Source organism: Hemicordylus capensis, chromosome 14, assembly GCF_027244095.1.
Source record: "Hemicordylus capensis ecotype Gifberg chromosome 14, rHemCap1.1.pri, whole genome shotgun sequence".
Taxonomy (NCBI): domain Eukaryota; kingdom Metazoa; phylum Chordata; class Lepidosauria; order Squamata; family Cordylidae; genus Hemicordylus; species Hemicordylus capensis.
In genome coordinates this window covers 12,894,099-12,963,375 of record NC_069670.1, presented here as the reverse complement: position 1 = coordinate 12,963,375, position 69,277 = coordinate 12,894,099, and the positions used below count along the sequence as shown (strand labels likewise).

The 69,277-nt window shown below is 51.6% G+C and overlaps 2 protein-coding genes across 7 annotated transcripts in view; both read left to right on the top strand.

Moving 5' to 3' along the window:
- Positions 1-10,694: 10,694 nt before the first annotated feature.
- ATP8B2 (ATPase phospholipid transporting 8B2) lies at positions 10,695-50,804 on the top strand. 6 transcript variants are annotated; one of them, XM_053278330.1, is made up of 28 exons: positions 10,695-10,991; positions 16,285-16,352; positions 18,400-18,458; positions 19,592-19,705; positions 20,799-20,897; positions 22,305-22,366; positions 23,330-23,402; positions 24,814-24,884; positions 26,158-26,237; positions 27,963-28,121; positions 28,223-28,311; positions 28,774-28,970; positions 32,401-32,609; positions 34,104-34,147; positions 34,851-35,016; positions 35,837-36,025; positions 36,319-36,434; positions 36,605-36,769; positions 37,456-37,567; positions 38,480-38,585; positions 39,424-39,568; positions 40,487-40,670; positions 41,824-42,047; positions 43,193-43,276; positions 43,861-44,091; positions 44,758-44,896; positions 46,266-46,396; positions 47,791-50,804. In XM_053278330.1, the coding sequence occupies exons 2-28, from the start codon at positions 16,322-16,324 to the stop codon at positions 48,094-48,096; spliced, it is 3,585 nt and encodes a 1,194-aa protein (XP_053134305.1). In that variant the 5' UTR covers positions 10,695-10,991; positions 16,285-16,321; the 3' UTR covers positions 48,097-50,804. The 6 variants fall into 6 exon arrangements, with proteins under 6 accessions (XP_053134305.1, XP_053134304.1, XP_053134307.1 ...); XM_053278329.1 differs by lacking the exons at positions 10,695-10,991; positions 16,285-16,352 and adding exons at positions 17,251-17,461; positions 17,605-17,709; XM_053278331.1 differs by lacking the exons at positions 10,695-10,991; positions 16,285-16,352 and adding an exon at positions 17,492-17,709 and having other exon boundaries at positions 34,104-34,132; positions 34,899-35,016.
- Positions 50,805-52,632: 1,828 nt separating this feature from the next.
- Positions 52,633-69,277, top strand: part of IL6R (interleukin 6 receptor) — a 22,152-nt gene continuing 5,507 nt past the window's right edge. The window contains exons 1-8 of the mRNA XM_053278945.1: positions 52,633-52,838; positions 61,333-61,581; positions 61,801-61,924; positions 62,571-62,752; positions 64,204-64,364; positions 66,029-66,176; positions 67,432-67,484; positions 68,559-68,625. Coding sequence (XP_053134920.1) covers positions 52,748-52,838; positions 61,333-61,581; positions 61,801-61,924; positions 62,571-62,752; positions 64,204-64,364; positions 66,029-66,176; positions 67,432-67,484; positions 68,559-68,625 — 1,075 coding nt within the window. The 5' untranslated portion in view covers positions 52,633-52,747. The remainder of the gene's footprint in view (positions 52,839-61,332; positions 61,582-61,800; positions 61,925-62,570; positions 62,753-64,203; positions 64,365-66,028; positions 66,177-67,431; positions 67,485-68,558; positions 68,626-69,277) is intronic.

Here is a 69,277-nt window from a genome sequence, read left to right as displayed (position 1 = left end):
GCAAAGTGGGACGTAAATAGGTTTAATTATTATTATGACTAATTCATTCCTGCAAGGAAGATGGAGATTCATATGCCTGGCTCAGGAAAATAATAGTTCTTGCCTGCCTTAGCTCTCCAAAGAACTCCTAACCCCTACTAACTAAGCAAAGAGGCCCCCTTTCAAAGGGTGATTCTCTTATATTTCGGAGGGGGAGAGCAACTAGCCCTGTCCAACCCCAGGCTGTACAGGGACAGTTGCTCCCCCTCGGCTCAAAACAAAACAGCCTCCATTTTGGAAAGAGATATTATGCTAGGCCAAACAGGGACAGCTGCTCTCCCTCAGCTCAAAACAAGACAGCCACCATTTTGAAAAAACATATGATGCTAGGCCGAACAGGGACAGCTGCTCCCCCTCTGCTCATAATAAGAAAGCCTCCATTTTGAAAATGGAAATTCTTGGCCCAGTGAGCAGAGGCCACTTAACAAGGCCGACCTTTGCCCGGTGGGGGGAATCTCTCCATTCTGCTTCTCAACTAAAAGGTTTCTAAAGTGGTTCCCATCGCAAAAGGTCTAAGGAGATGATTCCCTGCCCCAAAGGGATCACAGTCTAAAGCGAAACCCAAGAGAGAGACCTCAGCCACAACAGCCCCTGGGCGGGATTACACGTGATATTGAGTAGGAAGGGTGACTCTCTCCCCTGCGAAGAGACCCTCCTCTTGGATTGGTGCCTCTTTTTGCTCAGTTCGCTGTGGTTCTGAGGAACTGCGTAATTATTATTAATTACATTTCTCTCCCAGCCTTCCTCCCAGGCGCTCGGGGTGAAATGGTTCTCCCCTCCCTTCTATTGTCTTCACAACAGCCCTGTGAGGTAGGCGAAGCAGTGTGTGTGTGTGTGTGTGTAGATGGTTTTCTGCCCCAAAGGAGCTCCCAAACTTTAAAAAAACACCAAAAAACAGATACAAGGGAGACCCCAGCAATAGCTGGGATGTGTACAAGAAAGAGGGCGCGAGAGATCCAAGGTCACTCCGTGAACTCCAGAGTTGGATTGGAACCCGGGACCTGGGTCCCAGGTCCCATGCTAACCACCGCACCACACTAGTTCTCAGTGAGGAGACCAAACAGGCTTCCTTTGTTCCAGAAATCTTGGTCACGTTTGCCCTTCTGTTTTGTTTTGTTCTAGCTTCGCTTGTCCTTCTCCCCAGACGGAAGGGATGCGTCTTGAAATCTGCCGTAAACTGCTTCCAGAGGCCTGGCGGCCTGAAAAGTCGCCAGGCAGTACACACCCACACGTAGCTCAGCCCTCCTATCTTTCACCCTCCGCAGGTGCTGGGGACAGCGATGCTTGTGGTCAGCATCCTGGCCATCATCGACTCCCGCAACAAGGGCATCCCCAAAGGCCTTGAGCCGTTGGGCGTGGGATTGCTGGTCATCTCGCTCAGCCTGTCCATGGGAGCCAACTGCAGCTGCGCCATCAACCCGGCCAGGGACTTGGGACCCAGACTCTTCACCTACGTGGCAGGATGGGGCCCTCCGGTCTTCAGGTGGGTGGCGATACTGCAGGAACCCCTTGTCTGCGGCCATGCCTGCGTTGAAGATTATAATGCATGGATAACTGGCTGTGGGTGCAGATCTGTGTGTACGCTGTACCCAGAGATTCCTGCCTGCAACCTTGGAGGAGCCGCTGCCAGTCTGTGAAGACAATGCTGAGCTAGACAGACCAAGGCTCTGACTCAGTATAGGGCAGCTGCCTGTGTTCCTAGATAATAGGTGCTTCGGATTTAATGTAAGAATTGGGCTAGGAACAGAGAAAAACATGGTGGGGGTTTAAATGCCACAGAGAAGAACTGTGTGCTCTCACTTTTAATTGGGAAGAGGAGAGCAGTTCCGCAAGCACAACTTCTCCCCCAAAAGTCAACGTTTCCTCTTTCTTGGGGGATGCAGCTCTTAAAAATACCAGAGTTTCTGCACCTGGTGTCTCTAAAGGGAAGAAAGAAAAGATGGGGGCATGATAGAAACAAAAACTGAATGAACAAATGATTCGAGGGGCTGAAGTTGTTTCAAGTGGTGCTTAGAGAAGGGATATAGAATAGAGCATCCTCGGAGAGGGGAATGCATTTTCAGGAAGCTCTCAGGAAGATTGGATTGAATGAAGCCCTCTCTTTTTTTTATGTTTATTTTGTAACATTTTCTATCCCGCTCTTCCTCTAAGAAGCCCAGAGTACTACATACTTAAGTTTCTCCTCACAACAACCCTGTGAAGTAGGTTAGGCGGAGAGAGAAGTGACTGGCCCAGAGTCACCCAGCAAGTATTTGGCTGAGTGGGGATTCGAACTCAGGTCTCCCTGGTCCTAGTCCAGCACTCTAACAACTACTCCACTCTGGCTCTCTAGGCAAGGCTTTCCTTTACTCACAGTGGCACCTGCAGCAATAACAATGAGGGAGGAACAGAAGATAAACCGTGTTCAAATAAATTACAAAATAACATTTAAAATCTCTCCTCCTTTTTTAAAAAAAGAAACAACTATTCAGAATATAGGAGTCTCTGCATCTGGTCACCTTAGGGAGAGGAGGGAATATAGGGAGCTGCCTTCTACTGAGTCAGACCCTTGGTCCATCTAGTGCAGTATTGTCTACCCAGACTGGCAGCGGCTTCTCCAAGGTTGCAGGCAGGAATCTCTCTCAGCCCGATCTTGGAGATGCTGCCAAGGAGGGAACCTTCCACATGCAAGCAGGCAGATGCTCTTCACAGAGTGGCCCCATCCCCGACAACACTCACACATGCAGTCTCCCATTCAAATGCAAACCAGGGTGGACCCTGCTTAGCAAAGGGGACAAGTCATGCTGGCTACTACAAGACCAGCTCTCCTCTCTTTCCAGTGCTGGAAACTCCTGGTGGTGGGTGCCCATCGTGGCGCCCATGGTGGGTGCAGCAACCGGGACCGCCGTCTATCAGCTCTGCGTGGAGCTTCACCACCCGCCGTCTCCAGACGAGGAGGTTTCTGAGCCGGCCACGGAGAAGCATCGCTCAGGAGCAGAGAAGGACACGGACATTCCCATTTTTGCTGTGAATCTGTATGCGGAGAAGTGGAGAGACGGAGGCCCAGGGGTCCTCCCCGCCAATGAACACGGAAAAACGAAAATGGCAGATTCGACTTAGAACCGGAGAGGTAACAGGAGGGTGGTGTGTGTGTGTGTGTGTGGTGGCTTTCTCCTCACTCTTCTGTTTTGTATATTGGATGGAGCTGATGTTACTGACTCAACAAGGTGTGTGGGTGTCTGTCTGTCTGAACTCCTCACATGAAAGCTCATGAAGGACCAGTTTATCCGAATCTCCGATATCTACCTGCCCGTTTATTAAGGCCCCCTTCTGGAAACCTGATTTAAATCCTGCCGCCTTCTGAGTCGAGGCTGGTGGCAATTAGGGACGGGGCCTCCTTCATGCTGGCCCCGTCTGAAGAACAACCCCTCCAGAAATATTTGCCTTGGCACCAGCTATTTTGTTTTAGGAGAAGGCCGCGTTCTCCCAATGATGTCTTCGTGTGTATAGGAGTGTGTGTGTCTGTTCGCTTTTATTTTATTCATTGTGTTCTTGTTGTGACAGACAAACCTCAACAGGTTTTTGTAATAGATTGATGATAACAAATATATTTTGTGCACTGACGTGGTGAGTGTATTTTCAGACAGGCAAATACATGCAAAACAAATATATATGATGAATATTTATATACCGCTTTTCAACAAAAGTTCCCAAAGTGGTTTACATGGAGATTAATGAATTGGGTGAATGGAAGTCCTGCTCACCTGGAGCCATCTTAACCCCATGTGATCAAGAGTGAGCATTGGCTAGTGAGGGAGTTCTGCATATGCTCAGAGGCACTCTTTGGGTTATTATGTCATGTCTTCTGGAATCCGGTCCTGATTTTGGGTTGACCCCTGCTCAGGTTTTCCACACCCTTGTCTGGACAATTATAACCTTCTCTGAACATTTACAAACACAGGTGGCCTCTCTCTCCACCCTACTTGTTTCATTTTGTTGTACTTGCGTGAAACTGACAACGTTGACAGCTGTGTGGCAGGCTGAAATTAATCAGATAAAGCTTTAACCGCATCTGGAAATGTAACTGGTTAAATTTCTGCTTCAGGGGTGTGGCAACCTAAATTCAGCAGATGAAGCTTCAACGGCATCTGTCACCTGTAACATTGTAGGGTGTTACACTGGCATGGCTATATGTTCTTTCCTTGGCGGTAGATACCGGAAAATTTTATATGATGAGCAAACTTGCCCCTGAGGCCAGGGGAGGATGAAACAGTGAGACATGTTTTGCTGTATTGCATTTTTTATAGTGAGCTCTGAAGTGTGTTAATTTATCGTCTTTTATCAAATCTAGCCGGTCATTCTGAGGAATGTTATATGTTGTTTCTCCTCTCTGATCAACAACCAATTAATACTTATAGAGTCACTACATTCTGTGCTGCGGCATGCACAATTCACCATCAGATAACTGTAAACTCCCCCAGTGGATTATCGCAGCAATCTAGAAATCAGTACAAAGTGTTTTAATACTATATTTAGTATTAGACCTTTTAGTATCCAAGCTTTTGTTTAGGTACATCTTGCTGAGATGTTGCATGTTGTGATTTTCTAATGTATTTTATTTGCTGGTCATGAACCATAATAAAGGACTTGACTTGACTTGACCTATGTCAGTTTGTATCCTGAGATGAACCTGAGACCCCTGCCTTGGTGTGAATTCACACAATCACATGGATGTCGGCTACTGACTTTAAACCTAGATTCAAACGGTTGTGTGAACCAGGCCAAAGTATGTTTGAAAGCAGTCAGTAAATTGTAAGTATAATTATTTGAGCTGTCACGTGATCAAGAAATCTTTGATTTGTCAAATAAATGTTAACTGACTGGTTACATCTACTGTATATACAGTTGCATGTGACTGCAATTACTTCTAAAATAAAAATGCCTATTACCATTGTTTTTAGATGGCATGCAGGTCACAGCAGATGTCACTGCAGATGAAGTATTTCCTCCTGGGTAAAAAGAATGCCTCTCCTACGAAGAATGCCTCTTCTATTTTTAAAGTGGGTGGAGAAGCATCTTTATTTGGTTTTGATATATGCACATATTTTGCATCAGACTCCATCTCTGAAGAGGCATTTCCTTCTGGGTAAACATTTTTAAAAAGCCAGGGGGAGCATACCTCTTCTAACACGGCACCTGTCACTGGCAGTGTTTAAAAGTAAAGGTAAAGTGTGCTGTCAAGTCGATTTCGACTCCTGGTGCCCACAGAGCCCTGTGGTTGTCTTTGGTAGAATCCAGGAGGGGTTTCCCAATTGCCTCCTCCCGCGCAGTATGAGAGGATGCCTTTCAGCATCTTCCTACATCACTGCTGCCCAACATAGTACCAGCGGGGAGTCGAACCGGCAACCTTCTGCTTATTAGTCAAGCATTTCTTCACTGCGCCACTTAAGGTGATACTTATATTTAAAATAACCAAGATTTTTGGGGTGTGTGTGTATGTTGCTCTGTTACTTAAGGAGATGCCTCTTCAGTTGAGTAAACATTAATTGACTTTTGCTCATGTCGCTTCCGTTGATTAATCTAGCCAATTAATTGACGAAAGGACCCAGCCCCCATCATTAGCTCCCTGGGAAGGCACAGGCACCCAGAAAGAGGAAAAGTTGACAAGCTTCATTCCAGGGCGGGCTGAAATTAAGCCATGGCACTTGTGCGGAGCCTTGAGAACCTGTCATTTTGCTTCACCACAAGGTTAAAGCAACCTGTCATTTTGCTGAACCCAGGCGTGTCTGGGGGATTTCACGGGAGTCACACCCAGGGCAGTGAATATTGTGTCTGAGTGCTGCCTGCGTGAGATGGTTACCGGACCGCCTAGCAGGAGAGGGGCAGGCTGTGTGGCACAGATCCGACCTTGATACGCTGGCATTTCAGTTCCCTCGCATGGCCAAGGGCGTCCCAGGATCGCAAATGCTTTTCAGTCATATCCTGTAGCAACAAGCTCTGGTTAAAAGCGATCACAGATTTCCAAAGAATTGTGCACCTTCCATTGGCAACGGTCCTCATTTCCCTGGAATTTTCCGGGAAATGAGGACAGTTTTGTCCTGTTTTTTTGTTTTTTTTTCTGAACTGCTGTCCCTGTTCTTGTCTCTTGAGAATCCTTCTCTATAGTGTGAGTTCTTAGCGTTCTTCGTCTCTCAGGGTTTGTTTCCCTTTTTGTCTCCAAAAGCTAAATCTCGGGAGTGATGCATCTTGTCTGCCGTGAGTGAACATTTCGTTTGAATGGACGGTGCCATGTCCCCCGAAATCCTGGGTCTCACCCGGATTCTAAGCATCTCACCCAGATTGCTTAGCCCACTGGGCAGGATGGCCCCGTGGATCTGACCCAACCTGGCAAGTCTCTGTACCCTTTTCAAGTGTTGACGTCTTCCAAGGCTGGCAGTGTTCATCTGTCATTGTGGTTCGTTTGGCCTTGAGAAGCTGCGTTGAGCAGGGTACTGGGCGAATTGGATCACTCTGGCTTTGCCGGAGCTGGAAGATCAGCTTACGGACCCCTAGGGAACCTGCTAAGCAAAAAGAGGTTTCCAAAGAGATGCATTTAGCAGAGTGTACGGGGCGGGAGTGCGGGGTGTGTGTGTGTGTCCCAGCGAGGAAATCCAAGAAGCTACCTTTGCAAGATTTTTCCTGGAGGAAACGGATTCTGCAAAGTCTGCTCCCAACTTGGCAGGCTGAGGGAGGGGTGCATCTGCTGAGCTGCATTTCTGTCACTAGAGGCGGCCGCTTTCTCCCTCCTCCTCCTCCTGCTCGGATGGGCTTGTAAGCACATGCCGGGCAGTAGCAGTAGCAAGGCCCTGCCAGCAGGCCCAGGAATGCGGGCGGCCGAGCCTAGGGCAAGGCCCGGCTTGCCTGGGCTTCCAAACCCAGGGCTAGGCCAGAGCGGACGGGAACCTCCAAGACGCCCGCCGGAGGTCCCGATCACCGCCCGGGCCGAATCTCCAGAACCGACGCTGGTTGAAAACAAGGAACTTTTTTAAAAGTTGCTGACAAAACCAGGCAAACTCGTAAAGTGGATGTTGACTGTAGCAAAAACAGCATCATCTGGCAACATGTTACTGTTATGACCTGAATCCAAAACTAGTGTCCCCCTCCACCCCCAAGTTCTTTGATGTTAGAAATTGGGAGGTCATCTTAAATTCAGGGTTCTCTTCCCTGAGTCAATTGTCGACTCGTGGCGACCACAGAACCCTGTGGTTGTCTTGGGTAGGATACAGGAAGGGTTTCCCATTGCCTCCCCCCGCACCGTATGAGATGATGCCTTTTAGCATCTTCCTATATCGCTGCTGCCTGATAAAGGAGTTTCCCATAGTCGGGGGAACGTACCAGCGGGGATTCGAACTAGCAACCTCTGGCTTGCTAGTCAAGTCATTTCCCCGCTGCACCATTAGGTGGCTTCTTTGGGGTAAACAGTATAACTTATATTGATCCTGTATTTGTGAAGGGGGTCATCTTAAATCCAGGGGCGTCTTCGATTTGGGTGCATAGGTTATTGAACCTTGGAGGAGCCGCTGCCAGTCAGTGTGCACAATACTGAGCTGGATGGAGCAAGGGTCTGACTCGGTAGTTGGACGCTTCCTAAGTTCCTCTTGAAAGAAGAGATGGGCGAGTATCATGTGGCTGGGCTGGATTGCCTGCTCTGACGAAAGAAAAACCTGTCGTAACGATCAAGAGAGACTTGGGTCAGGAAAGAAGCCGCTTCACCAAACGGTGGAGTGAGTTGACAGGTGCCTGGTTGTGGTTCCACCGTGGCTCCTTCCTCTTTCCACGTGTGCAAACAGCAAGGGATCCGTTTCCCCCTTAACTCTGCCCCATTTGAGACGCCGTCCCCTTCTCTCACTTGTCCTGTGCAAATTTGATCTGGCATAGGGCGAGGTGTCTGGCTCTGATGGCTGGGCCGATCTTTGCCCCGTCGTGTTTCTTCTCTGGAAGCAAGTCCGAAGGTCAAGTCAGGCTGACCTCAACCCCGTGATCTTCGGGCTATCTAAGTGGGCCGGTCTCCCAAAAACAGGCAGTAAAGGGAAGCTGAACGGAGATGTCGCAATGAAGCAGGAGAGCTTCTTGTTGGTGCCCCAGTCATCTGATGACTGGGACGATGGCCTGACCTCGCCCCATGGAAGGGCTGCCCCGGGGATCATGGGGGACAAGAATCTTTGCAAAAGTGTGTGTGTGTGTGTGTTTTGTGTGAACAAACAGACCACAAGAATTTCTTGGCTGGATCACACCCCAAGCATCTAGTAGCAAGCATTTTGTTTCTTACGGCAATCTTGCAATTTTATTTTATTTTATTTAAAATATTTCTATACCACCCAAAACTTGCGTCTCTGGACGGTTTACAATTAAAACCATTGAAAACATCAAATCAATTAACAACTAAAATCATCTAAAACATTTAAAGCCCGGTATTAAAAATTTTAAAACTATAAAGCTAATGGAAAGCCTGGGTGCATAAATGTGTCTTCAGTGCCCCTGCTTCAAAATAAAAGGGGGAGAGGGGCACACTGGGGGGGGGCAGGAAATGGGGCACCCTGCCTCAACCACCCAGAGATCTTACTGCCTGAAACCCACCCTGTGCCAACAGCACCCTTCATGCAGGGGTGGCAGAGGGATCCTTTGGGGGCCCGTGAAAGGCAGTTTGCTGGGAAATCTACCTAAAATATGTATTCCTCATCCCAAGAATACACCAGCGCTCTGCTTCTTCAGGGCAGCTTATGAAATCTACAAAGCAGGCAAAATATACAATTTAGTAGAAATTAACTAACCCGACGCACATAACCTAAATGTAAAAGTTACACCTTAGAAAGTTAAGAGGAGAGCTGGAATAGTGGTGGCAAGCTTGAATTGTCCCCTTTACTAAGCAGGGTCTGTCCTGGTTTGCATTTGAATGGGAGACTAGATATGTGAGCATTGTAAGATATTCCCCTCAGGGGCTGAGGCCGCTCTGGAAAGAACATCTGCCTGCTTGCATGCAGAAGGTTCCAAGTTCACTCCCTGGCATCTTGAAGAGAGGGCTGAGAGAGACTCCTGCCTGCAACTTTGGGCATGCCACTGCCAGTCTGGGTAGACAATACTGAGCTAGATGGACCGAGGGTCTGACTCAGTGTATGGCAGCTTCCTATGTTCTATGAGGGTAAAATTCAACAGATATAAGCAACATATAAAAACATTTAAAAGCTTCTCTAAAAGATGGGTCTTTAGTCATTTAAAAACCCTGAGAAAGGGTGTTCGGCAAAGCTTTTCTGGGAGCGGAGGGGCCACAACTGAAAAGGCCCCATCTCTAGTTCTCACCACGCAGATCTCTGTTGGGGGCAGGGCTATGAGCAGGGCCTGAAAAACTGGGAGTCCACCCTGCATGGAAATTTATTTCTCGTATGAAACCACGGGCAGACTTTGTAGGTGGATGAAAAGGTGGTGTGGCCAACTAAAGTTGTATTGCAGCTGGACCGGAGTTGTCAGGGCTGCAGAAATCCACCAGTCTACTAGTCTGTGATGAGTGGAAAAAGGCCTGATGAGCACTGTACCAACACAGCTTGACGAGTAAAATATTTTGTCTGGCTGATAAACTGAGCCAACACTTCTTCACCCCTGTGAATGTTGAGAGGGCAGTAGGAAGTCCTTCACCCCCACCCCCTGCAAAGCATGACATCCCTTCCTAGCCTTCTAAGAACAGTTACTGAGGGGGCAGTCACAAAAGGCAGGAGGCTGGGTCCTCCCCACAACCCCCCCACCCCGCCAAGAAGTCCTGCCACCAGTTGACTGTCTCTAACCTTGATGTCAGAAGGATGGAAGGGATGAAGGGCCTTCCAGGGAGGCAGTGATGGAGAGGAAGAGGAGAGGTGGGGAGGGATTGAGTGGAATTTGGGGAGAGGATGGGGGGCTGTGTTAGGGATGCATGAGCAGCCCGGTCTGGGCCTCGAGGATGGGGAGAGGGAGGGCCTGGGGTTAGCTGGGGATAATGTGGGGATGGAGGAGAGCCCTTAGGAGGAAGGGGAAAATAAATAGGTGGGTGGGCATGGGGGTCTCCATGCCATTTAACTCACTGGACTGATATTTGGGGGGGGGAGAGGTGTGTGAGAGAGATGGGGGGTGGGCTGGATCCCTACCTCATCCGTGCTTCTTCACAAGCCGGGGTGCAGACTAGGGAAAGCTTGAGAAGCCACGATTTGGGGGAGGCAAATATTTGGGGGACTGAAGCTGTGGGTTTGGTGAGGGGCAGTTCAAGAGGAGGGGGGGATCTCTGCACCCCCGCCTCCCAGCCCTCTCCTCGCCTCCAGGCCGGGCCTTGGCTCCAGGCCCAAGCGCCCGGGAGCCCCCTGCCAGCCCCTCGCCCCCCTCTCCTCGGGAGCCAGCAGCCCCACCACACCATCCCCGGTGGGACCCGCTGCGCCAGCGGCTTCTGGCTCCGGCGGCGGCCCCGATCCCCGCGCCTTCTCCCGCGGCCAGGGCAGGGGCGTTCGCACGAGGCGGCTGCCTCGGCAGGCAGGCAGGCAGGGCGCGCTCGCCCCGCAAGCCCTGGCTGGCTCCCCGGGCCGGAGCTGCTTGGGCGAGGAGCGGCCCCCGAGATCGGCGGCCCCTTTCATCACTTCCGCCGCCGGCACCCCCCTCGCCAGCCCATCTGGGCACAGCAGCGCCAGCCGAGGAGGCGAGGCGAGCGAGGCGAGGCTGCTGCTGCTGCTGGGCTCCCTTGCGCCCAGGCGGCGGGGTGCGCCTCGGTGGCGGAGAGTGACACGCGCAGCGGAGGAGCGCACCGCCGCGGCCCCCCCTCCTCCTCCTCCTCCTCCTCACCATGGGCCAGGGCGCACGCGAGGCCGGCGGCTGGAGCAGCAAAAGCGGCGGCCACCGAGGCGGCGAGGGCGTCGCGGCCCTGGGCCCGGGCAGGGAGCGCGGCGGCTGCGGCGAGGGGCGCCCGGAGGCGGCTCGCTAAGGTGAGCCCGGCGGGGGCGGAGGGGGTGGCGGCGGCAGCAGGGCAGAGCAGCAGCAGGCCTCGGCCTCCTGGCCAGGGTCCCCGGGTCCCCACGGTGGGGCTTGCCTCCTTGCAGCGCCTCTTGGGGGGCTCCGCGCCCGGGGTTCCTCCTCCCCGGGATGGCAGCCTGCCCTCTCCCTCAGGGGCTGAGAGGCCTGGCCCGCGGCTGGGCCCCCCCTTCCCCCCTCCCACGCTCTCTGGGTCCAGCTTCTCCTCCCTCTCCCCCGCCCCCGCCCCACTCTCTATAGGACAACCTGGCGATGCCCCCGGGCCAGGCAGAACTCCTCCCATGGGACAAGGCGGAGGACGAGTGTCCCCCCCCCCCAGCTTGGACCCAGATGCACACATGTACCCTCCTCTTTGGGCCCAGCCAGAGACCCTCCGGGGCTCAGGAGGACCCCGCTCCTTCCCCGCCCCCCTCGAATCGCGCGCCACCCCCTCTCCACCCCCTCGATCCTCTCTCCCCCCCCCGCGTTTGGCTACCCCCCTTCTCTTTCCTGATGCTTCCTCTTCCGACCCTCCCGTCCCTCCCTTTCGGCGCCCCCTAAGAGATGCTGGCGCCCAGTGATGATCTCCCCGGCACTGCCTGGACACGGATCTCCTGCGCTTTCTCTATTCTGTAGCCCCCCCCCTCCTCAACCCCACTGCCCCCCACAATTGGTGACTAGGGGGCCTCTGCCTCCCCCCCCCCGAAAGCCCGGCTCCCATGTTCTGGACCTGGCTGGCTCCTCTCCCTGCTTCCCCCTTGGCACAGCGCCTCCCGCCTCCTTCCAGATGCTGCTGCTGGCCGGAGTCAGATGTTGCCTTCGTGTCAGCTCAGCAGCTGGGCCTCCTCCTCCTCTGGCGCCAGAGGCCCGTTCTGCCTCTCCGGGCTGGCCCACACGGCCTCCTTCCCCAGCACCAGCTTTCTCAGGGGTCTGAGCGGAGCAGGATCGGTGCCGGGGACAGGGCCGCCTCACCCTGGCCGCAAGAGAGGCCGGCCGGGTGGTTTGGGGAGCGGGGGTGGGGGTGGGGGGAGATTTAGGAGAGGATTGCTGGCCTGGTGGTAGCCAGCATGACTTGTCCCCGTAGCTAAGCAGGGTCTGCCCTGGTTTACATTTGAATGGGAGACTAGAAGTGTGAGCACTGCAAGATATTCCCCTCAGGGGATGGATCCGCTCTGGGAAGAGCAAAAGGTTCCAAGTTCCCTCCCTGGCAGCATCTCCAAGAGAGGGCTGAGAGAGATTCCAGCCTGCAACCTTGGAGAAGCCGCTGCCAGTCTGTGAAGACAATCCTGAGCTAGATGGACCAAGGGTCTGACTCAGTATATGGCAGCTTCCTATGTTTCCCTATCCAAGCTCCTTATGACACCCCCCCTGCCCCCAGAGCCCCCCAGGCCTGCCTCCACGGCCCATGATCACGGGTGTCCAGGTCACGGGTCTCCTGGAGAGAGGAGCTGGCTGGGTGGGGCGGCTCCTGCCAGCTCCTTGTCTCCCTGGCCAGGTCCCCGGAGCTGTCAAAGGAGCCGTGCCCAAGACCGACATGCCAACGTGTGGGTGTTTCTCTTCCCTCTTTTTGACCCCAGTTAGAAACCGAACAGCGCCCTGACACCTGTTTTTGATGCCAGCTATCTGGAGCACTCAGATCTGTAGAGCTAGGAGGGATCTGGGAAGTCTTCGAGGCCTCTGGGCGGGAAAGTGCTGCAGCCTTCTAGGAAGCTGCCTCACTGAGTCAGGCCCTTGGTCTGTCTAGCCCAGGCTGGTCTACGCTGACTGGCAGCGGCTCTCCAAGGTTCCAGACTCTCCCGGCCTTTCCTGGAGATGCTGCCAGGGATCGAACCTGGGACCTCCTGCATGCAAGCAGAGGCTCTGCTGCTGCTCCCTAAGCAGACGGTGCTTGCTTGTAGTCTCCCGCCCAAATGCAAACCAGGGTGGGCCCTGCTTAGCAAAGCTCAGGCTTGCTACCACAAGACCAGCTCTCTTCCCTTATAAACCATATTGTCTTTCCCTGATGGATGGCTGCCCAGCCTCTGCTTGAAAACCTCCCGCGTCGGACAGCCCACTGGTTCATGATGCAGACTGTTCCAGTGTCTATAGCTCTTAGGAAACGCCTCCTAATATCCAGCCCCAATCTGCTGCCTTCCTTTTCCAACCCCTGGCTCTTTTGTCCTGGCCGCTGGGAAAGCAGGGGACAAGCCCGCTCCTTCTTGAACTGAGAGGGCAGTAAAAAAAAAAATGGTGTGCTTCTGAGCCTGTGCAGAGTGCCTTTCCCTTGCCACCGCCTCCCATAATCTGAGAGGAGAGGGTTTCTAGGGACACAGGACATCAGCCGCAGCAGCAGCTTCCGGTTAAGAAAGGCGGCGCCGAGGGGGCTGTGTCTGCCAGGTCCTCTCCGGAAACGTTTTGTGGTTTCCAAAGCTAAACATTTGGCGGTGCGATTTGGGGCCGGAAAGGGAAGGGGTCCCAATCTGCTCTCATCTCTACCTGTCCCTGCCAAGGCGAAGCCCGCATTCGGTTCAAACCGGGGGGCCTGTTTTGGTGGCTTCCTGCCCACATGATAAGACCGCTAGGAGGCGACCCCACCTCGTTCCCCTTCCCCTTATTTTGGTTCTGCCGCGTGGCCCCCCCCCGGGGCCAGCAGGCCAGGCCTTCACACAGCCCAAAGTTTTTCTTTTTCTTTCAAGCCAGGGGGTTCCCAACGTACCGCCACCCAAGAACCCTTTGCACGTGGTCTTGTCTGCTGCAGAGACCTCGTGTGCTGAGGGGGAAGTGTGGCGTAGTGGTTAGAGCGCTGGGCTTAGCCTGGGGGAGTCCCGGGTTCAAATCCTGGGCCTGCCAAGCCAGGCTAGCCCCTTGAGCCCCATCACTGCCTGACCTACTGATGGTGACGGCTGAAGCCTACAGACTGGTGAGTTTCGTGGCTGGGCAGAGATTTGAATCCGTGCCTCGGTTGCTAAACTAGGATAAGAAGCTGTCGTGGCCGGGCGTCGTGTAGCAGCCTGAACTTCTTGAGAGGAGGCTGAACGGAACGTTCAAGCGGTTGTAGATGCCCCCACATCCCACTTGTGCCTTTGCTTATTAAATGGGTGGTGACGCAGGACGGGGCCTTCTTCGTGGTGGTGCCTCGGCTCCATAACACTTTCCAGAACCGATGAGTTGGGGTGTCAGAAGTGGGTGGCTCAAACACCACGCTAGGAGGGGAAGAGCAACCATCCTTCTCTCCCCTTCGTAACGCTACTTCAACAGGGAGAGGCCGTCAGGAGGTGTGGGTTGCAGGAGGGGTGCGTATCTCTGCAGATGCTTAGTTCTCCCCTGCTGCCCAGTTATCTAGAAATGTCCCTCCAGGAGGGAGTTTGTGTTTTCTGCTCTGTAATTCAACCCTTCTCACCTGCCGCTCCTGCATTAAGGGGTTGGCACTGCCTATTTGCTGAACGAACATCCCAGGAACTTGGCCCATCTAGCTCAGTATTGTCTGCCTGCACTGGCAGCGATTCTCTCGGATCTCAGGCAGGAGTCTCTCCCGGCCCGACCTGTAGCTGCTGCCAGGGACGGAACCTGGGACGCCCTGCATGCAAAGCCGGCGCTCTGCCACTGAGCGACGGCCCCATACCTTAGAAAGCTGCTGTCTGCTGAGTCAGACCCTTGATCCGTTTAACTCAATATTGCCTGCTCTGACTGGCAGCGGCTCTCTAAGGTTTCAGGCATGCTCGGCCACTGAGCTACAGGCCCGCCCCGGATTTGAGGTCTTAGCATGGTGGCAGCTCATAGGTGCATCCAGAGGCTTTTGACACCTGCCCTCGCTACGGTAGCTGCAAAGCCACAAACGACACAGGAAGGTGTATCTGTCTCCCCGGTGGGGACGAAGCGACTGGATCTGTGAGGCCGTGACTGCCGTTCTGCCAGTCTCCCTGATGCTGCCTGTCGGTTCGGACTAAGACCCATCGGTGCCAAGAACTGCTTTGCTGGCTTCTGACACGTCACCGTGCCGGCTTCTTGGGAGGGCGCTTCAGAGAGTTGGTGAGAGCGAGAGGGCGGGCGGGAGTCGGGAAGCTTGCCTGGCTTCTAGTCCTCAGTGTGGTCTAGTTTCGTGTCGTCTGCTGGCTTATTTGGAACAGGAAGTGGCAGCACAGGCGGCGGCCTGGTTTTCGAACCGGACGTTTCGGTGGGTTTCGTCGCCTGCCTCTTTACCAGCTTGTCAAGGAAAGACTGTTTTAAAAATCTCTCCCTCCGACTCCCTCGAACCCGTTCTGTCCTTTCTCCTGGGCGTTTTTTGCACAGCAGGCTAATGCAGGGCTTGACTGTGAGTCCGACGTTGCCCCCAAAAACCCGACGCAAAAAGTGGATTATTTTACCCCCGGATAGAAATTGGGCTACACGCTAGTGTGCGATGAAAAACCCATTGCCAGAACCTAAGGGGTATACCCGTGGGTCACAAGGGCTGTAACCCCAAATTGGGCTTTAGAAAAGCTAGTCTGGCAACGACAGAGCCCCGTGGTTGTCTTTGGAGGAGCTTTCCATGGCCTGCTCCTGCAGAGTGCGAGATGATGCCTTTCGGCATCTTCCTAGATTGCAGCGGCCCGATAGAGGTGTTTCCCGCAGTCTGGGAAACATACCAGCGGGGATTCGAACCGGCAACCTCTGGCTAGATAATCAAGTCATTTCCCCGCTGCGCCATGGCTTAGTTTGCAGGGACATCAGGGCAAATCTGGCCGATATGTGAACGCATGCCTTCCATTCTGGAGAGATGCGGGCCAAAAGCCCTGTGTTGAAAACACCCTCAAACTGCCACCCAGATCTCCATAGGTCTGCCCTCTTTAAAAAATCCGCCTTGAGTCCCTTCTCTGCATATCTGTCTCTTCCTTTCTTCCTTCTCTGCATATCTATCTGTTTAAACTCAAAACTCCTGCGATTGAAATGGACACCCCCAAGCTTTGATGGATCGACAGAAACTGTTTTGGATTGATCTACGGATGTAACACCTAATCTGCCTCGCAGGGTTGTTGTGTGTGGGGAAGGGGTGGCGCTGGAAACCACACACACTGCCCCGAGCTCTGTGGAGGGGTTTCAGGATAGAAGTGTGACGATTAATTCCCAAGCCACCAGTAAGCAGAGCGAAGAAGTTGCTAGTGGGTGAGATAACTCCAGGAATAAGATGGAAAACTTCTGGTTTTTGTCAAGAGAATGACTTGGTTTCATTGTGGGCTGGTGGTCTCTTGTGGTTTTCTTTGGCTCACCTTCTCATGGTTTTTGTTTGCTGGCTTCCCCCTCCCACCGCAGCGTCTCCCATGGGCCTGATCCACCGCCAGCGAATGCCATGGAACTCTGCGTCAAGAAACAGCCCCCAGGTAAGGCACTGCCATGGGATGGGGGCCTTCTCAAAAGAGTGGTTAAGGGAGACAGGTAACTTCACCCCTAGGAATCCCCACACAGTTCTCTGCGTGTCCAGACTTCGGCCCGTCTCCTCTCCCTCTCTCAGCGGCACTGTTTTTATTGATGCACTTGTTTTAATCAATGGGGGAAAGAGGGATTCCCAGGAAACCTCGGCAGCTGCCATATACGGAGTCTGACCCTGGGTCTTTTCAGCTCAGTAGTGTCTACACTGACTGGCAGCAGCTCTCCAAGGTTTCAGGCGGAGTATTCCCCAGCCCTCCCAGGAGACACTGCCAGGGACCTGAACACTAGCTGCTGCTTTATACTGAGTCAGGCCCTTGGTCAATCCAGCTCAACACTGTCCACACTGACTGGCAGCAGCTCCGTTTTTATTGATATATTTAGGGCTGGGGGAGATTCCTGCCTGAAACCGTGGAGGACTGCTGCCAGTCAGTGCAGACAATGCTGAACTAGGTGGATCAAGGGTGCAAGGCGGCTCCGAAGAGGGCAGTTGCCTTCCCGCCCCCGCTTGTGGGCTTTCTGGAGGCGTCTGATTGGCTGTCGCAGGCCACAGGAAGCTGGATGCGATGGGCCTTCACTGTGGTCCAGCGGGCGGTGCGGGGGTGTGTGCTCTTTTTAGATTCTTGCGTGCACGGGAGCAAACCAGCCTCTGTTTCCTCTGATCAGTTGGCGGCTTAGCCTCCCTGGCAGGCGGGCTGCAGGGTTGAAATTTGGGAAGGGGAGAGTCACAGTCCTCTAGGAGGAGGAGGAGGAGGAGGAGGAGGAGGAGGCTGGTGAGAAGTGGAGCTGAGCTGGAAGCGGGCTGGGAAGGGCCAGTGGGGTGTGTGGGGGGGAGGAATAGAAGGGAGCCCCCGTCCTGACTTGGATGCTTCACTCTTGCTCGGCCAGCTCCAGTGGGGGGACTGGGGAGGGGAAAGCGGCGAGGCACTCCCCCCCATCCCGTCCCCCCCCCGTGCAGCGGTTGCCTGGGCGACGCTGTCACGGCCTCTCATTGGCGGCTGCCTGGCGGTGGGCGGCCCTCCGCTCTGCTCGCTTCAATGTCAGCGTGGAGTTTTCTCCTGCAGTGAGTGGGGAGGGAGAGCCAGAGGAGGAGGAGGATGGGGGGCACGGGCTGGGGAGGCTGCTGGGGGGCTGCTGTCTAACGGCAGGGGCCTCCTGGGTGGCCCCCCGCCCCGTATCCACCCGCCCGCCCGCATGCACACACAGATCCCCAGCTGGCGGTAACCATGACGATTCCCAAGGAGATGCCCGAGAAATGGCCGTGGGTCGCCGTGGCGATGGGCGGCCGCGGCCAGACTCCTGGGGGAACAGGTATTCCTTGGGGGGGGGGGGGCGGGATGCAAAAGTTTGGGGGGTGGGTTTTAGGGCGGGGGGGGGGCTCTGAAACCGTGCCCCCCCCAGCTTTGTCCCAGCAAGACCTCCCCCGGGATGGTGTCACTGCGGCTCTCTTCGGAGATGACCTCATGCTCCTCCTGCCCTCTCTCCCGTCCCTCTCCTTCGCCTCTGGGGTTGTTGTGGGGCGGGCGGCACTGCCGTCTTATCCAAAGCATGGCCCCCCCCACCCCCAGATCCGCCTGTCCCTGCAAGTGACCTTGCTGCTGGGATCTTGAGGGGGCCAGGGGCGGGCGGAGAAGACGGCGGGGAGAAGGTCACCCGCTCACGGACGCCAACTGGGACAACAGATCCCAGATCGCAGGCCGTGGGGCCGGGTCCTCCCCCCACCCCACCTCCTGCATCTTCAGGGCAGTGTTTGGGGCTGGAAGCGACTGCTGTGGGGGGAGACGATGCCGAGAAAGGGGCCCAAGGTTTCCTTGCAGCCGTGTGCCGGGTTGCCGAACTGCGTGTCTTCCGTGCAGACTGGAAACATTCACCGGGAAGGCGGGGAAACTCTCTCCCGTCGGGACTGAAGGGGGCCTGCAAGCCGACGGAGGGCACCCTTCTTCTCGCTGGGTCTTCTTCTCGGGGAGGCTTCTCGCTGACTTGGGTTTCTCTTTGTTCCAGAGGAGGAAAGGCGGGTGAAGGCGAATGCACGGGAGTATAACGAAAAGTTCCAGTATGCGGTGAGTACGATATTGGCGGTAGCGGCGTGTGCGTGGGATACCTTTGTGGGGGACAGGTGGGGGTTTCTGGTGGGCCGGTTGGGCGGGGGTGATCCTGAACTGAGATGTTGGGAGATGGGTGCTGCCACCCCACTTCTGAGATGTGTGGGGCGCGAGTTTGGTTTTGCATTGGGCACTGTACGGATGAAGAGGAACCCAAATGTTTTTGAGTGGTTGGGGCACGCAACTATAGGGAAGTGAGAGGCGGTCGGTGGGGCTGTCCCAGCCTAGTGGGGGCCGTCGGAAAGGGGTTCTCCTGCACCCACTCCAGGACGGAGACGCTCTTTCACAGGAGAGCGGTTTTCCATTCTGCAGTGCCCCCACAAGGGCTGGTCTTGACCCCTCATATCTTCATCAGGGGTGTGTCTGTGAATAACTTCCCGTTCAGGGACAACAGCCAGGCTGCAGTTATAAATAGAGCTGGTGTGGATGGTGAAAACCATGGGGTGGCTTTCTCTTTTTGAGCAGGGCAGAGGAGAGAGGAAGATCCCGCATTTCTTTCCTTTGCAAATCTGTCACACTTCTGGATTCCTTCCTCCCCCAGGATCTGAAAAGCCTCATATGCCGTCTGGTGTTTTTTCCCCCCCAGTGGGGTGGGTGGGTGGGTGATTCTGATGGAAATTATGGAATGCCCCCCCGCCCCTTTTTCTTTGTTGGATTGAGAAACTGGCTTTAGATGGCTCTCACACAGGAAGCTGTTACCTACTGAGTCAGACCATTTCTCAGTATGGTCTACTCTGACTGGCAGCAGCCTTCCAGAGCTTTAAGCAGGAATTTCCCCCAGTTCTACCTGGGGATTGAACCTAGGACCTTCTGCGTGCTAAGCAGATGCTCTGCCACGAAGCTACGGCCCTATTGCCTTTAAATATGGGACTAGTGTTGATAAATAAGGCATACCGTTATAGAACATAGGAAGCTGCTGTATACTGAGTCTGACCATGGGTCCATCTAGCTTATCATTGTCTACTCTGACTGGCAGCGGCTCTCCAAGGTTTCAGGCAGGGGTCTTTCCCAGCCCTCCTTGGAGATGCTGCCAGGGAGTGAACCAACCGCAGGCAAGCTGCAATCTCTGTCTCTTTTTCCCTGCCTTACAGAGTAACTGCATCAAGACGTCCAAATACAACATGGTCACCTTCCTTCCCATTAACCTATTTGAGCAGTTCCAGGAAGTGGCCAACACCTACTTCCTGTTCCTCCTCATCCTCCAGGTGAGGCTTCTACATGGCTTGCCCTCTCTGTAAGGAGTGTTTTAATTCCCTCCATCCAAAGACAGACATTCTCGTGGGGGGGGGGGATGTACAGATTAAGCACAGGCCCGTGGTGAGAAATACATCCATGGGCTATCATGTCAGTCGTTGTATTCCACAGTTAACCTTACCAGCGCGAGTATGTGGATCAGGAGTGGGCAAACTTGACTCCCTCCAGCTGTTCTTGAACTACAACTCCCATCGTCCCCAGCCACACCACAGCTGGAGGGCCAAGTTTCCCCATCTCTGACGCAGATGCACAGTCAATTGGTTAACAGGCGGTTGTCCGAAAATGATATGCAAAGAGGGCAGAGGAAATGGGCAAATGCCCTTGAAAATGTGTGATTCCGATAATTAATGAACATGTCTGTTGAGTTGTTTATTCTCTGAGTTTGTGTAAGGTGGGGTTTTTTTGTCATGAAATTTAGGAACATAGGAAGCTGCCTTATACTGAGTCTGACTATTGGTCCGACTAGCTCAGTATTGTGTACACAGACTGGCAGCAGCTTCTCCAAGGTTGCAGGCAGGAGTCTCTCTCAGCCCCATCTTGGAGATACTGCCAGGAAGGGAACTTGGAGCCTTCTGCAGGCAAGCAAGCAGGTGCTCTTCCCAGAGTGGCTCCATCCCCTAAGGGGAATATCTGACCGTGCTCACACATGTAGTCTCCCATTCACATGCAAACCAGGGCGGACCCTGCTTAGCAAAGGGGCCAGTTCATGCATGCTTCCACAAGACCAGCTCTCTATGAAAAGTAAAAGCTGAAAGTTGCTGCAGTTTGGGGAGGGAGTTACCTCGCTCCCTGCTGGGCCACCCTGAGGCCATCTATCTGGACCAGCGTTCCCCCTAACAGGAATTCCCAGAACAACTCCCAGCATTCCTATCCAATGGCCATTGCAGCTGGGGATGCTGGGAGTCGCAGTGAACGACGCCGGGGATTCCCTGTTGTGGGGAAGAGTGATCCGGACCTTCCCGGCTAGAGTTGCGTTTTCTAGCGATCACTAGGGTCCCTCCTCTGAACCCCCACCGAACCCCCTGGTGTCTGTCTTCATTGCAGCTGATCCCGCAGATCTCTTCACTTTCGTGGTTCACCACCATAGTGCCTTTGGTCCTCGTGCTTACCATAACGGCGGTCAAGGATGCCACGGATGATTACGTGAGTCACGTGGGAGTGGGAGAGGGGAGGGTGTGTGGGGGGGGAGTGGCCGGGGGATCGGGGACCCTGACCTGCATTACTGGCTTGTGTGATGGTAGCTCTCCTGGAGCCCCTGAGGGAAGGCTCCAAATGCAGCTTTGCCCCATGGGGGCAAAAGGCCCAGCCCCCTTTCTAAACGGGTCCCTCCAAGCTTTGCAAGAGGCACGGAGGGTGGGGAGAAGGGAAGTTTGCCCGCAGCCTCCTCTTCTCCTCGGACTCCTTGCAAGCTCGGCAAATATCCGATTGGTCGCGGAAAGCTGTTCCAGTGACAGTGGTAGGGGGCGTTTTGCCACCCTGCTGGCACTCCAGTGATCTGCCCCCTGAGGCGACGGCCACCCCATGCCTCATGATAGGGCCGCCCTGTGCGGCTCTTCTGGATTTGCTCGTGCAAGGTCGCGATCTGGCCTGTATGTGGCTTTGAGAACATAAGGGCATCCTAACCTTACAGACTGCGGCAGCCAGGTTGGTCTCTGGGACAGCCCAAAGGGGCCATATAACGCCGATTCTGAAAGCATGACGTTGGCTGCCGATATGTTTCCGAGCAATGTTTTGGTCATTCCCTATAAAGCCCTGAATGGCTTAGGTCCAGGGTATTTAAGAGACCGCCCCCTTTGCCATGTCCCCTGCTAAATGAGCAGAGAGGCACCTTTTAAAAGTGGTGATGATCTTTATTTAGCAGGGGGAGAGCAACTGGCCCTATCCATCCCCAGCACAGCATCCCTTTAGTGGCTGTTGCTAGAATCTATCTTATGCTTCTCTTTTAGACTGTGAGCCCTTTGGGGACAGGGAGCCATCGTATGTATGTATGACTTTGTAAACTGCTTTGGGAACTTTTTGTTGAAAAGCAGCAGATAAATATTCGTCATATTCGTATGAACCCTGCCGCTTATTAAGATCATTGGGGGAGGTCCGGTTACAAATTTCACTGCCTAGTCTGGGTGGGTGGGTGGGGACTCAGGGCAGGGCCTTCTCTGGGGCTGCCCCAGGGCTTTGGAATGCACTCGCTGTCAAAACAAGAGCTTCTCCATCTTTGGTTGCTTTGAAAAAGACCCTTAAGACACACCTGTTTCATCAGGCTTTTAATTAAAATTATTTTTAAATGGTTTAATTGTTCTTGTGAAATTGTTTTAATCGTTTCACTCTGTGAATAGTTTTTAATCGTTTTTATTTTGTGATTATATTGTAATTTGGACTGTGTACACTGCCTCAGTGTACATAAATATGAGTACATAAGTGTACATAAATATGTTTATAAATATGATAGAGAGAGAGAGAGAGAGAGAGGCGACCCGGTGGTGAGGGGGAATTTGAACATGAACACATGGACCTGTTTCCCTGGCTCATTCCAGTGTTTTCATCTCTCCGCAGTTTCGCCACAAGAGTGACAACCAGGTGAACAATCGCCAATCTCAGGTGCTGATCAATGGGATGTGAGTATCACGATTGCGGCCATAGCGACGTAGGATGCTGCCTACTGAGTCAGACCATTGGTCTCACTAACTCACTATTTTCTGCACTGACCGGCAGCAGCTCTCCACGGTTTCAGTCGGGAGTCTTTCCCAGCCCTACTTGGAGATGCTGCCAGGGACTGAACCCGGGACCTTCTGCATGCCAAGCAGATGCTCTGCCACTGAGCTATGGAGCCATCTCTGCAGATCCATGAGGAAGGGAGGGATATTGTGGGGATGTGGAAATACTAGGAGGGACCCAGAGGAATGTAGGACGTCCCTTTCATCCCCACACAGCAATTGCCCTAGGTTGGTGCTGTAGAGGAAAAGTGGAAGGTGAGGTCTGGGGCATAATATTTATGCTTTCTCTGTGGGTCCAGAAGGGTTAGGGGGCTGCCCATCTGCCTAAGTGCCCCCACCGGCACCTCACCTTCTGTATTAATCACTTCCCATTTATTTGGAGCCCTTGAGTCTTTAAAGCACTTTATTACACCCTTTTGGTAATCCTCACAACAACCTTGTCAGGTAGGACAAATGTTTCCTTATTGCAGATGGGGGAAGCTAAAGGCTGCACCAGTCAGGCACGCTGTTTCCTACGATGGCCAGCCAGATGTTTCCAAGCATGAAGGAAACAGCTCTTCCCATTCGTATTTAGTGGTAGACTGCTGCCGCATGTGGAGGCTCTGACTATGATGACGGATCGCAGTTGACCGACCTGTTCTCAAAGGATCCTAATGGACTCCTAGCCAACTTGAGATTTGAACTTGTGGTCTTCTGGCTTCTGCTCTCAGCCACTCCAGCTGGCTCATGCTAGGAGACATTAATAAAGGGATGGACATGGACGGAGCAAAGGAGAATTCCCCCTCCTTGTTCTCGCCTGACATTTCCCCCCCTCGGTTGTCCCATCCCTTCAACCTCCCCCCTCCTCCACTCCCTTTTCTGCAGCCTCCAGCAGGAACAGTGGATGAACGTTCGGGTCGGTGACATCATCAAGTTGGAGAACAACCAGTTTGTGGCAGTGAGTTCCCTAGGTGGCGGAGGTGGGTGGGGGAAGTTTGGGTCGGTGACATCATCAAGTTGGAGAACAACCAGTTTGAGGCAGTGAGTTCCATAGGTGGCGGAGGTGGGTGGGGGAAGTTTGGGTCGGTGACATCATCAAGTTGGAGAACAACCAGTTTGTGGCAGTGAGTTCCATAGGTGGCGGAGGCGGGTGGGGGAAGTGGCTTTGAAGCCACAGAGCGGGGGAAGAGGAGGAGGAGGAGGAGGAGGAGTTGGAACTGGTCCAAGGAATGTCATTTCTTTTTTTTTAAATAAAAGCAACACTCCCCCACCAAATTTTTTATCAACCTACTGGGGTGTTCTCCCACCTATTGAAACGAAGGCGCTCAACATTCGGAGCCGCCTTGCTTTTTTGACCGAGTCCTAGATTGGATTTGGAGGCTTTTTTTCTCCGGCCTGTCTCAAAACTGAGATCCGTCTGATGGGTCTCCAGAGTGGTGGTTTTCAGTGCCACACCTGTGGAATTCTCTGCCTGGAGAGAAATCTTAGACAGACTTCTTCCTCTGCAGGTTTTTAAACAGCACCTGAAATCATCCAGTCCCTTGATATGTGATTTGTATCAGCACAGGGAAAGCAGTGTGTTTCATACTGCTGTCCAACTTTTTATTATATTTTTGCTAGTCGACTTCATTACATTTAATTTAATAGTATTTAATAAAACCGATGTAGAGGAGGGGGAAAAGTTCTAGGAGCCAGCCCAAAAAATTAAGAGCCAGACCATGGACACTTGGCCAAATTACTGGCCCTAGTGGCAGACATTATGGGGAAGAGGGTAAATCTCTTTGTCCCCTTTGCAAGTAGCATACAGGAGTGCCTCAATATTCGTGGATTCGCGTATCTGCGGTCGGGTAAAAGACACTCGCCTTTGGAATACGCAGGGAAAAAAGAAGAAAAAACCACGTTGACCTTGTGTATCTGCAGTTAGAGGGTGGCCCGAAATGACCGCAGAGGTCATTTCCCGTTGCCATTTTGTGTTTGGGAGCCTCAAAATGGTTCCGTTGTTAAAAAGAAAAAGAAAAGGAAAAAAAATGACAATCTGATTTGGGGGAGCAGCAAAGCATGGTAGGGAGCTTCCCCCTGTATCCCCCCCCCCATCTGGTCGATTTTTGGTAATTTTCGATGATTTTCCCGACGAGTGGGAACCTAACCCCACGATCCCATAGCCCCCAATGGCTGGATATTGGTGGTTTCCGTATCCACGGTTGCAGCTGGGAACGGAATCCGGCTCATATCGAGGTCCTCCTGTACTTAGAAAAGAAACAGAGCTGCCTAGGGTGAATAAAAGTATTCGGATGTGTCTTGGCTGGGCTTGTTCTGCCCCCGGCTGAGCTGATCCCAACCTCTCTCTTTCTCCCTCTGCTTTCTTCCAGGCTGACCTGCTCCTTCTGTCCAGCAGTGAACCTCACGGCCTTTGCTACATCGAGACCGCAGAACTGGATGGGTAAGACACAAGTTTTGGGCGCTATAGAAATGTAATTAAAAAATAACTAATTAATAAGTGCTGGTCCGTCATGCTGGGAGATTTCGGGGGCAGATTTTGTCAAGATTTCATCAAGATTTTTGGGGCAGATCTTGTCAAGATTTCATCAAGATTTCAGGGGCTGATTTCGTCAAGATTTCATCAAGATTTCGGGGGCTGATTTCATCAAGATTTCAAGATTTCGGGGGCTGATTTCGTCAAGATTTCATCAAGATTTCGGGGGCTGATTTCGTCAAGATTTCATCAAGATTTTGGGGGCAGATCTTGTCAAGATTTCATCAAGATTTCGGGGGCTGATTTCGTCAAGATTTCATCAAGATTTTGGGGGCTGATTTCGTCAAGATTTCATCAAGATTTTGGGGGCTGATTTCATCAAGATTTCATCAAGATTTTGCGGGCTGATTTTGTCAAGATTTCATCAAGATTTTGCGGGCTGATTTCGTCAAGATTTCATCAAGATTTCAGGGGATGATTTTGTCAAGATTTCATCAAGATTTCAGGGGCGTCTCGGGAAGTCATTCCTACACCATCTTGAACTGGGCTGAGGAGTGGGTGCTGAGGTGTGTCCCCCATTGGTGTTCCCCGACGGTGTGGACTACAACTCCCAGCATCCCCAGCTGCAGTGGCCCATCTGGGAATCCCTGCTACTGGGAATACAGGGGTCCCTGTTCAATTTGGTTGGTGTCTCTGTCATCCATTGGCAGTGAACTCCATTGGCAAAATCCATTGGCGCACGGTCACTTCCCCCTCTTTCTAAATTTTTGCCCGCACGTGACTGTTTTTCAGGAATTCATATGTGACTTGGAACCTGACTGGATGTTTCTACCCAGCTGCTGGCCACGAGAACAAGCCTTGTTTTTTGTCCACAGGGCTCTGATCAAAACCCGTGTTTCCCAGATGACCCCCTTAGCTTCAGCAGTTATACAGGACCATATGTCTAAATGGAACCTCCAGCTTGAGAGGCAGTGTACCTCAGCTGAGGGGGGGCAATTGGCAAGAGAGGTCACCTTCCCGCTGTGTTTCTGGCCATCTGTCTGGCCACTGTAGGAAATGGGTTGCTGAATAAAGAGGACTTTTGATTTGATTTAACAGGGCTTTGCTTGTGTACTGAATGAGTTTCCAGATCATTCTGGCAGGGGGCATGGGTCCAAGGAAGGCCAGCCACTTTTGGCTTAGCTAGGCAGGCCTATAGCGCCCAGGAATCCTGGCATTCCTTATTCTCCTTCTCTTGCAGGGAGACCAACATGAAGGTGCGGCAGGCCATCCCGGTGACGTCGGAGCTGAGTGACACCAGCAAACTTGCACACTTTGATGGTGAGTTGGATGTGATGGGCGGTTTGCACGCCATGCACAGAACAGGCATGAAATCTTGTGTGTAGGTTATGGTGTGTGACAATTGGGTCTGTGTTCCTTCTGTTTAAAAAAAAACAAAAAACCACCAGCAAAGAGAGCAGCCCAAGTCCTATGGCACAGATGATCTGTGCGGGTTCGGCTGGTTATTTATATATGGCTTTGCAACAAGAAGTTCTCAAAGTGGTTTCCATAGTGCAAGCGATGAGAAAACGGTTCTCTGCCCCCAAGAGGCTCACAGTCCAAAACAAAACTCTGTAAACCGCCCTCAGCCATTTTTGGAAGGGCGGTATAGAAATCTAATTAATAAATAAAATAAAATAAAATAGCAAATAAAATGTGAGGGAGAGCCCAGCATCAGCCACAGGTGGGGTGGTTGCTTTTCCCCTGCTAAAAACAAGAGCGCCTCCATTTTGAAAAGCTGCCCCTTGGCCTGCGAGCAGAGGCCACTTGACCAGGCTGACCTTTGCCTGAAGGCAAAAAACACGTTGGTTGTTTCGTATTCGACTCTGCCCCCTCTGCTTCTCAACCAAAAAGTTCCCAAAGTGGTTTCCATAGCCAAAGGTCTGAGGAGATGGTTCTCTGCCCCAAAGAGGCTCCCAATCTAAAAAGAAATCCAAGGGAGACCCCAGTGACAGCCACTGGGCGGGAAGCCATGCTGGGCTGAAGAGAACTAGTCTTCTGCTAGGCCGAACAGGGACAGCTGCTCTCCCTCTGCTCAGTGCAAGAGAGCCGCCATTTTGGAAAGCTACTCATTCCTGGCCTGGTGAGCAGAGGCCGCTTAACGAGGCCGACCTTTGCCTGAGGGGGGCAAAGGTTCGTTAATTATGTACTATGTTCATTTATTATGCTCACTCTGCTTTTCAAGGGGAAAAGAGCCAGCGTGGTGTAGTGGTTAGGAGTGCCAGACTAGGACCGGGGAGACCCGAGTTCAAATCCCCATTCAGCCATGAGACTTGCTGGGTGACTCTGGGCCAGTCACTTTGCTCTCAGCCTAACCTACTTCACAGGGTTGTTGTGAGGAGACACTTAAGTATGTAGTACACTGCTCTGGGCTCCTTGGAGGAAGAGCGAGATATAAAATGTAAAAAATAATAAAAACAAACAAACAAATAAACGTTCTTGAAGTGGTTGCCATAGCGCAAGCAAAGAGAAAGATGGTTCTCTGCCTCCAGGGAACTCCTGGTCTAAAAAGAAGCCCAAGATGGGCCCCAGGGAGGGGCCACTGGAGAGATGCCATGCTGGGCTGGAGAGGGACAGTTGCTCCCCCTGTTGCTACAGAGGAGGGAGCCACTGTTTCAAACGGCTACTCTGCCCAGTTAGCCGGGCTCATTCCCAAACTGTGTGCCACATTGGTCCCCTGCCCCAAAGGGCTCCCAGTCTAAAAAGGGACACAAGGGCGACCCCAGCAACAGCCCCTTGGAGGGATCCTCTGCTGGGTTGAAGAGGGTCAGCGATGAGAGTGCCAGCCCTTGAGAAGCTAAGCCGCCCCTTTAGCCGCTTAGCAGGGGGCTACCCACGCTTGCTTTCATGGAACCTCCACGTTCAGAGGCAGGCTACCAGGTGCCGAGGGTCAAAATGGCGGGAGAGGGCTGGCCAGCTCTCTGGGAGCGCCAGGAAGGGCAGAGGGTGGTGTGACACTGATGGCTCCTGGTAACCGAAACCGTCCTTTTGCACCCTTGGCTGCAGGGGAGGTGATCTGCGAGCCCCCCAACAATAAGCTGGACAAGTTCGGCGGGACCCTCTACTGGAAGGAGAACAAGTACCCCTTAAGCAACCAGAACATGCTCCTGCGTGGCTGCGTCCTCCGCAATACCGAATGGTGCTTCGGCCTGGTCATCTTTGCAGGTTCGTGGCTCTGCCTTGCCGGGGGAGCAGCGACGGGTGCCCAGATCCCAAGAGAGCGTTGGAAAGTACACAGACCCACCTGTGTCTCTCTGCCCCTGCAGGCCCAGACACCAAACTCATGCAGAACAGCGGGCGCACGAAATTCAAGAGGACTAGCATCGACCGCCTAATGAACACCCTGGTGCTTTGGGTAGGTGGACCCAGCCTCTTCCATTCACTGATGGATGTTTCATGGGAGACATAAGGATACAGGAAACTGCTGCCTACTGAGGCTTGCCATTGATCCATCGAAGGCAGTGTTGTCTACACTGACTGGCAGCGGCTCTCCCAAGATTTCAGGAAGGGGCTTTTCCCAGCCTTGCCTGGAGATCCTGCCAGGGATTGAACCCGGGACCTTCTGCACGCAAGGCAGATGCTCTGCCACGCAGCTACGGCCTCGTCCCTTAGGTAGCTGCTGCCTACTGAGTCAGACCACTGATCCATCTAATGCAGTACTGTCTGCTCTGGCCAGCAGCAACATCTCTGCCCCAAAGGCCCTACAAACTGGGATAGTGAGGGACATAATGCAGAGCAGGACTCCCAGAGGTTCAGCCTTGCTCTTAACCTGGTCTTTTGTGTGTGTGTGTTTCCTTCACTCCTCAAACCGCGACAGATCTTCGGCTTCCTGGTGTGCATGGGTGTGATTCTGGCCATCGGCAACTCCATCTGGGAGTACGAGGTGGGCACCTGCTTCCAGATCTACTTGCCCTGGGACGAAGCTGTCGACAGTGCCTTCTTCTCTGGCTTCCTCTCCTTCTGGTCGTACATCATCATCCTCAACACCGTCGTCCCCATCTCTCTTTATGTCAGGTAAGGATTGCGGGGCGGGGGGGGCACCCTTCAACTTCCTCTCCCCCCGCATTGCCCCCGCAGCATGGGAAGACCAGCCAGGGGTGTGCTAATAATCCACTACGCACTTTTGTGGACTCAAAAGCATATTCTGCAAACTGGGAAGAATAATACGAATATGACGAATATTTATATGCTGCTTTTCAGCCAAAGTTCCCAAAGTGGTTTAGATAGCTAGCTAGCTAGCAATTAATTAATCCACCAATCAGTTCAATTGATTGATTGATTGATTGATTTCTAGCTAGCGAGCTATCTAAACCGCTTTGGGAACTTGGGCTGAAAAGCAGCCTATAAATATTTTCATGCTGCGGTTTTAATATTGGGATTTGTACACCACCTAGAGATTATTTTAAATTGAGTAAAACGATATGGGCCTTGTATGATTAGGACTTCTGTAAGGATATGAGGAGAGCTGCTCTTGCAGGTCGTGAGCATTAATTGTCCCCTTTTACTAAGCAGGGTCTGCCTTGGTTTGCATTTAGAGGGGAGACTATGGGTGGACACGGTAAGATATTAGGGGTTGGGGCCATTAGCTGAGTTGGATGCAGAAGGTCTCAGGTTCTATCTCTGGCAGCATTTCCGGGTTGGGCTGGGAGAGACTCCTGCCTAAAACCTTGGCGATCTGCTGCCAGTCAGTGTTAGTAGTAATGGTCTGACTCAGTATCTGTCTGTCTGTCTGTCTGTCTATCTATCTATCATATTTTTATACCACCTGACATGTAAATCTCAAGGTGGTGTACAAATCCCAACACTGAAATCACAGCATTAAAATCCTAACATTAAAACATAAGGCAGCTTCCTGTGTTCCTACAATAACCGAGATCATGTATGTGAACGCAGCCCTTAACACACAGTCGCTTGCTCATCCTTGAGTGCAGTATTCATATCTCTATAGTCTTGGTCTTTCTTATTGCCTGACCTGCTGTTATTATTATACCCATTTTGCAGATGGGGAAAGGTTGAGGTGGAGAGAAGAGCGGCTTAAGGGATTGAATCTGGGACCTTCTGCATGGAAACGCGCTTTTAATTAAATACTGTTTTAACGTTGTTTTAAAATCTTAAATGGTTGTAATGTTTTGACTTTTTCTGTTTGTTTTGTTTTAACTAATATTTTAACTTTTGCGGGGGAGGTTGTCGTTTATTTTGTGTTATTGACATAAGTTTTGGGCAGTATAACAAATATGTTAAATATTAATATAAGGGAGGGAGGGCGTTTGCGGCTGAGTCGAGATTTGAACCCGAGGCCTTCCTGGCTTGTGCCTATTAGCCACCGTTGCCCTCCCTGGGGCCCCTGTTTCTGGCTGTGTTGCTGAGCGTGTGGGTGATGAACTCCAGTACATCACACCCATTGGGTTCATTGCAGAAGGACTTGGGGGGCCGTACGAAGGGCAGATATTGAGTGGGTAGCTGGGTGGTCTTTTCGGTCTGGCGTCCTCTGTTTTGGTTTGAAAACCCTTTTCCCCAGGCCTGGCCCATGAGCCTCCCCGATGCTAACCTCACCCTCTCCCTACAACACTCCTCTCCACCCCATAGCATGACCCGATCCCCCTGCCTTTTGGGTTCCGCGTTCTCCCCTTTTCCCTGCCTATTTGCCTGCCTCCCCCTGTTCTCTTTCTGTGCCTCTCTTCTTTTTAATTTTCTCTTTTCTTTTGACTTCTCCAGCATGAATTTCTCTCTCACTCATAGTCCCCAGGTAAGAGCATGCACCCTCCTCCTGTTTCAGCCACTGCCCCCCACTTCCAACTTCGCTCGAGCCCCACACAGGGTATGCAGTGAGAAGAATCCAGTTCGAGTTCAGCTCTGGCTCACTGGAGGAGAAACAACAACAAGAAGCCTCTCTGAATTAGTTTTGGGGTCCAGGTTTGCTCATCATCTCAGCCACCTCCCAGAGAGTAGGTGGAGTGTGAAGGATGGTGATGAAAAGGATTCCGCGGCTCCGTTCCCAGCCCGGTACTTAACAGCTGGGTGTTTGTGTGTGTGCGTGCATGTGTGCTTTATACCTCGAGGTATACTTTTATATCTCTTAACACAAAATAGTGGCTCTATTAAACATGCTTGGATTGGGGGTGTTGGAGAAAGTTGGGGGGGATCTCGCCCTCACCTTTCCTGTGTGTGTGTGTGTGTGTGTGTGTGTGAAAATGAAGTGTGGATTGTTGGCAGTTGTGACTGTGGAACACCCCCAGCGGGGTTGCCCTTTTTCTGCAGACGGGAGGGAAAGCAAAGTGAGCTCTTTTATCTGGCAGTGACGGTTTCGCTAGCTGCATTAGCTAAAAAGAGCCTCCATGTTCAGAGACAGTCTGCCTGTAAGTAAAAGATGCTGTGCGTGTCGGAGGGGAAACGGGCATCTTTATGCCTTGCTTCTGAGCTTGTGGCTGGCTGGAAAGCTAATGTTTGTTGCCCTGGGTTGGTTTCATGAGCCAGCTGGTGTGATTGGTACCATCTAGGGGAGGCCTGCTCAACTTTGACCCCTCCTCTATTATTCATTCATTCATTCATTCAGTTTCTCTACCGCCTTTCCAAAAACAACTCAGGGCAGTTTACACAGAGAAATAATAAATAAACAAATAAGATGGCTCCCTGTCCCCAAAGGGCTCACCATCTAAAAAGAAACATAAGATAGACCCCAGCAACAGTCACTGGAGGGATGCTGTGCTGGGGGTGGAGAGGGCCAGTTGCTCCCCCCCTGCTCAATACAAGAGAATCGCCACGTTAAAAAAGTGCCTCTTTGCCCAGTTAGCAGGGGTTTAGGGAGACGGATCTAGGGAGACATATGCTCATTCTGTGTTGGCTGACAAGGATTACACCTCTAGTGATGGGAAGCAGGCGATTAGCATGGCAAGGTTTCCAGCGTGCTGTTCTGCTTCTGTTGTGTCCTGACCGTCGGGCCTGTAGTGGCCAAATTTGCAGTGCCGTTTTAGACACTTCTGAAAGTTTCAAAAACACAAACCCTGCTGCCAGAAGTGATCCGTGTTGTCAGAGGAACGGGAACGGAAACGTCTTGCAAAGATGACTCCCTGGAGAGAGTGCAACCGTTTCCTCACTGTTAACCAAACCTCGACTCTCACTAACCCTTTGCTCTGTGCACAAATGAAGGCAATTTTACCCGAATGGTTTTGGGGGTCGGGTCGGGCTGGAAAAACCCAGGGAGCTGCAAGTGCAGCAAGACTGTCACCTGCTCTGTATCGTCCTCTCTAACGGGGTAGACGTTGCCGAGAATCTCCACGAGCAACCGTTCCTTGAGATGCTGCCCGTGGCCGAAATCCGTGGGCCTGGCTCGTGCACGATTCGCCATTCGTGCTTTTCGGGGTGGCCAGGCACAGCGGGGCTTGGCGTTGGGGGTCTGGATCTCTCTGGGCCCCGCTTCTGACCTCTCTCTCCCCGTTCTGCACAGCGTGGAAGTGATCCGTCTGGGCCACAGCTACTTCATCAACTGGGACAAGAAGATGTACTGTTGGAAGAGGTGCACGCCAGCCGAGGCCCGGACCACCACGCTGAACGAGGAGCTCGGGCAGGTGGAGTATATCTTCTCGGACAAGACGGGCACCCTCACCCAGAACATCATGGTCTTCAGCAAATGTTCGGTCAATCGGCACAGCTACGGTAAGCTGGGAGAGCGGGGAACGGAGCACCGTGAAGTCACTCTCCAGACACACCAGGGCGTTTTTTCACACAGGGCTTTTCGCTCCCATCTCCTCCGGAATGGAGGGGGTGCGTTCACATATCGGCCAGATTTACCCCAAAGCCCCTGCGAGCTCTCGGGGAGCACTTCACACACGATTCGGGTTTTTCATAGCACATTAGAGTGTCGCCCGATTTTATATCCCGGGTTTAAAAAAAAGTCCGCTTTCTGCATCAGTTTTTTTGGGCAACTTCGAACTTGCAGTAAAGCCTTTCAGTAAACTCATGGTAAAACCTGCTGTGTGAAAAATGCCCTGCGGGTAGTCACCTTTTGTGGAAGGGCGGGATAAAAATGGGATTGAATTATTTATTGGTCACGTTTATACCACCCAGTCAATAGGCCTGGGTAGTTTACATCCACTAAAAAATTTACTTCATTTACCTGAATCCGAAACCAGGTTTTCCCCAAGTTCTTTGATGTTAAAAATGGGAGAGGAAGTATCTTAAATTCAGAGTACTTTCCCTTTTGGGTAAATAGAGCTATGAACTTTTCTTTAAGGGGGGGTCGTCTTAAATTCAGAGTTGTCTTCAGTTCAGGTAAATATCATAAAAGCAATCAATATAACAAAAACACAAGCTAAAACATCTTAAGACATTTTAAAAACCACCCAGACTTTTTTAAAAAAAAGGTATCTTAACAACTCTCTTGGATAATCGTGGCTAGGAGGGTGAGCCATGAATCAAGAGGTTCCGAGTTCAAATCCCTTCTCTCTCAGGAACTCACTTGGTGACCTTAGAATTGCATCCTTTTCTGCTCTGCAAGACTCAAAGTCTTCTCAGCATTTGAGAGCAGCTGTTTTTGCCTTTCGTGAAAATTTCCCTGACCTTATGACTGAAGAAATTGGCCCAGTTGGTAGATAAGGCGAGTTTAGAACCAATGCAGCAGCAAGTTCTTGCCCATGAACTTGCTAAATAGCAAGGCGTCTTCCCTGTCTCTCTTCCACCCTTGGCCTCCCTCATGGCCAATATGCGGGCAATCACTAGCCTTCCTTAAAAGATTGTTGTAAGGGGTCCCTACCAGATAGTGTTTGTGAAGCGCTTGGATCTTTTAACAGTGTTGTATGAACGCTAAGGATTCATGATTAAAAAGAACAGTTTGATCTCAACTCTTGGCTTATCATCAAGATCGTTGCCTCCCTGATGCCGCCTTGTACATTCACAGGAATGTAGGAAGCCGCCTTCTGCTGAGACAGACCTTTGCTTGGTCCTTCGAGCTCTGTATTGTTTGCCTTGATTGGCAGACGCTCTCCAGGGTTTCAGGCTCAGGGGTCTTTCCCAGCCTGACCTGGAGATGCTGATCTTAGGGCGTCCTGCGTGCCAAGCAGATTCTCCACCCCTAAGCTACAGTTCCACCCCCGACTTTTCTTATAAAAAGTCATTATAAGAAAATAACTTCTTGTTTTCCCCTCCTCCTAGGTGATGTTTTGGATGTCCTGGGTTACAAGGCAGAGCTTGGGGAGGTAAGAACCGTGGGACCTCAGTAATAGGACGTGTGGTCATAAAGAACAGACTGTCTGACGGTCTAATCCCCTGCCTTTTCCCTTACGGGTTTGTCTGTTTAGGTGGTATGTTTACAGGCAGGGCCTTATTGCTGTGAATTTTATGTTTGTGCAGCAGCTTGCTTTTTTGACACACGAGAAACTTCATCTTATATCTTGTTTCCAAAAGAGCTGGAGCTGTTATGATCCTTATGGATGCATAACCAGAGCACCTGCAGGCGAGAGGGGGGTAGTGGCAGACTCAGGGTAACCCTCAGATATCTCAGTTTCACCAAAATATGAAGAGAAAACCCCTTAGAGGGCAAAAATACCATAAATGGCCGCAATGTAACTCAGTGGAATGGAATGTTTGCTGACTCAAGAGGGAAAGTTAACAGACAACCAGGTGGGTGGAGCTAGTGGCAAGGAGGGGAGGAAGGAGGGCTTGAATAACAGGAGTGGGAAATTTATCAGCTTGAATACTCCTTCAAGGCAAGCACAACCTCTTCTGCCTCTGAGGGGGAAAGATGCCTAAAACGTTCGCCAGGCACAGGCTCAAGGGAACATGTGCAAACCAGGAACATACTTCCAACTTTTTGTGGCAGGTCCATACTTGTTGTTTGCATCGCTGCGAGTGTTCAGACTTTTCTTCTCTCCACCCCCACCCCCCACGTTTGATTTCCAGAAGACAGAACCGGTTGACTTCTCCTTCAACCCCCTGGCTGACCCCAAGTTCACCTTCTGGGACACAGGCCTCCTGGAGGCGGTCAAGCTTGGAGACCCACATGTCCATGAGTTCTTCCGCCTCCTCTCTCTCTGCCACACGGTCATGTCGGAGGAGAAGAACCCAGGTTGGGATTGGGGCCTTAACTCAGCGGGGTGCTGAGGGTCAAGACGCAGGGGGAGGAGAGTCTGCTGGGTGGCCTGCAGGGGTGGGTGGGACTCATTGCCACTGGCACCTCCTACCTGGAGATCCTGCCAGGGAGTGAACCTGAGAGCTTCTGCGTGTACAGCAGGTGCTTTACCATTGAGTAATGGCCCCATGTCACATTATTGATTAGCATCTGTTAAATGTATTTATTCGTTTATTTTAGAAAGTGTAAAAAAACAAAAAACAGAACTCGCTAAGATGTGTGCCAGTTATTTCTGGTGTAAATTTGCTAGTTAGGTACATAGGAACCTAGGAAGCAGCTTTATACTGAGTCAGACCCTTGGTCCATCTAGCTCAGGATTGTCTACCCAGACTGGCAGCGGCTTCTCCAAGTGTGCAGGCAGGAGTCTCTCTCAGATCTATCTTGGAGGTGCAGCCAGGCAGGGAACTGGGAACCTTCTGCCTGTGAGCAGGCAGGTGCTCTCCCCAGAACAGCCTCCTCCCCTAGGGGGAATATCCTACAGTGCTCAGATGTCTCCCATTCAAATTCAAACCAGGATGGACCCTGCTTAGCAAAGGGGACAGTCCCTGCTTGCTACCACAGGACCAGTTCCCCAGTATTTTGTTGGGTGGGTGGGGGGAAAGTGGGTTAGGGAGAGGAATTCTCATTGAGGATTTGCACTGGGAAATCAACAGAGCGGTAAAAAGACTTCACCAGAGTAGCGCATGGATTTCCTCTCTCGTCTAGGCTTGACCAGACCCTTTTTGTCCTCTCTCCTTTATCCCCCCTCTCCTGACAGGGGAACTGTATTATAAAGCCCAGTCCCCAGACGAGGGAGCCCTGGTGACGGCTGCCCGCAATTTCGGCTTTGTGTTCCGCGCACGCACCCCCAAGACGATCACGGTGCAGGAGCTGGGACGGCCCGTGACCTACCAGCTGCTCGCCATTTTGGACTTCAACAACGTCCGCAAGCGCATGTCTGTCATCGGTGAGGAAAGAGTGTGGGTGGCGGGGAGCTAGTTTGGAACCCTTAGCGTGTATGAAGCTGCTGTTGACGGAGTCCAGCTCTTGGCCCGCCCGCCTCTGCCTTGTCAGCTCTGACTGGCAGCAGCTCTCCAGGCAGAGATTTCCCCCAGTGCTGCCACCTGAGATCCTGCGTCCTCCTTTCTATTAATTTTGTCTCTTGATACCCGTCCTCTGAGCGTAATCACGCCTCCTCCTGTTTGAACTTGCGATGTTGACTCCCCCTCTCCTCCCCCCACCCCCAAATGCACCCACCAGTACGGAACCAGGAGGGGCAGATCCGACTCTACTGCAAAGGGGCGGACACCATTTTGCTGGAGAGGCTGCACCCGGGCAACCAAGAGCTGTACAACGTGACCACCGACCATCTGAATGTGAGCACGGGGGCGGGCTGGAGGAGAGGCGGAGGGCGGGCTCACTGGTTCGTGGAAGCCAATTGCCAGCACTTGGGGGCGGCTCTCTTCCCGCCCCCCCTTAGAAAAAAGAGGAACCTTTGAGAGGGAGGCACAGCCGCCCGTCTTGACCTTTCTCGGCTCACTTCCAGGAATACGCCGGCGAGGGTCTGCGCACTTTAGTCCTCGCCTACCGGGACCTGGAAGAAAGCTTCTACGCCGCGTGGGCTGAGCGCCTCCACCAAGCTAGCGGGGCCAGCGAGGGCCGCGAAGAGCGGGTGGCCCGGATCTACGAGGAAGTGGAGAACGACATGATGGTAGGCGGGGCTTACAGGGTCCCCTCTAAGGTGTCTGCCTCTCTGCCACAAGAGGTGCCTAAGGTGTCTGCCTCTCTGCTACAAGAGGTGGTGACAGCCAACAACCTGGATGGCTTTAAAAGGGGTTTGGAGAACTTCATGGAGGAGAGGTCTATCAACGGCTACTAGTCGGAGGGCTATAGGCCACCTCCAGCCTTTCAACCAAAGTTCTCAAAGCGGTTTACATAGAAAAAATAATAATAATACATGAATAAAGATGGCTCCCTGTCCCCAAAGGGCTCACAATCTAAAAAGAAACATAAGGCAGATACCAGTAACAGCCACTGGAGGGATGCTGTGCTGGGGTTGGAGAGGGCCAGTTGCTCTCCCCCTGCTAAATGTAAGAGAGTCACCATTTTAAGAGGTGTCTCTCTGCTCAGTTAGCAGGGGTATTTAACATATGTATATACTGCCAGAAACTTAGATCTCTGGGCAGTTTAGAACAAAACATCACCAATTAAAACAAAATTAAAACAAAATTGAACACAGTGTTAAAAACTACAAGTCTAATTCCAAGCCTGGGTGAACAAAGGTGTCTTAACTGCCTTTTAAAAAAGTTGTCAGAGATGGGGAGGCTCTTATTTCAGCAGGGAGCGCATTTCTGTTTAAAAAATATTTCGTTGTGTATCATTGTTCTGTTCTTTCAGCTGCTGGGAGCTACGGCCATCGAGGACAAGTTGCAGCAGGGAGTTCCAGAGACCATTGCCCTCCTCACACTGGCAAACATCAAGATCTGGGTGTTGACAGGAGATAAGCAGGGTGAGTGGGCACATTCAAAGCTTGGGGGTGTGTGGGTCGTTGGCTTGTTTATAGTTCTGTTTCTCTGCTGCCTTTCCCATCCCTGGGCGGTTTACAAAAATCAAGATGCAAGAAAACTCCATCAAAATCACATAAAACAATAAGAACCATGAAAAACACCCCAAAGGACATAAAAGACCCCAAGGGCATCCAGGAACTGAAGAGATGCTGCCAGTCAGAGTAGACAGTACTGAGCTAGCTGGACCCAAGGGCCTGACTCTGCAAAAGGCAGCTCCACTGGTTGATAAAGAGGTTTGATATCCAACCCTTATTTTGGGAACGAGACTAGTTCAGCGGCAAAGCGCCTGCTTTGCATCTCGAAGGGCCCAGATTCAATCCCTGGTATCTGCTGGCGGGGCAGATACCCCACGATCGTCATCCCTTTGAGCCCACCTCCAGCTTCTGAGGCAAGATACCAGTCACTAGATACCGGCTGCAGGGGAGCAAGAGCAGGAGAGAGGGCCTGCCCCTCTCAGCTCTTACCTGTGGGCTTCTCTGGTGGGCCCCTGTGGGAAACAGGATGCTGGACTCGATAGGCCTCCTTGGGCCAGATCCGGCGGGGCTGTCTCTTACGTTCTTATGGCTGGGAAGGACCTCCACTGGATACCTTGGAGAGCTGCTGCCAGTTCGTGAAGACCGTCCTGCCCTAGAGGGACCAAGGATCTGACTCAGTAGAAAGCAGCTTCCTGTTATGATTACGCTTAAAATATTCTGGGCATGCTCCCTATATTTACCACCGCACCCCACCCTTTGGTTCAGCCCTGCCGTTCAAGGTAGGTCCAGGAACCCTGTTCTTAAGCCTAGCTCAGGGGCGAGAAGTGCCTCGCCGACCCCGTGCTCAGCTGTTCCCCTCCCCTCCCCTCCCCTCCCCAGAGACGGCTGTGAATATTGGCTACTCCTGCAAGATGCTGACCGATGAGATGACGGAGGTCTTCATTGTCACGGGGCACACGGTCTTGGAGGTGCGGCAGGAATTGCGGTGAGTGAGCGGATGAAGGCCGGGGCCGGGCTCAATCATTGTGTTGCGGACTCCCCAGAGCAGGGGTGGGCAGAGATCAGAATGGCAGAGCCCGCAGGGTGGGTGCTAGAACCCCGATTTCTGCCGGCCAGAGCCTGGTGCAAAGTGTGGCTTGGGGCTGCCAACGGGGTCAGGGCGCAGCTCAGAAGTGTGCTTCCACACTTCCTGCGTGCACGGAGGACATCAGCTCCCATGATCCATTAATTTTGACTCTTGTTTTTCATGGCTGCTGCTGGGATTTCCTTTGCTGTTCCGTTATTGTGTTTACCAGTTGTAGTGGTTATTGAAAACATTTCCCTTTCGGACACTCCCCAACATGGGTAGGAGGGATACAAATATTCCGAATAAACACCGATCACCATAGGGAACCCCTAGGAAAAGTTCAGTGGTGCACCCACCTCACTCCTGAAGCCCCTAATCCAGGAGTGCACAACTTCAGTCCTTCAGTTGTTGTCGTATTACAAGTCCCATCACCCCCAGCCACCGTCACCAATAGCCAGGGGTTGATGGGAGTTGTAGTCCAGGAACAGCTGGAGGGCTGGAGTTGTGTAATTTAATCAGTGCAATACATCCCTGTTTTAAACTTTTTGTTTTTGTTTTAACTCATGTTTTGCTTTCTGTTTTTGTTTTGTTGTGAACCGCCCAGAGACGTACGTTTTGGGTGGTATAAAAATATGTTAAATAAATAAAATAAGTAAATACAGTAAGTAATCTGGCCCTGGAGTTTAGAAAGAGCGGGAACGTTTGCTCTTCTGTTGAGTCTGATTTCTGCCTTTCCCCGCTTCTCCTCCGCGGATAGAAAGGCCCGTGAGAAAATGTTGGACTCGTCACAGCCCCTGGGGAACGGGTTCACCTACCAGGAGAATCTCCCTGCCTCCAAGCTGACGTCGGTGCTGGAGGCCGTCGCTGGAGAATACGCCTTAGTCATCAATGGGCACAGCCTGGTAAGGGGGTGAAGTCTTCACAGTGGTGGTTAGAGAATGGAACCTTCATATGCAGTGATCGTCTCTCTGAAGGTCTGATGCTAGAGACAGAAGACAGGCTTTTGCTGTCAGCTTAGGCAGGGACCCCAAAGCACCCCAACTGTGTCGTTAGGAGCATAGGAAGCTGCTTTATATGGAGTCAGGCCCTTGGTCCATCTAAGTCAGCATTGCCTACACTGACTGGCAGCAGCTCTCCAAGGTTCCAGGCAAGAGTCTCTCTCAGCCCTGCCTGGTGATGCTGCCGCCAGGGACTGAAACTGGGACCTTCTGCATGCAAAGCAGATGCTCTTCCCCTGAGCTATGACCCCATTCCCCATGTTCCCGCTTCCCTTACCTCCCTTTCTTGGACGGGGGGCCTCTTTACAGCGCAACTTGCCCACAGCTCTGCAGGTAAACTGTCATTTAGCTAATTTCATATGTACACCTTGCTTTCTTCTCTGTCGTGCTAAACTTTCTGTTCTTGGTTTGTATGATCCTGTGATTTCTGATGCCGGTCTCGGACTGTAACGAGTACTTCCAAATCTGCAGGTGGCAGGGAAGTGATTCCTGTTAGCTCCTGACTTCTTAACATTTTGGCTGGCCCCTTTTCCCAGGGCACCCGCCGGGGATCGAACCCCTCACCTGGCCTGCCGCCAGAGGTTCTGACTCAAGGCGCTATACCAGCCAGCATGTTGGCTATTCTGCTATCTTCCCCCTACAGGGGTGAAGAAATGTTGGCTTAGCTTATCAGCCAGACGAAATATCTTACTCGCCAAGTAGAATGTTGGTATGTTGCTCATTCTTCACTCGCCAGGGATCGTTTTTTGCTCTCCATAGACTAGTAGACTAGTGGATTTCTGCAGCCCTGTCCCCAACCGCCCCTCCCTCCCTTCCCCGCAGGCACACGCCCTGGAGGCCGACATGGAGCTGGAGTTCCTGGAGACGGCGTGCGCCTGCAAGGCGGTCATCTGCTGCCGCGTCACCCCCTTGCAGAAGGCCCAGGTGGTGGAGCTGGTGAAGAAGTACAAGAAGGCCGTCACACTGGCCATTGGGGACGGAGCCAACGACGTCAGCATGATCAAGAGTGAGTCCCACCCCTGGGAGCAGATCTGTATGGCTGGCATGGGGCAGTGGTGAGATAGATGGTCAGACTAGGAGACTAGGCACGAGTTCAGATCCTCCCATGGAGCTCACTCTGTGCGACCTTGCGCCAGTCTCCCTTACAGGATTAAGAACATAAGAACAGCCCAGGCCCAAGGCCCAAGTAGTCCAGTACCCTGTTCCCCACAGCGGCCCACCAGATGCCCCTAAGAAGCCTACAGGCACATGGTGAGGGGAGGGCATGCCCTCTCTCCTGCTGTTGCTCCCCTGCAACTGGTATTGAGAGGCATCTTGGAGGCTGGAGGTGGCCTATAGCCCTCAGTCTAGTAGCCCTTGATAGATCTGCCCTCCAGGAATTTATCCAAACCCCTCTTAAAGCTATCCAGGCTGCTGGCAGTCACCACATCATGTGGCAGAGAATTCCACAAGTTTATTATGCCTTGTGTGAAAAAGTACTTCCTTTTGTTGGTTCTGAATTTCTTGGGAATCAGTTTCATCGGATGACCCCCCCGGTTCTAGTGTTATGAGATGGGAGAAAAGCTTTTCTCTCTCCACTCTCTCCACACCATGCCTGATTTTATTGACGTCTATCATGCCTCCCCTTGTATGCGTATTCCTTCCTTTCTTATGCCTTATTTTGTTTTCCTTTGAGAGCTTTTTTGTTAAAACGCAATATATACATATTAATAATATGTTTATTATATTATATTACAGTATATAATAAGTTGCATTGTACTCCTGGGAGGAAAGGCAGGATGGAAATATGAAATATATATTTTATTGTTATTATTTTTATTATTAATAATAATTAACAACAACAAAAACTATGGATCTGCAACAAAATGTTTCAGTATATCCCTGAGCCTGTGCATGAGCATGAAGGGAGTTTTAGGCACCTTTTCCCCTCAAAAGCAGAAGGGACTATAACTGTTTTGAGGGACTGTCTTCAAGCCGAGAACTTTCCTCTCCTTTCCTCCACTCCTTGCCACTGAGTTCCATTAGCTCTGCCCACCTGCTTGTCTGTTAAGTGCCAAATAAGCCCGCGAACATTCCGCTCCTGTAGTGTGCTCCTGGGGCGGGAGTTGGGAATCTCAGCTTGGCGTGTGCAACCTGACACCCCGTCTGCCTTCCCACAGCGGCCCACATCGGCGTGGGCATCAGCGGCCAAGAGGGCATCCAGGCGGTGTTGGCTTCCGACTACTCCTTCTCGCAGTTCAAGTTCCTGCAGCGCCTCCTGTTGGTCCACGGGCGCTGGTCCTACCTGCGGATGTGCAAGTTCCTCTGTTACTTCTTCTACAAGAACTTTGCCTTCACCATGGTGCATTTTTGGTTCGGCTTCTTCTGCGGCTTCTCTGCCCAGGTGCTGCTCCGGGGGTGGGGGGGCGAGCGGGGATGGCTTCATTACTCGGGTGTAACTGCTACTCCCTGGTCTGTTGCTCTTAGTCGCGAGTCAAGAATTCAGCCCCGCAGTTGTGCTTTGGAAGGGAGCCGAAGAGCAGGGTCAACGGGCACGTGAGATGGGCTGCCTTGTTGCAGCTAAGCAGGTCTTGGCGTGGCCAGTGCCTGGGTGGGACCAGTGTGCACTCTAACGAGGATTCCCAGAGGTTGTGGACTCCAACTCCCATAACCCCCCAGCAAAAGCCATGGCAGCTGGGGAATCTGGGAGTTGTCCACACCATCTGGGAATCCTTGTTAGAGGGCACACTGCCTGGGAGACCTGTGTATGCCTCCTTTGCGGATGGAGCCGTAGCTCAGGGTCACTCCTTGGCAGCATCTCCAGATAGGGCTGGGAAAGGCCCCTGCCTAGGACCCTGGAGAGCTGGGCGCTTTCCAGGTTAGCCACTCAAAAGCAGCCAAATGCCTCGTTCCGGCAAACCGCATTCAAACATAAAACCTGCAGGGGGAGCAGTCTCACAAAAAGACTTGCAACCCGAAAAAACCAACACTTTCTTACACGGGATATACGACGTCCCAGCTCTATATCACAGCGATTACATCCGAAACAAGGCACTGGCAACGCGAACAGCACCCTGTTGTCCGTGTAGGGACTGCCGTGTCACGAGGCAGGAAGTGTGGAAGCACCCTTCCGAGATCCGACCTGACCCCATGGCAGGGTCTGATCTGGAAAGCGCCCCACTGCCAGACAGAGCCGAAAATCCTGAGCCCGATGGACCCCGAGTCTGACACGGTGTGCGGCAACTTACTGTGTTCCTGCGGATGAGGAAAGAGACCATCCCTCGGGTGGGAGAGCACCCTTTGGCATGTCGAAGGTCCCGTTCGAAGGAGCCCAGGACGGAACCTGGCATCTCCCACCGGCAAAACTGCTCCATGGGCCCTTTCCTACGGCTCCTAAATCCTGGAGCTGGATTTCTTTCTATAGGGGTGGTCTCTGGTGGAAAGGGTTGCAGAGAACCCGAGCGCCTGGGGTCTCGAGACCAGAGTGGGGCATCTCCCCCTTTTCCCTCTTGCTCCTTCTGACGCTTACTTCATCCTCTCTTTCCCAAGACCGTGTACGATCAGTACTTCATCACGCTTTACAACATCGTCTACACCTCGCTGCCTGTGCTCGCCATGGGTGTCTTTGACCAGGTCAGTCTAAATTCTGTTTTAGTTCTGTGCAAGGGCACCCCAGCGCCACCCTTTCCAGCAACCATCAGAAGTCCTGTGTTTGCTCAGGTTTAATTAGCCCCCTATGATGTGGGGCCAGGGCAGATTCGTGGGATACACACTTAAAAAAACAACAAAAAACCCCACCATAGCTTGACTTCCCACTCCAAGAGTGTTCAAGGTGGCATTTTGAAAAGTGAGCGGGGATTTTCGGGGTGCTGAGTCCTGCCCCTGCTCATGGGCAAATTCCATGGGATTCGGGGTCAGGAGGAGGCGGAAGGGGAAGAAAACGAGGCCAGGGAAAATGGGAAGAGGAGCACTGGGAGATATTCCCCTCAGGGGGTGGGGCCGTTTTGGGAAGAGCATCTTCTTGCTTGCATGCAGAAGGCTCCCAGTCCCCTCCCTGGCAGCATCTCTAAGATAGGGCCGAGAGAGACTCCTGCCTGCAATCTTGGAGAAGCCGCTGCCAGTCTGTGTACCCAGTCCTGAGCTAGATGGACCAAGGGTCTGACTCAGTATGTGGCAGCTGCCTCTGTTGCAGTGAGTCCTGCTTTCTTCTCTTCCAGGATGTGCCTGAGCATCGCAGTCTGGAGTACCCCAAACTGTACGAACCCGGGCAGCTGAACCTCCTCTTCAACAAGCGGGAGTTTTTCATCTGCATCGCCCAGGGGATCTACACCTCCGTCTTCATGTTCTTCATCCCATACGGGGTCTTCAGCGACAATGCCCATCTTGCCGATTACCAGTCCTTCGCCGTCACTGTGGCAACCTCCCTCGTCATTGTTGTCAGTGTCCAGGTAGGACCTCCCCTCGCCTGTTTTGATTTCTGCTCCTGGCTAGCAGGGGGGTATGCACAGAATTTGGGAGGGCTGGGTACCAGAGATGGGCCTTTTCGGCAGTGGCCCCTTATCCGGAGACTTTGCTCCCCAGGAGAGATGGCTTCTTCCTTGGCTGTCTTTAACGTGGTGATTCTCTTTATTTATCAGGGGGAGAGTAACTGGCCCTCTCCACCCCCAGCACAGCATCCCTCCAGTGACTGTTGCTGGTGTCTGTCTATGTTTCTTTTTAGATTGTGAGCCCTTTGGGGACAGAGAGCCATCTTATTTGTTTGTTATTTCTCTATGTAAACCACTTTGGAAACTTTTGTTGAAAAGCAGTATATAAGTTGTTGTTGTTGTTGTTTAGGCAGGGCAGTCTTATTCCAGAAGGTCTTTGACGCTGTGGCCAGAGTTCTCAAACTTGGATCCTCAGATGCGGTTGGACTACAACTCCCATCATCCCCAGTGACGCCTGGGGACCCGGGTTTGAGAACCCCAGCTCTGTGGCGTGATGCAGGTCTCTGCAAGACCAGTGAGTCGTGTGGATGAAGGGCAGAGGTTTGCAGGGAAAGGGTAGCCAGAAGCAGCTGTGCATTTCCTCCTCCACCCAGGGTGCCCTGCTGACCTCCCCCTGACTCTCCACAGATTGGACTAGATACCGGATTCTGGACGGCCATCAACCATTTCTTCATCTGGGGCAGCCTAGCTGTTTACTTCGCCATCCTCTTCGCCATGCATAGCGACGGCCTCTTCCAGCTCTTCCCAAACCAGTTCCGTTTTGTTGGTGAGTGTGAAGCCCGCGTCTCTGTTTCAGAACATTAGAACAGCCCGGCTGGATCAGGCCCAAAGAGGCCCATCGAGTCCAGCATCCTGTTTCCCACAGTGGCCCACCAGATGCCTCTGGGGAGAGGAGGGCATGCCCTCTCTCCTGCTGTGACTGCCCTGCAGCTGGGAGTTGTTGGCAGAGGAACATCTAGGAAATTTTGGAGCCTGGACCTAAAGGCTTTTGGAGCCTCCACCCCACCCCCTCACTGTAAGTTAAGCATCATCCCCCTACACACACACACATGCACACACACACACCGTGACACACACAGTGTTTTGAACACATGGATTCTTGAGTGCACAGACAGCAACTGAACTCACAAGGATGGAAGAATATAATCCTTTAGCTTCTTTAGCTTTTTGTCATTTTCAGTTGTAATTTGAACCTAATCGTTTTATTTATTGATTTATGGTTAGATTTCTATACCGCCTTTCGCTAAAAACAACCCCAAGGCGGTTGACAAAAGTTAAAACACATAATAAAAATAATTTGTGGTTTTTAATCTGACTTTTTAAAACATCTAGTTAATTTTATTACTTTTATTGTATCTGTGTCTATCTTCTTGTTGTGAGCTGCCCCGAGCTGTACTGCACTGGAGGGGCGGGGTATAAATATTTTAAATAAATAATAAATAAAACAGGTTTGCCCACCTCATGGCACAGTGGGGAAATGACTTGATTAGCAAGCCAGAGGTTGCTGGTTCAAATCCCTGCTGGTATGTTTCCCAGACTAAGGGAAACACCTATATCAGGCAGCAGTGATATAGGAAAGATGCTGAAAGGCATCATCTCATACTGGGCAGGAGATGGCAGTAGTAAACCCCTCCTGGATTCTAGCAAAGACAACCACAGGGCTCTGTGGCTGCCAGGAGTTGATATCGACTCAACGGCACAACTTTACCCTTACCTTTATACTTCTGCAAATATGCGTCAGCAGAAACATTCCAACACGCAACTTAAGCATATCCCCATCCCAGACATTTCGTTCCACACTCCCCGCCTCTGCCTCTAAAGCAGAGGCCACACTTGCCCACCCAGCGTGGCGACCACACCCCCTGGGACAGACTAAAGTGGATTTGGGGGGCCCCCCAGGGGCTGTGGAGGCCCTGGACTTTGGCCCGGAAGTCCAGGGGTAAGAGCCCCTCTGGCTGTTGGGTAGGAAGGGAGGTGTGTGTGCTCCGGCACGCTCACGGCACCACTTTCTGTCTCACGGGCAAGTTGATTGCTAGTCCTTCTGTTGCCCAAGTGCACGGCACGGCGGGGAGAATCGCACCCCTCTTGCTCACCTGCCTTGCGCTCTCTCTCCTCTCTCTCCTCTTCCTGTCCAGGAAATGCCCAGAACACACTAGCCCAGCCTGCCGTGTGGCTGACCATAGCCCTCACCACCGTCGTGTGCATCATGCCTGTGGTCGCCTTCCGTTTCCTCAAACTGGACCTGAAGCCGGAGCTCTCGGATACGGTGAGTTTGGCAGGGTGCAGGCGTGTGAGAGACGACTCTTTCAGCCTAGCCTGTCTCCTAAGGCTGTTGTGAGCCGCACAGAGGGACCTCTTGAGTTCCTTGGAGAGTGGACGGGACGCAGAGGCAATGAGTGGATATGGCATGAAATTGACACAATTATGCGAACTGGCGGAATTGGAGTGAAGATTTGTTCACACCTGGAGCAGATGCATATGCCTGCTGGATCATGCCCAAGGAAGCCCATCTAGTCCAGCATCCTGTTTCCCACAGTGGCCCACCAGATGCTACTGGGAGCCTACAGGCAGGAGTTGAAAGGGGCTTGCCCTCTCTCCTGCTGTTACTCCCTTGCAACTGGTACTCCGAGGCTTCCTGCCTTTGAGGCTAGAGGTGGCCTTTAGCCCTCAGACTAGTAGCTGTCGATGGGCCTCTGTCTCCTCCATGAAGTTATCCAAATCCCTCTTCAAGCCATCCAGGTTGTTGGCTGTCACATCTTGTGGCAGAGAATATTATTAATAGTAATAACATACCTTAATAATATTCCATAAACAATAATGTATCAGATAATATTTACCCTTTTCCGGGGTCTGACATGATATCATCTGTACATCGCCAGACACCTAAGGTGCAGATTTCAAAGCTGTATCGGAGAAACGTCACTGGAGATTGAATTGTGATGCTCCACAGCTTTTAGCTTCTTAATTATGAGTTTTTGTACTCTTGTCCCTGGCTGATATATTTCCAACGTCGTAAAATTTGTGAAATCCTACTAAATTTGACAAAGATTTTATACAAAGAAATGCAGTGAAGAAATAAAAGTGGGTGCAAATTTCCAGCAAGTTTAAAAGAGCAAATTAAGAGATTTAGAGGAGGCATTTAGACATGTATGCTTTTATTTTTTGGGGAAAAAAATTATATGCTGCTCCTTCGGACAGCTTACAGTAAAAGAGTAAAAACACAATATCCACCGTAAAAGAATAAAAACAATATATTTTATTGCTTTTATTATTTTACGGTGGATATTGTGTTTCTGCTCTTCTTTGTGTCTGTGGATATGATGTGCTCTTTTTATTTCTTGAATAAAACCCAATAAACTAATGTCATAAAACAGAATAAAAGACAGTGGCAATAATATAGTCCTTTGCAAGGCAAAACAGCAGTCAGGACTGAAAACTAATTGGCAGTGAAGACCCCATTACAGCCAGTTTTTAAAAGCTACTTGGAAAAGGAGGTTTTAAAAATTATTTTTAAAGCTAAGAGAGGGCGACTGATGAAGCCCCTCTTGTGGGAGGGAAGGGAGTTCCAAAGTTATTTTCATGCGATATATTCTTGTTGACTCTTCCTTGTGTGCTCTCTCTCTCTCTCTCTCTCCCTGTGCTCTGCAACTTTCTCCTCAGGTGCGCTATACGCAGTTGGTGCGGAAGAAGCAGAAGACTCAGCACCGATGCATGGGCCGTGTCGGCCGCGTCAGATCACAGCGCTCGGGCTACGCCTTCTCCCACCAGGAGGGCTTCGGCGAGCTTATCATGTCCGGCAAAAACATGCGCCTCAGCTCCCTGGCGCTCTCCAGCTTCAGCGGCCGCCCCAGCACCAGCTGGATCGAGACTTTGCGGAAAAAGAAAAGCGGGGGTGGCGACGGCGGCGGCAGCAGCGTTGCCAGCAGCCCGAGTGGCGGCGGGCCTGACAAGACGCTGAAGGTGTGAGGAGCCTGGGAGGGTCCCGGATGGGCAAACACAGAAAAAGGTGGACTCTCGGCCTGGTGGGAAGGGGCCACCCCCGGGCCGGAAACAGGCCACCGCCACTGGCCACTTCTGGGTGGATCCAGCTGCCGGTATAACCAGAACAACCCGGCGGATAGTGGCACAGCCCGCTTGCTGGGTGGGGCGGATGGGCGCGACTCTCCACCCCCTCTCCAGACAGACGGACATCACCTTCACTGTTGTGTGGAAGGGGTCTTTTTAACCCAGTCATATCTACCGGCCCCGGAAGCGCGACCTTTTCTCCCCGAACCGCCTACGAATGTATCTACCTGCAGGCACGAGAAGGTTGGGTGCAATGACGCGTCGGAGGCCAGAGTCTCACGAGGGGAGACGCCGGGGAGGGGTGCCTGCCCCACTCTCCCCCCCCCACACACCTCCTCACCTCTCCAATTGTGCGTGGGTTTTTTTTTAAAAGAGAGAGAAAAACTAAAGGACAATCCATGTTTACAAAGAACAATTTTTATTTTTCCCCCCCTACCCACTTTGGCCCCGGAAGTTCCCAGCCCATGCCCTCGGGCGCCGAGAGGTGGGATTCCAGGGACGAGGCGGAAATGGCGGGTCGTGGAAAGCTTTTGTGCCTGTGTGAGGGCCATACCAAGGACGCCGATCCTTGGGAGGAAGAAGTTGCTCGCTGGTTCAGTCGAGATGCCCGGCTCCTTGGCATGTGGACTCCTTATCTGGGGGCGGGAGGGCGTGATCTCGGGGAGTTTAGTTTCTTTGGAAAACACCGGATGGCTTCTATTACCACCACCCCCCACGCGCCATTTTGTCTCATCTGCACCCATCGCCGAGGCTCACACCCTGTCACCGCCAACTGGGGCAGGAGAAGAAAGGAAAATATTATTTTTATATACAGAACGTCAGACTGCGGCTTGCAAGGAACTGCCTCCTTCCCATCCCTGAGTGCCACGGCCAGGGTCCTGAAAGGGAAAGTGGTCCCGAATCTGTGGCGGGCCGGCCAGCCGCCAGAGCTAACCAGACAGGGAGAATGTTGAGCAAAGAACAGCTGTCCGGTGAGCAGAGACGAGCCTCCTTCAAAGTGCGGGGGGGCTGCGTAGTGGTATTTCGGAGGAACCCGACCTATCCCCGAGCCAGACCCGTCTGCCAACTTCTCTGCAAAGCTAAATCGGCTTGCATTCCCAACCCCATCCCAACCCCCAGTTCAGTAGCTGGCTGTTCTGGGTCACGTTCCTACTTCTCCGGCTGTAGGGAAACTTTGGTTTCATTCATGCCTCACGGAAGGGGTTGTGTGGAGCGTGTCCACCGCTGGTCCGTTTCTGGAAGAGGTGGTGGGAAGTGTGGTGTGAGAAGCTGTCCTTCCCCTGGGGCATTTCATGACCTGTCCCGACAGGATCTTGTTTTTCTGCGTCCCCTCTCCGGGTTTTTGGCTCTCCCTCCTTTTTAGCAAGGGCAGCAGAGGTGGGTCGTGGGCACGAGGCTTTTATCAAATGTGCCCTCTTCTCTGCGTAGTGGTGAAGCAGGCATACACATTTCACCTCCAGATTGCGCATGATGCGCTAGCAGAGGCGTTCCACACAGAGGCCCCGTTCTCAGAAAGCAAGATTTCAACATGCGTCGCTTCTTTGACAGCTTAAATTCTTACCCTGCTCTTGGTCTGGGCCGACCCCCCAGGCCACTGTGTGGAACACCAGTCGCGGATGTCGTCACGTCTGTGGTGGCCAGGAGGGGTGTGCGTGCAAGCGTGTGCTTGCACCATTACCCACGAGATCCCCAGTCTGGTAGCGGCATGAACCAGGCCCTGCAGGAAAGGATTGGGTACAGCCGAGTGATACCCAAAGGATTGCTCAGCCTGTGAAAATCCTAGCTGACAATTTTTTAAAATATACACTCAGCTACAGACGGTCAGTGCAGCCAGGGACAGGAACAGAAGAAGCTGCCTTCTACTGAGTCAGACCCTTGGTTCATCTGTCTCAGCATTGTCTACCCAGACTGGCAGCGGCTTCTCCAAGGTGGCAGGCAGGAGTCTCTCTCAGCCCTATCTTGGAGATGCGGCCAGGGAGGGAACTGGGAACCTTTCCCAAAGTGGTCCCAACCCCTAAGTGCTCACACGTGTTGTCTCCCGTTCAAATGCCAACCAGGGCCACCCTGCTTAGCAAAGGGTTATGCTAAGGGTAGTCATGCTCACTCACTACCACCAGACCAGCTCCCCTGGGCATCGACAGAAACCGTTGAGAATAAGGGAACGCCGGAAGCTCAGTTTTCTCCGGCCTCGATTCCAAGCTCTGCTAGGTGACCTCTGGCTGGCCCCCTCCCCACTTCTCCAGTTCGGGAAGGTCTTCAGTGGGCTCTCCCTGTCGGAAGCTTCGTCACAATTTCAGAGGCTACGGGGAGGGCAGCGTCGGAGGGCCATGATTCGGGCAGCGGCTGCCGCCCGCGTCTCACCCAAGGCGGATTTTGATACCAAAGAGGAAATGTTCGTTTGGGGTAGGGGCGGGGGGTGGTGGTGGTGTCCGGTTTGCTGCGGCCTGTCTTATTTTTCGTGAGAGGGGATTCACAGCAGGGCAGCCGTGCCGGGCAGGGACCGAGGAACATTCCGTATAATTTATTACATATTTCTATACTTGCCAGAACTGTATCATTTTATGAGTATAAAGATAAATGGCATTTTCTTAAAAAACAAAAAATCCAGACGTTTGTGGCTTTTGTAAACCTCTGTCGTGGCGGTGCCGTTTTCTGCTTGGCCTCCACCAAGGCTGGTCCTGAAGTGGCAGCATGGTGTGTAGCCGATAGAGCTTTGGAGGAGACCTGGGTTCGAATCTACCTCGCTGAGTGCCGTGCGGACGCTCCCCATCACTCCGCCTAGCCTACCTCACAGGGTTGTTGTGAGGATAAACCGGGAGAGAAACAACCGTGTATGAACTCCTTAGCACAAGGGTGGGATATGCATTAATTTCGTAATACTATTGATAAAATAGTAAGTGGGGATCATCAAACTTCAGCACCAAGTTTAGACCCGTTTTCGCCTCTGCATGAAAGTGAATGCAGACCTGCCTGGACAGGAAGGAGTTAAGCATCTGAAAGGACAAAAGACCAGTTTGGAAATGGTGATCCAGTTTGGACCAGCTTGAATGTTGTGGCGTGGGGTGGGGGGGGGGCGGTCAGGAAAGAGAGCGTGTTGCAGTTAACTCTCTGCCTCCCCTTCGGCATTGGACTGTGTTGCTGATCTGCCCGGAGTTCCTGCCTGAAGAATATAGACCTCCCAGCAATCTCTTGCATATAGTTCAGCTTGAAAAGAAGATCAAAATGGAACGGGAGTCGAGATCGCTTCACCGCGAATGCATCCCGCGGCAGGCCAACCTATGCGCAACTTGGCTCACTCACTCGAGGCATCTGGGAGAGATCTCTGTTCTGCAGCCCGTGAGTTCTCTGGCTGGGCCATTTCCCATGCCTGGTTCGGTGGGTGAAATGTGGTTTGGGCAGGCAGGGGCTCTTAGGATGCCCGCATGCGGAGTCAGGCCATTGGTCTATCAAACCCAGGCTCTGACTGGCAGCTGCACTGTAGGGTTTTAGACAAGCCTTTTCCAGCCCTACCTGGAGATGCTGGAGATTGGGGGGGGGGGGCTTTTGCATGCAAAAGCAGGGGCCCTGCTGTGGAGCTATGGCCCCTCTCCAGCTGCTTCATGCTGAGTCAGACTACTGCTTCATCTGGGTCAGTGATGTCAGCTCTGACTGGCAGCAGCTCCCCAGGGTCTCAGCAGAGGACATTTTTTTCCCTCATTCTTGTTACCCGTGGTTCTCCTAAGGCCTTCTGCAAGCGAAGCAGTCTGTGTGCTATGGTTCTTTCCCAACTAGTACTGCAGGCCAGGGGTCTTCCTTTTGGGCCCATCCGTAGGTGTCCCTCAGGAGCTGCCAAATTAACTGGAGGAAAAGGCTGGATTTAATCCAAGCCAGTGCCCAGGGCCCCATTGGGCAGGACACAAAATTGTGTGGGGAAGCCTCTGAGCATATTCAGAGTGCTTCCCCCATTGCACAGTCACCGCTCGCCTCTCCCCTCCAAACTGGCAGCGGCTGAGAAGGAAGAGCTTTGCCTTCCGGTGGGGGCGGGGGGGGCAGTGTTTTGAGGAAGCTAAATCATCAGCCCTGGTCCCCAAACCTCTGGCCCTGGTCCTATGCAGCGGATTTCCACCCGGAGGGGCAGCGTGACCCTGGAAATAAAGGCCTTTTTTTTTTTGCAAAGTAGTAAATGGTACCCCTGAGCATGTGCAGAGTGTGCCACGCCAGCCTGTGGTGCACAGGTGCCGGCCGGCACCCCAGCCCCTCTTCCTCTTAGCTAAGTGCCGAGCCAACTTGTTTCTCCCCCCCGCCCCCATGCCCCCTTCTCTTGTGAAGGCCAGGGTGCCTGTCATTTCCCCTTTCCTGGCCCTTCTCCTTTCTGCCCCGCCCCCTTGCTCAACCTCCCCGCCGCTTTCACAACCCGCCAGAGCAGAGCTCTCGCATCCTTCGTGCTTGGCACCGCTCCTCCAATGTGTGTCTGCAGCTGGGCCGGACAGACTCCGGTGCCCAGGGGCCCCGCGGAGTGACAGCGCCCAGGACGCCTGGCAGGGACCCAGCAGGAGGCTGGCATCGCCCGGACATGATGTGGCTGGCTGGTATCCCCTGCATCGCCGCCCTCTTCCTCGCGGCCGCCCGTTCCGCACAGCCAGGAGTGCCCTGCCCGCAGCCAGGTGAGACGGAGACTTGGGAGGCTTCTGTGGGGGGGTCAGGGCAGAGGCTAGGCGACCTTGGACGAGTTGCCTTTAGGAGAGGAGAGCTGGCCTTGCGGTTAGCCAGCATGACTTGTCCCCATAGCTAAGCAGGGTCTGCCCGGGTTGCATCTGAATGGGAGACTTGATGTGTGAGCACTGCAAGAGATTCCCCTCAGGGGATGGAGCCCCTTTGGGAAGAGCAGAAGGTTCCAAGTTCCCTCCCTGGCAGCATCTCCAAGAGAGGGCTGAGACAGAGATTCCTGCCTGCAACCTTGGAGAAGCCGCTGCCAGTCTGTGAAGACAATACTGAGCTAGCTGGACCAAGGGTCTGACTCAGTATATGGCAGGTCCCTATGTTCCTATGTTCCTATGCCTTGGGGACAACCAGACACCAGCCCGGTCAGATTGATGACGCTCCCCCATGCCCAAATTGCCTTCCCCCCACATTTTGAGGTGGGGAATACAGACCTCTTCCAGGTGTTTTCAAAGCAGTGCCCATCAAGGGTCTGTTCCCCCCACCCCCCTGCCACTCACCCACCCCACAAGTGTGGAGGAGAGACCATTTGTTTAAGCAAAGTCTGTTTCCCCCCCTAGAACAAGGAGTATGTCTCTTGAAGAGTGCGCTTTGGTCCGTTGGACATGGAGAGGTACCTAGGGAAAGGGGTCCCTAGTGGTTAGAGGGGTGGGGTGCAGGTGGCGAGTTCAAGTGATCTGGGGTGTGGAGGGAAACTGGGGCCAGGACTCCGGGGTCCTCTTCCCAGCTCTCTGAACATTGGGAGCTCAAAGCGAGAGCCATTTCATTTCTGGGGCAAGTTCCTGCGGGTGAAGTTGGGGCAGAGCGGCGAGATTCAAGGACTCTGCCGATGCCTTGGACAGCCTGTATACAGCCGTTGGTTTGTCTGTGCCGTGGGGTATGCCCGGAGTGACCTACATTTCAAGGACCCAGCTCTGCCTTGGGCTTCGCCGTTGCAAGGGCTACGTATCCATTCACGGAACCACAGTGCCTGGACGCCGGCAGGCATGCGATGTGTGGACAGTTGTCCTTCAGGATGGGGCAAGTTCTTCTTCTGATCAGTGGCTTTGGTGGCTTCCAGAAGGTGTGAAGCTAGGATGGGGTCGCTGCGGTTTGGGGAGCAGGGCTAGAGAGACGAGGAGGCTCGTTCACAGCCCCTCTGAGTGGGCTTGGTGGTGGTGGCTCCTTGCCAGATGTGCCGTTGTGGCCGCTTTCCATGCGGCACGTCCTGCCCCCGGCTGTGTGAACCCAGACGAAATTCCGTGCAGGCCTCCATCGCTGGCCCAAGTTTTGCGAAGGAGATGCACAGAGGAACTGGTGCTTTCTGCGAACTGCACATGACCAGCGGCCCAGAAGCACACACAAAAAAAGCCAAAGGCACAACCACATTTGCCTGGTCATCACAAATCCTTGTGCGGTTCAGCTTGGAGTGGGTTATGCCAGGGCAGAAAAGCACCAGCGAGGACTTCTGGTTTCTGTGCCTATCCGTTGATCTTCCTGAGGCCTCTTTCTCTCCCCCCCCACCACTCCTTTTAAAACTGAATTCAAATCTGACACCGTGGGCAAAGCAAGCAGGAAGGATGAGGAGAGTCAGGCAGTGTGGAGAGAGCGCAATTTCAGAATCTGCACTCTGCTTTCTCTCCGTTTTCTCTCTTGAAAAACCATCAAGCCATCGCCCTGGCACCTGGGATGCTCCACATTTGATATAACGCTCTGTCTGCCGGTTCCATGTTACAGTGGATCCCTCTGGGTAGTGTTTCCATGACCCCTGTTTCCTTGAGTGGCAGGTAGTTCCAAAGGGAGCTTGTAGGATGAGATGAGGGGTGTGTGTGTGTGTGTGTGTGTGTGTGAGAGAGAGAGAGAGAGAGAGAGAGAGAGAGAGCGCGCGCGCGACCGACTTCAGAATATATCTTATGCAGATCAGAGTGCGTGTTTAGGAACCTAAGAAGCTGCCTTCTACTGAGTCAGACCATTGCTCCATCTAGCTCAGTACTGTCTACACTGACTGGCAGCAGCTCTCCAAAGTTTCAGGCAGGAGTCTTTGCCAGCCCTACCTGGAGATGCTGCCAGGGATTGAACAGGGGACTTTCAGTGTGCAAAGCAGAAGCTCCGCTACTTTGGGCCCCATCCCCAAAGTAGATGCCATCTAAATTCAGACCTCTCACCTCTCCTGAGCCTGTTATTTAAGTTTAAGAATAAAAAAAAGAGCAACGTTGCTGGCTCGAGGGTCCATCTAATCCAGGATCCTGTTTGCAGCGGTCGTAAACCTTACGTTTGTAAGAAACTCCTAAGCAGGGCATGAAGACTCCATCCCCGTCTGTTTCTGGAATCTGGCATTCAGAGGTAGACTGCTTGTCTGCATGGAGTCTCTATTTTGCTCTCCAGGCCAATCTTATTTATTTATTTATTTATTTATTTATTTCTCTCTCTCTCTGTAAACTGCTTTGTAAACTTTGTTGGAAAGCAATCAGAATAGATAATATAAGAATAATAGATATAACTTTCCTCCTCCCACTAATGCTTGCTAGATAGACAGATAGATTAGATAGTAAGATAGGGATTTCTTTTTATATAATTAGTTATATCCTTCCTTAAAAAAACAAACACACAACCACCCAAAGGGTCTTTTCTAACACGCATAGAATCCAAAAATATACCTGTTGCAAATTGATTCAATGGAACAGCAATAACAAAGTCCTATCCTTAGGGGAAGGGCTGTCTAAACTCAGAGGTGGAGCAACCAGGTTCAATGTTTGGCGTCTCCAAGTAGGTCTGGGAAAGGCCCCAGTCAGAAACCCAGGAGAGCTGCTGCCAGTCAGTGTGGCCAACACTGAGCTTGATGGGCCAAGAGTCTGACTCAGTAGGAAGCAGGCTTCCCATGTTCATGATATTTCAAGGAGGGCCGTAGTAGCACAGTGGTAAACAGCAGCGTCATGTGTTCGAAACTAAAAGCACCAGCCAAAGAAGGCAGCCGCTACAAATGCCCAGATCCAGAACTGGGTATGAAAGAATGTCTCCTTTGTCTGGTGTTGGAAATTCCCCAAGGAGAGGCTGGAATTAACTTCCCCCAGGAACTGAACTAAACTAAACTAAAACAAAAAACAACAAAAACTAAACAAAACAAAAACAAAACTAAACTAAACTAAAACTAAAACAACAACAACAAAAGACTTGGGGTCAGCTCTAGCCATACTTTTTTGCTCGCTGGTTCAGACACTGAACCGTGGTTCAGCAACCGGTTCAGACTCTTTGAACCGGTCTGGATCCATTTCATGCAGAAGGATATCTGGCTCCTGCTATGCCACTCTGTCAGATTGATATGGGATGGGAACCATTTCACCGGAAGGGAGGGGAAGATGTCTCTCTCTGACAGTCTTTTTTGTTTTTGAGGATTCTAAAAAGCTTCCCTGCAAACCATACGCAGGACAGGCTTAAAGCAAAACAAATCAGGAAAATAAAACAATACTGTCATCCGACAACAGAAAATCTGTGCAATTGAATCACTTTTGTTGAACACGTTTTCTTGCCATTTTCGGGCTCATTTCCAGCATTTTGAATTCTGAAGTTGAGCTCAAGGCAAAAAGAAGAAAAGAAAAGAAAAGAAAAGAAAGGGCGAGGGGAAAGGGTTCAGTTTCAGTCCACTGAGCTAGTTTTATGGGTTCAGATCCAGATCTGCTTCAGGAAAATGGTCTCTTTGCCGCTGTTTAGAAGGCCATTTCCTGGTTACATCCACCTTGGCGTTTCAAATAGTGAGGGGACCAGAAGTGGCCCAATAGAATGTGTGAAGGGAGTGTTTTCTCATGACCTGAGTTCTTCTCCTGTCCTGATCCAGTGAATCTATCTATCTATCTATCTATCTATCTATCTATCTATCTATCTATCTATCTATCTATCTATCTATCTATCAAACTTGTATACCACCACAGACTCACATCTCTGGGCGGTTTGCAAGTAGTTAAAACACAGGTTCAAAGACAAAAATAAAAACCATTGAACAATTTAAAGCACAGTGAAATTAAACACCTTGGGGGGAAATAGAAGTCGTTAGAGATGGGGAGGCTCTCATCTCAACGGGGAGCTCATTCCAGAGTCTCGGGGCAGCAAAAGAGAAGGCCGATCCCTGGTTCCACATCAAGATTTTCTAGGGCTTAACTCCAGGACCTCTTTTGTTGGTTCAGACCTGGGATGCCTGAAGGAGACGTAAAAATTTGGTTGAGAGGAGGTTGAGCACAAGAGAAGAGGGCTGGTCTGGTGTTAGCAAGCACGACTTGTCCCCTTAACTAAGCAGGGTCCACCCTGGTTGCATCTGAATGGGAGACTTGATGTGTGAGCACTGTATGATATTCCCCTCGGGATGAAGCCGCTCTGGGAAGAGCAGAAGGTTCCAAGATAATCCAAGATAAGGCTGAGAGAGACTCCTGCCTGCAACCTTGGAGAAGCTGCTGCCAGTCTGGGTAGACAATCGTGAGCTAGATGGACCAAGGGTCTGACTCAGTATATGGCAGCTTCCTATGTTCCTATGCTTGCCCTACAGAGGATGTGGCAGTTGGAGAAGCTGGCCACTTGACTTTTACATGGATTAGCACCCTTATCCTTTCAGAGAAAGGAGCCCCAAGATCTGTGAGATGCAAGTGCTGGGATTAGCAGAGAGCTGTGAGTCTCGCTGGCGTTGGTACTGACTGTGCTGGCGAGGGACCAAGATGCGGAAAGGCTTCGTGTTGGGAACAGCTGGCAGTTTGCTTAGGGCTGTTGACATTTCACCACCTTCCAGTTTTGGAAAAGGCAGCATGGAGAGAAGTGGTGTGTGTTGTCTGTGTGTGTGGTTCACGCCGCATTATGCCCAGTTCCACCCATGACCTTTCCTAGCAGCTTACCTCCCAGTAGGGTTCCTGACTTCTTTTTCCTGGAAGATTAATTTGAATTTGGGAGATCCAGGGATGGTTGTGCACTACGTGGATGGAGTGCAGGTGTGCATGGAGAGGAATGTGTCTCCCTCTTTCAGGATACTAGGGACCTCATTCAGACACGATGTTGTCTGTGTGCAAGGCAACCCTTCTGTGAGCCGAGGTGAGACAGGTAGGAAGCTGCCATATGCTGAGTCAGACCCTTGGTCCATCTCGCTCAGTATTGTCTACCCAGACTGGCAGCGGCTTCTCCGAGGTTGCAGGCTCAGGGGGTCTTTCTCAGCCCTGTCTTAGTGGAGATGCCAGGGAGGGAACTGGAACCTTAATAAAATGATGCATGGGGTAGAGAGAGTGGACAGAGAGCATTTTTCTCTTCCTTTCTCACTGTGTGTGTGTGTATATACCGTATTTACCCAAATACAAGACAACTAACTTGGCAGAGAGGCACCTTTTAATGTGGTGATTCTCTTTATTGAGCAGGGGGGAGAGCAACTGGCCCTATCCATCCCCAGCACAGTATCCCTCCAGTGACTGTTGCTGGTGTCTATTTTATGTTTCTTTTTAGACTGTGAGCCCTTTGGGACCTTTTGTTGAAAAGCGGTATATAAATATTTGTTGTTGTTGTTGTTCAATGCATGGGTTATGTGCTCATAAGCCCCGTAGCTATAGGGCTAGGCTTAGTCACTGATCAGTGTTAAGTCCAAAACTGACAGAGTGAAGTACTTTGTCTTCTATGAGCATATGAAGCTGCCACACTGAGTCAGGTCACTGGTCCATTGAGCCCACGATTGCCTACTCTGACTGGCAGCAGTGAATTGCCTACTCTGACTGGCAGCAGCGAATGCGGTGGCCTTTTCCAGCCCTATTTCTTTATGCCAGGAAATGGGATTGAACTGCAGACCTTGCAAATTCAAAGTAGGTGCTTTCCCTGCTGAACTATGATTCTCCATTCTCCACATAATGCATAATGAAGATGGGGATATGGTGGTGACTATTCAATACAACCCTGCCCTTTTTCTAAGATTGACATCTGAGGCCCTGCTTTCTGCCACGTTACCGCTGGATGCTGGGCGTGAGGACACAAGAGGCAGGGCCTTTCCTGCAGTGGCACTGCGAGTGGGGAACATCCTCCCAAGGAAGATCAGTAGTGGCTTACTCTTCACAGGGCAGTTAAGGCTTAAGAAAAAACAACAAAAATATGTCAACATGTATTCTGTTCCTGAGTGGAATGCGATTTATTTGCTCCTCATGGTGCTGTTTTCGTGCTCTGCTGTTTGTTTTAATTTTTGTTTGATTTATGACTGCTGTCCCTTTAGGGTCAGCAGCCCTAATAGGGGAAAGCAGCTCATCCCTATTTGCATCACGGGAGTCTGAATAGATCCTCCTCCTTTGAGCCAGGGAGGCCTCTAAATAAACAAACCCTGCTCTCTATACAGATAAAAACAATGATCCACTTGAAAATTATTCCCCCCCCCCCCGGCGGATGAATAGAACAGAGATAACAGCTCCTTGGAAAGATGGGGTGGGGGCATCCGATTCGAGCCGCACATGGCCCAGTGGATGAAATTTGGGCTTGTTTGGAACCCTGCGCAAGGCCTGGTCACCTCTGCTCCGATTCGCCCTCATGGCAAATATTTACCAACGCGACCTTGGCCTTCCGAAGCGAGGTTTCCTAGCAACGAGAAAGGACAGGGCCGAAGGACAGCTGGTGCTTGGACGGGGGGCAAGGCGTCCAAGGGCAAGGGGGCCGTGCTGAAATCCACCGCTGGGAGTGAGGTGGTACCCACGATACGAGGGAGGCATTGGCGGAGACTGTCTCTGCTCACGAGAGGGAGCTCCCACAGCCCAAGAGGCAGGACGAATTGTGTCCATTTTCGGGGAAGAACCCTCATAATGGTTTTTGGCAACGTCTACCCTGCTAGAAATGGAAAATACCGCCCCCCCAAAAAAAAACGATTCGGGGGAAATTGCAGTCGCTTCGAGGAAAGTGTTAGGGACAGAGTTAGGGTCCCCATCCTGGACATCTTTTTGCCCTCTTTCCAAAAAGCAAAATCTTGGAGTAATCTTGGAAGGAGGTTCCTGCCAATTTTCATGTTCATTCCCTCTGAGAACAGTGATACCTTTATGTGTTTCAGGCTATTCTGGCATTGAAGGGGTTGATAAAAGTGTAATGTTGGGAATATTTCAGTGCTGCAATTTTCTTCTCCAGTGTCTCTAACACAACCCTCCGGTTTGGGGATCCATTTTTTTCAGGTCTCGCTCCAGCCTGTTCTGCTCTATTCCAGGTTTTGCCAAAGCCCCATTTTATACTCGTTTCTGTGTTTTCCAAAGTTTTTAAGACACCTTTGCAAATTTGGCCCCTGCAGGGCAATAAAAGTGTGACCACACCCTGAAAGCTAAAGGCTCCATTGCTCCTCAGCATCCATTTCCAGGTGATTCTTGAAAGCAAGTGGCGATTTCAAAGGCTTTATATTGGGGGAAATATTGTTTGGGGTGGTGGTGGTTTTAGTATGGAGGGGAAACCATCACTAGGAATAGTTTCAGCGACTTGGGGACTTAGCCAGGATCACAAAGTTATCCAGGAATGCTGTGATCTTTATGAAAAGCTAAAGGTGGAAACGTCAAACATGTACCCTGGATTTCAAGAAAGCAGATTTTAATCGATCCAGAAGAACGCTAGTTAGATTTCCATGGCTAGCTTCACAAACAAGGAAAGGAGATCAAAGCAGGGGACGTAGCTGGAGATGGAGCTATTGAAAGCGTCTTCATGAACAACTCCAGTTACGAACACAAATAAAAAAGGAAAACATTTCGTTTCTCCGCTCTTACACCTATTTCTAAAATTGCTGGAAATGTTATGGATGCATAACGGGGCAAGACGGAGGTACCAGCATAGGTCGGTTTAATACACATCTAAAGAAGAAAAACTAAGGGAGGCAACACCCACACCCCAAATTACCCCATTGTCGCTCAATGGAGTGGAATGTTTGCATACTCACAGGGCAGTTAACAGACAACCAGATGGGCGGAACAAATGAAACTTAAGAGTGAGGAAAGAGGGGAAGAAGGACTTGAACAAAAAGAGTGGGAAATTTCTCAGTCCTTCTTCCCACCCCATCCCCAGGCACAGGCAACAGAGATATCTTGCAAAATTTTGCTGTGATAAAATTTTCCAGGCTTCTCTCAGCAATGAGCTGAAAGTAAGAAAACAATATGTGTGAGAAATAGAAAGAAGAGGTCGGTCAAATATGGAGGAGTAGCCCGACAGGAGAAGAGGAGAAGTAGAGGAGTAGGGACAGTCTCCGAAAAGTGAAAGCTCAGAACAAGCTGAGGCCGGTGCGGGACATTTCGAACACCAAAAAGGGCTTTTTTTCAGGTATGTTCCAAGTAAGGGGAAGGAAACCGTCCATCCACAGCTCAGCAAGCATGGTGCAATGCTAACGGGTGACGAAGGGAAGTTGGAACTGTTGTCTCTAGCAGGGGAAAACGCAAACACAACCAAATGGTTTTCAAACTTAACAGCATTTCCCCTTTTTTTGCTTTCTTTCTCTTGCAGCTCTCCCAGCTGGGGCGGTGGTCTGCCGGCCGGGTGCGAACGTTACCCTGCGCTGCCTGGAGGGGGTGCTAGAGAACAGCACCGGTGCACACTGGACGTTTGAGGGACAGAACCTAAGTTCGTCCGATGCCAGGCGTGCCTTGGAAGGATCGGACCTTGTGCTGTCGTCGGTCTATTTCAACGATTCCGGCCGCTACAGTTGCCACAGTGGCGGCCGCATCCTGGGCTCCTATCGCCTGGTGGTGGACGGTGAGTGCCGTTCTCGGCGGTTAGGAGCAGAGAACTCGGAAGCTCTGTGAGGGCAAATCTCTGGCTTCGGGGCAGGATCCGTCTTCTTTCCCAACCCCTGTGACTGCATTTCCTTTTGTCCCTGGAGGGTCCACCCCAGTGCCCTCAAATGTGTGACTTGTCTCTCTGAGCATGTAAAGAGTGCCTTTCCCATGCGTGATGCGCCCTGTCTCTTCCCAGAGCCTCTTGAGACGCCAAATTTCACCTGCTTCCGGCGGAGCTTGGCCAAGAACACGCTCTGCGAGTGGAGTCCATCACGCTTGATATCTCCTCGTGCCAAGGCCACCCTGTGGGTGGGGAAAGGGTGAGCGTGCCATGCAGAATGTGACTGAAGTCAGGGGGCTGGGATCTAGGAGAGGGCAGAGTCCCTCTCTTGATTGGTGAGTCTCTGGAACAAATTGCCTCCTAAGAACAGCCCTGCTGGGTCAGGCCCAAGGACTATCTGCTCCCAACATCTTGTTTCTTCCCACAGTGACCCATGAGAGGCCTCTGGGAAGCCTACAGGCAAGAGCCAGCGTGGTGTCGTGGTTAGAGTGCTGGACTAGTGCATAATTAAGCCAAGGAATTCTCTGCCACAGGATGTGGTGATGATGGCCACTAGCTTGGTTGGCTTTAAAAGGGGCTTGGACAAATTCATGGAGGACAGGTCTAGCAATGGCTATAGCAGCAAGATGCCCCTAAATTCCAGTTGCAGGGGAGCAAGAGCAGGAGAGAGGGCTTGCCCCTCTCAGCTCTTGCCTGTGGGCTTCTCAGAGGCATCTGGTGGGCCACTGTGGGAAACAGGATGCTGGACTGGATGGGCCTCCTTGGGCCTGATCCAGCAGGGCTGTCCTTCTGTTCTTCTGTCCGCTCCAGATGTGTGCATGTTGAGGGGATCCTGGGATTGCTGTTCCCATCATGCACTGCACCAGCTGAACCCTGTGTCTGCTTCTGTTTCTTCGCCTGCTTAGGTTCTTGGCTCGGAACCTGACCCAACAGGAATGCCGCTTTTACAGGAAGACTCGGAAATTTACCTGCCGTATCGAGCTGCCTTACGACGACAACAACAACTTCTTGCTGGCCTCCCTGTGTGTGGTCAGCCCGGCCAACAGTGCCACAAGCCGCCCTCAGATTTTCCAGCCCAACAGCAAATGTGCGTCCCTTTAAAAATTAATCAGAAAATGTGGTCTGTGTGCCGGGCGCCTGCGTGCGCATGTGGGTGTCCGTGTCCGTTCCTGCAAATCCCCCTCACCGGACTCCAGCACTGAATATTCTTCGGATCTTCTTGAATATTTGCTAAATATCCTCCCGTTGTTTGATTTCAGCCAGGCGCCCTCTAAACCAGGTCTTCCCAACTGCGGGTCCCTAGATATTGTTGAGAGACAGCTCCCATCACCTCTGCCACGATGATGACAGGGGATGATGGGAGTTGTAGTTCAACCACATCTAGGGACCTGTGGTTGGAAGGACTTGCTCTAACCAGAGAGTCGTCCAGTTCGTGCAGGTCGATTTTGGAATTTAGCATTTTCTCTCCACTGTAGTGTATATGAGCCATCTTGCTGCTCCTTTAGGATTGCTGTCCTAAAGAGGTCTATAGTGCAGTAATAGTGGAACACCTGCTTTGCATGCAGAAGGTCCCAGGTTCAACCCCTGGCAGCATCTCCAGAAGGTTTAACAGACAGGGCTTTCCCCCCAAAATCCAATCCTGATTGGAGTGTGCCAGTCCACATATTGGCTGGATTTAACCTGACCTCCCTGTGGGCTATCGGGGACCAGGAGAGTCAGGACTTTGATTCTCCCCAAATGGAGGCTGCGAATTCTGACTTAGCCCGAGTTATGTCCGGGGTAACAAAATCCTCTATTTCCAGCAGCTTTGGGGGGAAAAAACCTCCGGGGCTTCTGCTTTCTCCGAAGGTGTCAGTGGAGGTGCTGATGGCTATGCGAATGGTCCAGATTCACTCTTCAGATAACCCAAAGCATAGAGCCATGTGTGAAAAACCTCCAGGGCGTTTTTCACACAGAGCTTTTAAAGCCCTTTAGCTCACATCTGCTCCGGAATGGAGGGGGTGCGTTCACATATTGGGCGGATTTACCCCAAAGTCCCTATGTGGACATATTTTGGAAACATGGTTGAATGTTCACTGTTCCTGTGAATATTCACCAGCTCTGGCTTTTGATGGCAGTGGGATGAAGACACTCAGCTGGGGTTTCTATGCACTAGCCTAAGAAGCAGCTTCCAGATCAAGCTTCTAATCCGGCCTCCTGCCCCCACAGTAGCCAATTAGATCCCTCCAGGAAGCCCACAAGTGGGGCAGGATGTCAACAACCCTTCTCCAATATGACTGAGAGGAAGAGTAGCTGTTACTTCTTCAGCATTCCAAGCTGCACCACCTCTGAGCACAGAGCTTCCAGGTCATGTGGCAGTCAGTTCCATCAGCCAATTATGCACTGTGTGAAGAAGCCCTGTCTTTCATCTGCCTCACCTGCCAGACCGTTTCACTGGACGCCATCCTCCTTTCTGAGATTCTGCTCAAACGCACACCACTGCACCTCTGACGGTGGGGTTCTTTCCTGTTCAATCTGTCTGTTTCATTTCCCTTACAGTGAAGCCTGACCCACCGGTTGATATTGAGGTGAATGCCGTGGAGAAGTCCCGCAACCAGCTCTCTGTGGTCTGGCAGGACCCACCTTCCTGGGGTTCCAGATTCTACGGTCTGAAGTTCCAGCTTCGGTATCGGGCAGAAATCTCCAGCTTACATTCTCAGGTTGGACCTTGCTTTTGTACTGGGGACAGGTGACAGGGCTGTCTGCCCAGAATTGCTTGGGGTTGGGAGGGAGACATACACAACCCCTGCTAACTTGGCAAAGAGGCACCTTTTAACGCGGTGATTCTCTTTTATTTAGCAGGGGGAGAGCAACTGGCCCTGTCCAACCCCAGAACAGCACCTCCAGTGACTGTTGCTGGTGTCTATCTTATGTTTCTTTTAGATTGTGAGCCCTTTGGGGACAGGGATCCATCTTGTTTATTTGTTATTTCTCTGTGGAAACCTCTCTGAACCCTGATTCCGTTACCCTGGGAATTGCCGAAAGGTTGGTTTGGAAAGGGGTCTGTTCTGTTAACTTCTGTTAGAAGCAAAAGAGAAGGCCAGGGAGTTATCCAGACATGGCTTCATGCTGCAGGGTATCCAGAGAGTGCATCTGCTTCGCAGTAGATTCACAGCTGTTTAATTCGGATGATTAGATGGGCTGTTCACGTAGGGGTCGGCTCCTCTCCACAATCCCTGCAGATCTTTTTCCTGTGTGCGTTCCCACAGCTTGTTCCACGTTTTTTCTCCAACCAATCACATCCCAGGAGGAGGCAAGAGACGCCTCCCTTCATTAATCCCTTTTTGTTTTTTTCATTTGACTGTCAGCCAGCGTTACGCAAGGCTGACTAGTCAAAACAACAGAACGCTAAACCCAAACCTGCCAAATCTGACTCAAATCTTTGCTGGTTTTTATAATGAGCTTGCCTTTGTTGATTGCCTTCATCATCTCATGTTCCCCCACCCCACCCCACCCCAGACCATTTAAGAGGCCATGGAGGTTTAAAGTAGAAATCATTGCTCTGTGAGGAAGGAAAATGCAGCCTCATGGAATCAGCTCAGACACAAAGGGCTCAGGTTACATCGGACCTGAAGTCTCCCTTCGTAAGCTTCCAGGCTTCAATCAGACAGAGCCAGAGACTCATATATGAACTAAAAGTAGTCAAAAGACTGAAGCAGCACGAGCAAGGATCCTGTACATGTTGAAAGCATCGGACGGCCCACATTTTGCATTCCCGCATTTTGCATTCGTGCTTGTGTTTAACTCAGGAATTTCTCCCTTCCTCTCCCTTTCTGGACTCCCTCCACAGAATTTCACCCGTCTGCCACAACCCCTCCCACCCAATTGCAAATCACCCATGCAAATCAGCATCGCAATTGCAAATCACCCAGAAAGCAGACCGTACGGAACACAGCTGTCAAACTCCCCTTCATTTAGCCTTGTGGAAGTGCAAGTTTTGAAAAAAGCCCGAACGACTGGTAGTGGCCCCTCCACACATCGCGGGCGAAGTGGCGGGACAAACCAGAAAGCTCTGGTTTTTCAAGAAAAGCTGCCGCAAATAGAGGATTTTTAAACCCCGGATATAATTCGGGCCAAACTAGAATGCACAGCAGTAATTCGGGGCGGGGCGGGGAATAGAATCAGGTGTGTCCTGGTCCCTGATAGCTCGTAGGGACTTCGGGGGAAATCTAGCTGATATGTGGACTCGCTTCCTGCCTTCTGGAGGAGATAGGAACTAAAAGCCCTGTCTGTCAAAGACCCAGGTGCTGTATGTTTTGCAGGTGGAGAAGAAGGTACCTAAAGGGTCTTCACCTTTCCTCACGTCCTTTCCTCTTGGTTGTAGGTTGAACTTCCGCAGGGGCACAATTCCTACACGATCCGCGACGCCTTGCCAGGCCATCGCTATATCGTCCAGGTGCGAGGGTGTGAAGAATTTGATCATGGAACCTGGAGCGAATGGAGCCGTGAAATCACCGGGATGCCCTGGACAGGTGAGCATGGAGGCAGGTGCTGGAAGGCGTCTGCAGAAGTAGGAGCAAACGCAAATGAAGCAATGAAAGCCCTGTTGCAATTAGCCAGAAGGGATGCAACGTCCCTTTCATTTCTTCGGGGGACAGAACTCAATGACTTGCAAACTTCCAGGCTGTTCTTTCTTCAAGTCTTTACTGAATCGTTATGTGCATCTCCGTACAAGTATTTAAAAAAACATTTGTGTTTCTGAAACGTATGATTCGATGCATACATGCAATTGATATACATTTCTAAGTTGATGGCAGTCTCAGGATTAAATAGATCAGTAGATCTACTTAAGATTCTTTTGTGTTTGCTCTTACGACGAGTTAATCCTGTATTTCAAGTTCTTTTTGCTGTCTGCAGTCGACTTTTTGGGTAGGGGAGGCCAAGATCGACTGCGAGAGATGCTCTCCTTTCTCTTTCAGATGTGTGAGGGCAAGTTCTGCCTCACCAAACGTACATTTTGCCCCGTATGTGCCCAATATATATATTGGGCTGGTTCTCACGAGTGTTGATTGGGTGGGACAGGCTACAGTGGGCTCTCTGGTTGTGTGCTCGTAAAAAGCAAGGTAGGAGGTGGAGGAAGTTATCTTGTACGAGGCTCCCTCTGGGTACATGTGCTGATCTACCCAGGAGCTGTACCCAGGTGTTTGATGGTGTTTACCCCTGCTAACCTGGCAAAGAGGCACTTTTTAACGTGGCAATTTTCTTTTTTTATCAGGGGGAGAGTAACTGGCCCTCTCCACCCCTAGCACAGGACCTCCAGTGACTGTTGCTGGTGTCTAATGTTTCTTTTTAGATTGTGAGCCCTTTGGGGACAGGGATCCATCTTATTAATTTGTTATTTCTCTGTGTAAACTGCCCTGAGCCATTTTTGGAAAGGCGGTATAGAAATCGAATTAATAATAATAAGGAGGGAACTAGCAGAAGGATCACAAATGATCACAAAACGAGAGCGCTCGTCTCACCCAATTCATGCTTCTGAGACTGGTCTGTGACTGTAATCAAATATTTGATTTGATTTGATTTGATGCTTCTGAGAACCAGACATCCCCCCCTCCGCCCCGCCCACATACACACCAATGCTGTCTTGAGTCCTGGCACGACTTCCAGGTAGATTTGAGGCCTGACAGTCTGTTACCCATCATCAACGCGCTCTCTCTCGTAACTTCTCCTTTCCCCTGATAAATTGGCTCTCTGCTCCAGCTCTTCTCTTTCTTATCATCGTTTCAGAGCCCACAACTGAATCAGAAACCACTTGGTTCAGCTCCACGGATAGCTCAACGGTAAGCAGCTTCAGCCTTTGCTAACAAGTTTTAAATTGTTGTCATGTGTGTCTCTCCCCCCCCCCCCCGCTGCCATTTTTGTCTTAACAAATGTTTTATTTTGTTTTTATTCTGTTGTAAACCGCCCAGAGACATAAGTTTTGGGCGGTATAAAAATGTTCCAATAAATAAAATAATAAATAAACAAGCTTTAGCACCGCGGTTGGTTTTGGTACACCGGACCAGATCACTGCTCAAGGGAAGCCCTTGAAGGATGCCGATGTTGATTTATTCCCGGGCTCTGAGACGTCACTTCTCAAGACCTTGGGAGGGGGACGGAACACTTGACGCACATTAGTAACGTGCACAAACACACTTTTAATAGCGTGTCCCTGGCGAGCAAAAATGGGAACGACCATTTTGCCAGGGGCAGGGGGGAAAGTAGGGACTTCCCCCTGGCCACAGGACAGCGGGGTGGGAAGTGGGGCGCATGAGTTTTGCTGATGTTGCCATCCTCGTGTAACTCTGATTAAAATAACCAGGGTTAGGATGGCAAAATCAGCCAAACAGGTTGAACAATGGTAAGTCTTCAGAATGGTTCAAGGTGTTTAAAACACCATTTTAAAGGCTGCCTTTTGAATGCAAAATGTTGCATGTGTTAATTTTGCTTTATGCATGCTTTAGCAGTAGCCTGCTCTGGGGACGGGAGTTGAAAAACTGGGCAGAGGCGCTCTTACCTCTGGACTTCTGGGCCTAAGTCCTGGGCCTCCACAGCCCCCAAATCCTCTTTAGTCTGTCCCGGGTGGTGTGGTCGCCCCAGCCGAGCATGATGATTTGCAGGGGAGGCAAATGATTGCCTCCCCTGCAAATCCCCGAGCATGATTTGCAGGGGAGGGTGGTTTCCAAAGGCCTTTAGGTCCAGGCTCCAAAATTACCTAGGTGCACCTCTGAAAGTGGGATACATATTCTGTAATCTAACAGGAAGGGGAGGGCGTGGCCGTGGAACAAGTAACCCACTCCCCAAATTACCAGGTGTTACAACTGGTTATTCTTTTCTCTCTCTCTCTCTCCCCCCCACACACCCCACTTTTGCAGATCCCTTTCCACAATCACGTTAACAATACCAGTAGCAGGTTCCCCGGAAGCACAGAGAAGACGATAGGTAAGTTTGGCTTCCTTTGTCTGGGCTGGCTTGCATCGAAAGATCCTCTTGGGTGTGTGTGTGCCAAGAACCACTGGGATATGAGGTTAGGCAGGAGCAGAATTCGGCTGCCTTGGAAAACTACCTGTAGAGGTTGTGTACAGGCAGGATAAACCACGCCTCGATGTTTATATCGCACTTTCAGTATTCAGTATGTGCTTCACATCTGTAATCCTGGGATTCCTTAGTGTGTGTTCTGTAACAAGGATTCCTAGATGTCGTCGACTACAACTCCCATCATCCCCAGCTGCAGCGACCTTTGGCTGGGGATGATGGGAGTTGTAGTCCGCAACTGTTACAGGGAACAGTACTTACACCTGCCCTGTAGTGTAGACCAGAATTACTGTCTTCATTTTATGGATGAGGGACTGAGGTGGAAAGGGATTGAAGGAGCCAACCTTCTGGGACGTCCTTAGCTGCACCCCCAGTTCGGAAGAATGACCCAGCAATGTAATCTGGCCGCCTGAGCTAGATTACAGATCTTCTGCTGGAGTCAACAAGCCAGAATAGATTCTGACGCATGATTTATATACCCCTTTTCCATTTTTTTTTTAAGTTTCCAAAGTGGTTTACATAGCAAAAAGAATGAGAGCAGACTGGGTTCAAATCCCAC

Coding starts and splice junctions, on each gene's coding strand:
- ATP8B2 (XM_053278329.1), top strand. CDS start 17,625: ATGACGATTCCCAAGGAGATGCCCGAGAAATGGCCGTGGGTCGCCGTG. Junction 18,459..19,591: donor ACGAAAAGTTCCAGTATGCG/GTGAGTACGATA, acceptor CCTGCCTTACAG/AGTAACTGCATCAAGACGTC. Junction 46,397..47,790: donor AGCCGGAGCTCTCGGATACG/GTGAGTTTGGCA, acceptor CTTTCTCCTCAG/GTGCGCTATACGCAGTTGGT.